The following is a 72089-nucleotide window of genomic DNA, read 5'->3' on the forward strand; positions in this document are numbered from 1 at the left end:
TAAAGGATTTAAATTTTGAATTTTGTAACTTGAGTTATAATTAATTTAGTGACTATTACATAGATGGATAGTTTTATTATGAATAGTGAAATAAATTCTTTTGATTTGTGTAAGTAATCGGAAAATTTTTAATGTTCCCGGTTTGGTCCCGAGCCGTTCAATTGCATGTTTTAGGGCCTCGAGAGCCCTTTTTAGGGATTTATTGGATGAATGTGAGCGAATTAATATATATTTTTAAAAAGTAAATTTTTTATGCCCCAAACAAGTAAGATAAGTCTGGTAACGCCTCATGCTCGACTCCGGCAACGGTCTTGGGTAAGGGGTGTTACAAGCTGACAACATTTTATGGTTGATCACACAAGCTAACATTATAACCAAATTTCTCACACAAGCTGCCATTATATCAATGTTACCCATCCGAGCAAAACCTACAATACATATAATTCGAGAATCTGCAACACTAAATCTCGTAATAAATTGTAAAATCCCTGATTAATAACACGTATAACCCTAATGGCATGTCATATGTATCCTAACATTTTACTAAGTTCACTCGGGCATCATTTTCTTATAAATGACATTTTCAATTCCTATCCACAATTTCATTTCTCATTATGAGACATACATTCAGTCAACAATCTCATTTACATCCTGTTTTATTTCTATATAACCAATATTCACATCAATTTACAATTCAGCCCATTTCGAGCTATAAGTGTCAAATTCATTAATTCTACTTAGTTTATATATATACAAGTGTAAATTCAAATACCATTGATACATAAAGTAAAATTGAGTGGTAAGTCCCATATGAACTTACTTAATCAAAACAACAAACAAATTGAATTTTCAGGGACTAATCGAAAATTTTAGCTTTTCCTTGATTATCTCCAGTTTGATCCAATTCTTGATCAATTGAGAAAAATGAATTCCTTTAGGTTTTCAAAGCATGAACGGTGGAGAAGAAGAAAGAAAAAGATGACATTCTCCCCTTCACTGATTTATACATAGATTAAATTTTATTTAAGTTTAAGTTAATTAAACTTAATTAGCTTAATCTAATTACATATATACATCACATCCCACTAATGCATATTAAGAAATGGTTTAATTACTATTTTTGAAATTTTGCTAATTGCAATTTATGTTCTATATTCTTCGGTTAATTAAAAACCTATAACGCTAAGACTTTTATAATTTAGTCATTGTACCAAAATTAAACAATTAAAAAACATAATTGAAGGACCAAACTTTAACATATTTTTATACCAACTCTGTAAATATTCATATTTAATACTTACGGACTCAGTTTACAAATATGGGGTTTTGGAATTGCATTTTTCGGCACCATTGAAAATCGGGCTGTTACAACTATCCCCCCTTAAAAAATTTCGTCCTCAAAATTTACCTAAGAAAAGATGAGGGTATTGAGATTCATAGTTTCTTCTGGCTCCCACGTAGCCTCTACTAATTTATTAATGCCACACATTTATTTCTCAATTCTTTTACTTCCCGAGCCAAGATCTTGACCGGTTCTTCACCATATGTCAAATCAAGCTACAACTCAATTTCATGAAGAGTTATCCCATGAGAGGGATCGGATCTATATATTCATAGTATCGATTCATGAAAGATGTTATGAATCTTATCTAATTCCGAAGGTGGAGCTAGTCGTTACGTTACAAGTTCAATTCTCTCAAGAATTTCACATGGCCCAATAAACCTCAGACTAAGTTTCCCATTTCTGTCAAAACACGGTGTATAAGCCCAAATTGCCCGGGCCCGATGTTAAACCTTTACAAATTAACCCAAAATCCCTGACCCAGTTACTTTACAAAATACCCACAGCCCAATACATTACCCAAAACAACAAAAACCCATCAGACCAAATACAACTAACCCTACCCAAACCTTAGCCCAACTACCCAAGACCCAACACAACAAACCCAAACCCAAACCCTAACCACCTATCCCCTTCCCACTTGCGCCGAACCTACCCACTTACCCTTTGCGCCCCCATACCCCTGACTGCCAGCCACCTACTCCATCGGCCATCTCCTGCACATAGTAGAGAGAAAGGACAGAAATAATAGGAAATAAAATTGTGAAGGCTATAAAAGCCATGAAATGAAATGTAAAGGGGTTCCCTTTTCTTTTCTGATTTTCGGAAGTCAAAAAACAAAGAAATAGAGAATACACACATTAGTTTTTAGGAACAACAACAGATTAGTATTGGATATTGTTCAAATCAAAACTCAGATCAAGGAAAAAGGTGAAAAACCTATTTTCTTTCATATTACCGAATCGTTTTTTTTCTTTTTTTCATTGGCTTTTCTTTTTTTCTTTTTTCTATACTCTAATACACTCAAATATATATATACAATATTATAAAAAAATATAAAAACAAAAAAAACAAAAAATCTAAAATTTTACCTCCTCCGGCCGGACCGGTGACCCTTCCCCTGGCCGGAACGCCGAACCGGTGACCCCTCCCCTGGCCGGATCCCTTTTCTCTCCCCCTCTCTCTTCTTTTTTTTCTTTCTCCCCTCTCAGATGTTTTTTTTTTCTGAATTTTAGGCTATTTATAGCCTTTCAAAACGGTGCCGTTTTGACATTAGAGTTCAATGCTGAAACGGCGCTGTTTCACCGTGGATCGGGTCGACCCAACCCTACCCGCTAGGATCCGCGTGTTTTTTAATTGGAGGGGCTAATTGCGCTTTCAACCCCTCCGCTTTCTTATGATTTTACAATTAAATTATTTTATTTTCAATTTAACCCCACAATTTGCTGCGCTTTGTGATCTGGTCCTTTGCCATGCGTTGCGTTTTAAGGGGAAGGTAATATTGCTGTTTTGGTCCCTTCACGTCTCTAGCATGTTCGAATAAGCCCTCTCCATTCCTTTTATTTTCAAATTTTCCCCACAGCTTTGTTTTTTAGTTTAATTTTAATCCTTTTTTTCGTTAATTTTCATTTCTTTATTAAATATTCTTTTTATTTTTATATTATTAATATTATACTATTATTATTATTATTATATATTAGTATATACTCTTACTATATGCATATATATATGTATTTGTATTTAGCTTTTTTTGTTTATTTTATTTTATTTTAATATTTTTAATGCTATGCTTGCTTTTATATTTCAATGTTATTATTATTATCATTATTATTGTCAATATATGTTTTAGTATATATGTATATATATGTATTTTTACATATAGGTATTTTATTACTTTATTTCGATATCTTTATTGTATTTTTTTGTATTTCAATATTATTATTATATTTATTATTGTTATAATAGTGTATATTTTTATAGATTTATATATATAATATTTTTGCTATGTTACATTGTTCTTTTTTTGTGTGTTTTAATACCATTGCTATTATAATCATTAACCATAGTATATGTTTTGCTATGTATGTATATGTTATGTGTATTTTATATATTATGTATATCATTATCTTTATTTTACATATTACGTATATATATTAAATATCGTATTATTCATGTATTTTATTATATATGCATATATCTTTAATGTGTATATATAAGTATATCTTTACGTAATATTAGGATTATTATTAATATTAATATGTTTTTAACATTGTAATTATGTGTGTATATATTATGTAAATGTTTTAATATTATATTATATGTACATTTTATATGTTATGAACATGTATTTTCAATATTATTAGTTATATTTTTGTATATATTACTCTATGTACATATTTCCATATTATCCCATGCATATATATTTTTAAATTCTATTATATGTATATGTCTATTTTTTTACCATATTGTATATATTGTTATTACATTTGTTTTATTCCTACTACATTTATCATTAATATTTGCACATATTCTATTCTGTATACATATTTTATATATATAGTTTTATCTTATATGTTATTATATTTATTATTTTCCATATTGTCACTTGCGATTTTAATATTATAATATGTTTTTGGTGTACATGTATCTTTTTATTGTTACTATTTTTACTATTATTATTTGTATGTGTCTGTTATATATGTTCATTTTTAAATATATTATGTACCCATATTAGTATTGTTTTGTAAACCTTTTTCATTCCTATATTACGTACATACTCTTAGTATTGTTATTACATATGCATATTCATTGTGTCTTTTTGTGTTTGATACTATTGTTACGTTTAATACATCGCGTGCATTGTCATTGTCTCTAATATTATTATCGTATGTATTAAGCGCCCTGATGTATTCCCAATTATTATCCTTCGTTCTCCGTATATTTTTATGTATCACCTCGTTGTTCATTGTTTTAAAATGTTTATTCGTGTTATTTATTTCAACAAGTGAGGCAACGTACCGATTTAAACACTATGTCATCGATTCCATCGCTATGTTGGATGGATATCAAGTGACCCATGTTAAAATGGTATGTCCTTCTCAAAAGCATAAATATTAAAAGTTCTCGTGTTTTAGTCGGATCAGGATTAAATGTTACATTGAATTCGTATTTTTGGAAATCAAGACAACACATGTTTATATGATACCAATTTTGGGCGTTGCGAGGGTGCTAGTACCTTCCTCGTGTGTAACCGACTCCCGAACCCTACTTTTTCTCTGGATTTTGACGTAGACCTAAACTCAGCCTCCTTTTTGTTTTAAAAATAAATTTATTAGGTGTCCGATCACACCTAGGAAAAAGGATCGGTGGCGACTCCTCTTTTTTTATAAAAACCAAGATTCCATGTTTAATGAATCGCCACAATTAGCAACCAAGCTAAAAATTTTTACGTCGCTACAGCTGGCGACTCCACTGGGGAGATTTTTGAGAGTCGAGTCGAATTAAACGCGTGTTGTCAAAATTTTTAAAATTCCTTGTTCAAATTAATATTTAGTCGTGATCCTAAAATCGTGTTTTTGAAAAATCATGCATTTGCATCGTGTTGTATATATTCTTTTAACTTGTTTAGTCTGGTTGTTTTAAAGCTTCAAATTCTTATGGTTTTAGTTTTGGTTTAGTTTTTAAATAAAACGAAAGGTTTGTGAGTTTCTCCCCACACACCGTGCACGTGCATTTTTACATAACATGAGCTCTATACCCGAGCTCCGTCCGTTTAAGTGAAAGTAAACGCTATGCCTTCGTGAGTTAACTCGTCCCTCCGCACAGGCTAGTGAATACTTTCGGGTTACATATGACTTATGCTTTCGTGAGTTAACTTGTCCCTCCGCATAGGCATAAGTAAATGTAATCCCTCAAATTGAACTCGTGAGCTTGTGATGAGCTACAACCAAGGCTTCGTACTAGTCTTAGTAAACGATAGTACGAACAATTCGAGTACCTATCTAGAACCTAAACCGGATATAGTGAACCGTACGAGCCACCTAATTAGAGCCATGCCGAACCTCCGTCCGTTGATAGTCACCAAAATAAATACATGGGAGAAACGCCTCTTCTCTTTTATTTCTTTGACATTTACACTTTCTACTTTGATTCTCCGTAATTCATATTTGTTGTACTAACCAAGATATTTGTCTGTGTTCTTATTTTGCATCATGCATTATAGGCATCATATTAGGAAGGTGTTGATTAGAGATTGGTTTCCAAAAAAAGGGGTTTCTAATGGAAGAGTCAATTATACAAACAACCGAAAAGAATGCCGTGGTTCGGGACTGGTCTCTAAAAGCTCAGAAAGAAAAAGGGGATAGTCTAGTGGAGGGATGTATAGCGAATCTGCCCGAGCACGTAACTGTGAATGTTTACCAGAATAACCTTGAAGATTTGGTTCGGGTTTGGAATCAGTGGGACTCAGACACTAGGGGTATCTTCACCGAGAGATATGGAGACATAGCCAATTTGATTGCTGTCAACGTAGATGAACGATTGATCCAAGCCATGGTCAGATTTTGGGATCCGGTTTACCAATGTTTTACCTTCAATCAAGAAGATATGACTCCGACTATTGAGGAGTACGTTGCTTTGCTTCGTGTTGAAAATGCGCAATTCCATAAAGTATACATGAAAGAGCCTAAGCCGATGACCTTCAAGAAAAAGTTAGTGAGATTGACAGACATGACTGACGCATGGGCCGAAAAACAGATAAAGAAGAAGAATGAAACCATTTGCATTCCATGGTCTCCCCTACGAGAATTGGTTCTGAACCATCCCAACATATTGAAAAGAGTGAATCTATTTGCTTTGGCCATTTACGGTTTGATCATCTTCCTGAAAGTCCTTGGACACATAGAAGTTGCGGTGGTGGATTTCTTCGAAAGATTAAAGCAAGGAATCAACCCTGTCCCGACTATCCTAGCCGAGACCTTCAGATCCTTAAACAATTGTAGGAAGGTGGGGAAGGGACGTTTTATCGGATGCGCGCAGTTACACAATGTCTAGATTTTGAGCCATTTCTGGAAAGTAGAGCGCACACCATACCACATGTTTTCAAAAACTTTCATCCCCGTTGGAAGCCTATATTGAGAGAGAATGGCCAAAGGATGTCACTGAAGAACATTGGGTTTCAGTTTTTCAGAACCTTCGAGCTGAGGATATAACGTGGAGAGCACCGTGGATACGCCCTTCGGCTCTGCTATACAAAGTCGGAGATCAAGATTGGGTACCACTACTTGGGTTATGAAGAGGAGTTGGATATGCTCCGCTATTAGTCCAATGGCAATTTTCTTCGCGACAATTCAACCCGCCATTGGAGGATTGGCACAATCCGAGTTCGCTTTCACGGGTAAAGGGTATATGAAGAGGGTCCGAGACACTGCAAAGTCTTGGAAGAAAATTCATCTTATGGAATTAGCCCTATATGCTGATACCCTCACCCAAGATTACGACATATGGAGAAAGCAACGAGTGAACAGTCAGCAAATCTCGTCAACGAACTACACCGTCCAGAATCCTTTCTCGGGGGAAATGTCGTCTGAGCTAGAAATGGCAATACAAGAATTTGAACGAGAAAAGGCCAAGATGTCTCGGGACCTTAGCGCTCTTCAAGAGGAAAACTACCAATTGAAGATCGACGTTCATATTGAAAGATCCAGAACCGAGAAAGTGCAAAAAGAAGTTGAAGTCGTGAGAAATGACTTAAGGGACCTCCATTTGGAAAATAAAAAGTTAAGAGGCACAATAAAAAATAGTGGGCTGGGCAAGTCGTCGGCAGAATGGAAAGAAGAAATAAGCAACATTAAAGGCAGAATGGAATTTTGGAAAGGAAAAGCGAAGAAAGAGAAGGAAAAGGCTGCGCGGGCTATGATAGAACTGAGGAAGAAGAACGCCAAATTTGAAGCTGTGTCTGCTGAGGTAATGACTAGTCGATCTAAACGTCAAGAACTAAAAGAAAGGATACGAGAGTTAGAAGATATGCTGCAAGATCGTCAACAACAACTAGATACTCTCTTGAAGGCTTTGGAAGAAAAAGATAGTCAGTATGATAGAGACGTTCGTGCTTACTAAGAGGGCCTCCAAGAAAAAGAAATGCAACTTAGCTATTTGATCAATGAAGTTCGTGGGGTAGCCATGCACGTGGTACAATTGTCGGAAGAAGCTGAAATTCTCATTTGCCAATTCCCTCCAAGTCGAAGATTAAACATATCAGAGTTCTTAGCGCGAGTAAAGAAATACGGCGATATAGCTAGGAGGTTTGTGTAATGGTTGAATCGAAAATGGAAAAATATTTTGTAATGAACTCTTTCGATGAATGAAATGCCTAAATAGGGGCTATCTTGAAATAAACACCCATTTCTTGCATTTCTTTCATGATTGACATTCATTTATGCACTCATTCATTCATTCATTGTATATCCCATACTCGTTCGCTGAGGTTAAAACATAAATTCGCAGTTGTAATACCACGAGACTGGAACCACGTCATTCGTATAGAACGCGTCGACAAGCTAGGGTAATGGAGGCTAAATTCAATGAAAGAATCGAAAGAATGAAAAGAGTTCAGAGGGAATTACAAGAGCAATTGGCCAAGTCGCAGCAAGAGACAAGAGATTTAATGGTGAGGTCTTGAGAAGAATCGCTTGAGCAAAGAGACCAAATGGCCAAGATGATGGAGATGATATCGGCTTTAGTTAAAGGAAAGGGACCCATGCAGAGCCCTGACGTTGACGAACCTCAATCAAGAGTTAATTACAATCAAGATCCGCTCTATCCCCTAGGATTCACTCCGCCGCATGCCCACACAACACAAAGAGTGTACACTCATGGGGAACCCACAGACCTGGAGCAGCGGGCGGTGCCACCTGCTCACATAGGGCAAGGAATGTTTGTATCAAACCCGGGGGCTAGTCCTGCTGATCCACTCGTTCCAGATTTGGACGATCCAGCAGAAATAGCCAAGTTGAAAACCATTGACCACGAAGCTCAAGAGAAGTATAGGAGCTTAGAGGAAAGACTCAAAGCAATAGAGGGTACTGAAGCCTTCTCTGCGCTAAGTGCCAAAGAGCTCAGTTTGGTGCCCGATCTGGTTCTGCCTCCGAAGTTCAAAGTGCCTGATTTCGAAAAATACAATGGCACGAGATGTCCAAAGGCGCATCTTGTCATGTTTTACCGAAAAATGACTGGTTACGTGAATGAAGACAAGCTACTCATACATTGTTTTCAGGATAGTCTAGTAGGATCAGCTCTTCGGTGGTACAACCAGCTTAGTAGGGAAAAGATCCGATCCTGGAAGGACTTGGCATTAGCATTCTGTGAGCAATACAAGCATGTATCGGATATGGTGCCTAATCGAATGACCCTACAAATGATGGAAAAGAAACCAGCAGAAACTTTTAGACAATATGTGCAAAGGTGGAGAGATACCTCAGCCCAAGTAGAGCCTCCACTGACTAAGACTGAGATAACAGTCCTTTTCATCAATACTCTAAGAGCACCATTCTATGACAAGCTGGTGGGAAGTGCTACGAAGGATTTTTCAGATATCGTAATATCCGGAGAACTTATTGAGAATGCCATCAAAAGTGGGAGGATGAAAGGTTCAGAAAGTTCAAAAAGGGCAGCGCCCACAAAGAAGAAAGAACCAGAAGCCCATATGGTGGGAATGGGAAGCCGTTATACCCCTAATCCATATCCAAACTAACCCCGACCTCGAAATTATCCTCCTCCGAATTTCTATTATCCTCTTCAGACCCCTTACTACCAAGCACCACCTCCTTCCTACCCCGTATACGCCATGAACAACCAAAGGCCCGTCACCACATTCCCACAAAACACTCTACCCGCTCAAAGCCAACCCAGAAATGAACCAAGACCAACAAGGCCCAATCCCGAGAGACCGCAATTCACCCCTATTCTTGTGTCATATGGGGAACTGTACCCAAAACTCCTGGAGAAGCAATTAATATCTCCCCATTACATGGCACCCCTAAAACCTCCATACCCGAAATGGTATGATCTAAATACTAGTTGTGCATACCATGCCGGGAACAAGGGGCACTCTATGAAAAACTACTTGGCCTTCAAAAGGAGAGTTAAAGGACTCATCGATGCGGGTATTCTGCGATTTGATGGCGCTGGTAGTACATCCAGGAACCCGTTCCCAAATCACACTGAAGGGAATGTGAGCGCAGTGGGAGAGGAGGACAAACGACAAAGTAGAAGATGGGTTTCTGAAATAAGAACACCTCTACAGAAAATCTAGGTGTTAGTTGAAAAGGGTTTACTTTGTCATCTTAACAGAGTATTCGAGGGAAGAAATACAAAAGATCAAAGTTTTTGCAATTTCTATGGAATTGTAGGGCACGACGTTCAGTTATGTGAGGAATTTAAAAGGTTACTTCAAAACATGATGGATAATAAGGAGATTGAGATCTTTTATAAAGGTGAAGAAGCCGATGGAGGAGAAATATGCGCCTCTGACCATCAATCGTCAGGTTTCCCGTATAGTGCCGACCGACCGTTAATAATTTATTACAACGCAAAGAAGGAGCCGGTAAGACCAAAATTGATAATCGAGGTGCCATCTCCTTTCCCCTACAAGGACAATAAAGCAATACCATGGAAATACGACGTTAATATCATCACACCGGAAGATGAAAAACCCAAGGCCATGACTGGAAGTGTTGGGGAAGTAGGTCATTTCACTCGTAGTGGAAGATGTTATTCGAAAGAGGTCGAACCAGTGAAGAAGAACAGTGACTTGAAACAGAAAGGAAAAGCACCAATGCGTGTGACCGAAGATGAGCATGAAACTGTGCCTGAGCAAGAAGCTAAAAAGCCTGTGGACGAGGAGGAAGCACAAGAATTCTTAAAATTTATTAAGCACAGTGAGTACAACGTGGTGGAACAATTGAGTAAGCAGCCAACACGAATTTCGGTATTATCTCTGCTGTTAAATTCAGAACCTCACCGGAACGCCTTGTTAAAGGTGTTGAATCAAGCTTACGTGACAAACAATATATCCGTTGAGAAGATTGACAGGTGGGTGAACAACTTGAATGCGGATAATTTCATTTCTTTTAGTGATGATGAAATACAGCCCAATGGTAGAGGCTCAGTGAAAGCATTGCATATCACAACCCGTTGTAAGGGCTATATAATACCGAACATGCTCATTGACAACGGATTGGCACTCAATGTCATGCATTTGGCCACACTTTCCAGGATTCCGATGGATTTGTCCTATCTAAGGCCCTGTCATTCTACAGTAAGGGTATTCGATGGAACAAGACGAGAAGACATGGGAAAAATCGAGATCCCCCTAGAAGTGGGTCCCTACATATACGATGTTGAGTTTCAAGTCATGGACATTACACCATACAATTGTCTCTTGGGAAGACCTTGAATCCATTCTGCTGGAGCAGTCCCATCATCCCTCTATCAAAAGGTGAAATTCATCATGGATGGCTGTTTGGTCACCGTCGAGGGAGAAGAAGATATTGTAGCATCTATTTCTACCGACGCACTATACATTGAAGTGAGTAAAGATGCTTCAGAATGTTCCTTCCGATCCCTTGAATTTTTCAATGCCATATTCGTCACTGAGGGAAACAGAATTCCCTCGCCAAAACTGTCAAGAAATACCAGGATGGGTGTCAAACTGACTGTAGGAAAGGGAGCTCGAGCGAGAAAAGGTTTAGGGAGATATCTGCAAGGAATAGTCAAGGCTATAAAGCCAGTACACCACAAGGCCCGATACGGTTTGGAGTTCCAGCCAGACATACGTCAAAGAAGAAAACAGTGGAAGAAGGATCAAGAGAAAAGGATTGCGAGAACTTTGGGCCGAGAAGTAGAATGAGAGCCCATAACGTACCCTCCTTTGTCAAAAACATGAGCGTGTGGTCGGCTGTGTGACCCAAGTTAGTAACCTATACAGTTTTCCCACAGCCATGGCACACGGGCATGTCCTCAGCCGTATGGTACAAGTCAGTATGTATGCCCTGTTTTCATACGGCCTGAGACACGGGCGTGCCTCACACGGCCTATTCACACGGGCGTGTGACCCTTAAATGTTTGAAAATTTTCTATGTTTCCAAAAGTTTGCAATTATTGTCGGTTTAGTCCCGAAGCTCTTCTAAGCATGTTTTAAGGTGTCGTAGAGCCTTATGAGGGACAATATGAATGATTTGAATGGGTTTTATACATGAATGCATAAATGTATTTGTTATGTATGTGAATGGCGTGTATTGATTGGTAATACCTCGTAACCCTATTCTGACGATGGATACGGGTTAAGGGTGTTACAAGTACAACATATCCTCGAGTATCTAAATTACTCGCTCTAACTATCCATTGGTCTAAAGGTGAAATGTCGTACTAAAATTTAACTTGGTGCCCAACATTTCGTGTAACTTACCCTAAAATCTGGAAGTAAATCTCATATTCATGTCTGAAATGATAAACAAAGGCACACCATGCAATCTCACGATCTCAGAGATATAAATCTTATCCAATTTCTCGAGTGAATAATCGATTTTCATAGGAATGAAATGAGCCAATTTAGTTAACTTGTCAACTATCACCCAAATTACATCTTTATTTTTAGACGTTAACGACAAACCTAATATGAAATCCATAGTAATTTGCTCATATCTCCACTCCAGAATCATTATAGGTTGTAATAAACCTGATGAGACCTGATGTTTTGCTTTAACTTGCTGACATACCAAACATTTTGCCACATACTCAGTAATCTCTCTTTTCATTCTCAGCCACTAGTACAACGGTTTCAAATCATCATACATCTTGTTGCTACCTGGATGCATCGTATAGGTACTACTGTAAGGTTCGTACAGGATGCCTCGTTTCAACTCTGAATTTTTCAGTAGTCACAAATAGTTCCGAAAGTATATACTCCCATTATCACCTATACTGAATTCAATGGTCTGATTGATTTCAACAAGTTTCCATTTTGCTTGCAACTTGGAGTTGTCTTTTTGCAACTCCTGGATTTTCTAAAGAAATACAAGTTTAGCTTTCCACTTGGCTAAAATAGAGTCATCTTGCTCCAAAGTTAAACAAGTATTCATCACTTTTAAAGTATTTATCGCTAGGTCTAAGCTTTAGGATGCCACATTCGTTGTCGGAGCAACTACTGTAAAAAATATAAATAATTCATTTAAATATTCAAACATTCCATAGTCATAGTTATCAAATGCTATACAAACTTTTTTGAGATTCAATTGAGCTTACAAAAGCTCATTTGCTATTCTGAACATGAAATAGGACCAAATTGCAAAGTTTTCAAAATTTTAGATAAGGTTTCAATACCTATGCTAGGTATTGATACCATTTTGAGCTTCGATATTTAGAAAATTTAAAATAAAACTAATGTATCGATATAGGTCATATAGTATCAACACTTTCTTCATTGTATTTAAATATATTATCCTATGTGAAGCATGGATTTAGTTGTATTTATCAATTAAAATATATTATATTTATTGAATAGTTATTACAAAACTTGTAATGTTTAAATATAATAATACAATTTATGAATTATTTTTAGGATTTAGTCCCTATATTTTAAATTTTTATTAAAGCTTTTGCTATGACATTTTTAAAATAAAAAAAAATAATCACCTGGTGGCCATGTAATTAAAAAATGACTTTTTAATTAATTTGAATTTAACAAAAACATTAAATAATGTTAACAGTTGGATCTGAATTTTGAAATCTGAAAAGTAAAGAGACTAAATTCTATGAAATAAAAGTACCAAGAACTAAATTCTTATTTTTTGAAAACATGGACTTGTAACATATTTTAACCAAAGAAAATTAATACATTTTTTTACAAGTAATTGAAAGTATATAGGGAATAATGTAGATAATATTATAAAATTATTTTTGAAATAAGAATAAATATAAATTTATAGGGACTAAATTAGAAAATAAGCCTTGTTTTCTTTTTTTCTTTTCTTTTTCTTTTTTATTTTTGGTAAGAAAACCTCATTATAGTGTGTATATATAGAGACATACACATAAGAAAACGTCATTGATATTGCAATCCGAATTGTAATATTTAATGAGGTTTTATATATATATATATATTGGAAAATATCATATCTAATGAGGTTTTCTTAAGATTTTTATTTTTTTAAGATTCTTTTCTATCCGGATTGTAATTTTTTTTCCTATTTTATGTGATTATATAAATATTATATTAAGATAAATATATATATATAAACTATAGAGATGCCAAAATTAAAGGTAAAGCTGAAATAAATAAATAAAAACAATGACTTATGGTTAGTAAAAATACAATAAATTCAGTATTAAAGTTTTTCATCATCCCATATATATTAGCGAAACTGGTAGAATTAATTTCGAATTGCCATAAAAAAAACCCAAATCTTCATAAATAATTTTATTTTAAAAATTAACGTGTTGCATAATATAGCATCCAAATATCAAAACTATGTCATGTGAACATGTTTATAATTTCCATATTTAGATTTTTTAAAGGATCCATATTTAGATTTAACCTTCTAATATTAGATTTATAGGTTTAATATAATATTGGTACTTGAATTTGACACTTTTTCTTAATTTGGTACCTAAATTTTTTTTGGCTCCATTTGATATCTGAACTTGACATTTTTTTCTAATTTGATACCTAAACTTTTTTTAGGTTCAATTTGGTACCTAGATTTATTAAATATTATACAAATTACGCAAAATACTAATGGTGTTAGTTTTTTTTTGTCATGCTTAACAAATTAATATTAAATTAGAAAAAAATTTAACCCCAAATTAAAATAAATCTATTATTTTCAATAAATAAAATAATTAGTTAAATAAATAAAACCAAAAGTAATTGAGCATATAAAATACAAAAAATATTACATCATCTGTCACATGTCGATAATATATTGATTATTTTTGCTACCTCATAAAAAAACATTTTTAGTATATTAGAGTAATTTGTAAAACATTTGACAAGTACCAAATTGAACAAAAAAAGTTAGGTACCAAATTAGAAAAAAAGAGTCAAGTTTAGGTATCAAATTAGGAAAAATTGTCAAATTCAGATACCAAAAATTATATTAAGCCATATATATATGATTTTTTTTATTCCATGTGATGTGATATATAGGTTCAATTGGTCATTTTACCCAAAATGGCCCTTTTCAAAATTTAATTACAGAAATAGGCTGTTTATTGGGTTATTTATCGGATTAGGCCGTTTTCCACGAAAACGCGTCCATATCAGCGCGCTTTAGTGTCCACGTCAAAACGCTCCCCTAGGGAAACATTTTAACCCGAGTTTAAATTTTCAAAAAAGGTTATTTTTTTAAATATTATAAAAACAGACCATTTTTTTTAAACTTACAAGCATAAACCTTAAAAAAGGCTCAAAGTGATAACACCAATTTTTTTAAGGTGTCACCAATTAATATGAAAACAAAACTTAAAAAGTAAATCTTTATATAGACTCAGAGTCTCATTTCCTTGTTTTCTTAAGCAATGTGGGATATGAAATATGTGTATATATAAACTCATGAATAGGTTTGCAGCTTGTTCCTAAACAATGTGAGATTCCTTCCTCTTTTAACTAACAAAATGAGATTAAAAGTTACACTATATTTTATATTTTTTTACTTAGAGTTTAATTTTTTTTACAAAAAGTTAACATTTGTTACATTATAAATAAAAATTTTAAACTCTATAAGTAAAAAAATTATCAAATATAAAATGAGTATGGTAAAATATTAAAAAAATAAATATTTAAAAAATTACTAATAGTTGAGTGATCATTTTGTAAGTTTTTATAATTCAATAGCTAAAAAATCATAGTTAAGTGACTACTAATATAATTTAATCTAGATATAAAAATATGAAAAATAATTATTATATTTTATGTATATTATATATTTCTATAAAAAACTTATTTAACATAATTATATACTATGTTTAAATAAATTATCTATCTAGTCAAAATACATCTAAAATAAATTTACCAACATTCATTATGTGATGAAAATTAAATTAAAATTAGAATTAAAAAAATTAATTAGTATAGTAAAATATTAAAAATAAGTAAATATTTAAAAAAGATATATCAATTTTTAAAAATTACAAAAAAATACTATTTGAGTGCCAAATACTCACAATTTATTTATTAGTCAAACATTCATAATATAAAATAAAAAATAAAGTTAAAAAATTAAAAGTATAACTTCTAAATTTAAATAATGGAAAATTGTTTTAAAAAATAGAATTGCATTGATATTAACTTCAAACATTTAAAGTTGAATAGAAGATTATTGCATGTACAAGTTCCATATGTGCAATTTGTTCTCTTTTTTTAATAGTTCTTTTGTATATGTTAACAATTCTAAAATGAAATAAGATTAAATATCTCAAAAGATAATTTTATAATATGAGAAAATATTAACAAAATATATAAAAAAAAAGAAATTGTTTTGTAAAAAAATTTATAAAATATAGTGTGGCATTTAGTCTCATGTTAGTTAAAAGAGGAAAGAATCTCACATTGTTTAGGAACAACCTGCAAACTTATTTATGAGTCTATATATACACATATTTAATATCCCACATTGCTTAAGAAAATAAGGAAATGAGACTTTAAGTCTATAGAAAGACTTGCTTTGTAAGTTTTATTTCCATATTAATTGGTGTTGTCACTTTGAGCCTTTTTTAAGGTTTATTCTTGTAAATTTTCAAAAATATTGGTCTATTTTTATAATATTTAAAAAATGATCTTTTTTGAAAATTTAAACCCGGGCTAAAACACGTCTCTGGGGGAGCGTTTTTGCCACATCAGCAAAGCGCCTCCATGAGGGCGCGATTTTTGTTGACATGGCAAAAATGCTCCCCCAGGGAAGTGTTTTGCTGGCATATCCCCTGAAATCGTGCTGACATGGATGCATTTTTGTGAAATTTGGCCCTTTTCGGTAAATAATCAAAAAGTTGACCCATTTTCATAATTAAATTTTGAAAATGTCCTTTTTGGATAAAATGGCCGGTTTAATTGTATGTTTTAATATTTTAAAACATATGAAAATGCCCCGATCAATATTTTTCAAATCTTTACTATAATTACATATTTCAATTAAAATATGTCATATATATATATTTTAAATAATTTTATATTAAATTTTTCTATTTTCTATTTGTAATATTTTATCTTAAATAGTTGGAGAGCTCAACTGTTATGTTAATAAATTACTGTAATTAAGATGGAGAAAACATACTACAATTAAGGTAATCACTGTTTTCATATTGCATTTTAGGTAATCACGGTTCTTTTTGGGGGCAAAGGTGCATTATACAGTAGTAAATTAATCATATTTTAATAATATATAATCAAACTTAATAAATTGATTCTAAAGCTTTAAATTATTTTTTTAATATAACCAATAATTATACATGATAAGTTTTTATAGTGATAAATGATAGATTTTTAAATTGCAACATAACAATCGTTTTCTTATATTATATATGATTAATTGACATCATCTAAATGGACGTTAAAAATTCTGCTGTTAGTTTATTTGTGAAAATTGTTCCATTTAGTTTTTATATTTTAATTTGATCAATTTTAGTCCTCATATTTTTTGAATTTTTAAATTTTAATCTTAGCCCAAACAGTAGCAGTTCAATCTATTTGGTTTAATTCAATTACTAATCTAATACTATGCGTATAGATTTAGTCTATATTCGTTATTTGAATCATTCTAAGTCTTTACACTTTTCAAATTTTGAAATTTCCATTTTGACGCCAATGATAGTCATTAATCCATTGGTTGAATTTTTTGTTATAGCTTTCAAATTTTGAAAATTAAAAATAGCATGTTTTATTTTGACAATAGAGGAACTTAATGAATTTAATAGTTATAGTTTGGTGAAGATTGATATTTTAAAAATAAAAAAAAATTATAGAAATTAAAAATGATCAAATTAAAGTATAAAGACTAAATCCATAACCTTGGTAAAATATAGGGATTAATAGTTGTTAGAGTTGTGTGACCTGAATTATTGTTAAATAAATAAAATATAGTGGCAAAACAAGGGACCATGTTACACAAGTAGAATTTGTATAGAACTGCATTTATTATATTTGACATTGATTAAAATAAGGTTTTTCAACCTTTAAATAGATATAGTCAAAACTCCTCTTGGATCATTCGATTTTCAAGATTAGTAAATTTTCTTCTCCTCTACTCGTAATTTTTTCTGAAAGGATTTTCCACGTAAAATCCATGTGTTCTTATTTTTTCTTATTTTTGTGATCATTCTATTGCCATTATCGACGTTTATTTTAATAATAGTGTAAATAGGAGTCATATATGTTGGCATGCATAATAGTTTTCAAAAGTTTATATATACACTATAGTAATTTGAGATTATAAAAAAAAAGAAATATTTCCTATATTGTCTATCTAAAAAAGAGATGGGGAAGAGAGGATGAGGGTTTGTAATTGTAGAGTGAGAATATGCAAAGCAAATTTTATTTTGGTTTCAACTTTTGCCTTTTCTTTTTTCATAAACATAAAAATGTTTTAACAAATAGAAAATATAGAAAAAACTACGTTAAAAGATATGGGAAATGGAGGAAAATAGAGGGAGAAGCAGAAGAGAATGGAAAATAAAGAAAAAAAAAAGAAAGTTAAAAGAACATAAAAGAAAAAAATTGAATTGCTCAAAATGAAAAAACATGTGGACCAATTGTATAATTTAACCTAAAAATTTTGTTTGAAATGATGATTTAACATGCCATGTCAGCTTACCATTACACTTCTACTAGCAATTAACGGCTCAGTGACTAAAATATTACAACATGTTAACGTAAAATACTAAAACGTAGTATTTCAAGTATAAGTCACTAAAATGTAACTTGAAGTAAAAAAAATGACTATTTTAATAATTTACCCTATATATATTGTTAAAGTAAAATTATCGACAATATTTATGCATATATATACATAAAATTATGCGCATATATACAATAATTTTTTTCCTGACAATATTTATGCATATAAGAAGCTATTAATCAAAATATTTAATTTATACATATATTGTATACAATAAAAAATTATTTTCATATATCGAGAGTAAAACTGGTACATAATTATAGAAAATAAAAAAAACTTGATTAAATTAATTATTTAAAAAAAGTTTTAAAAAACCCATATATATATTTTTTGTGAATGAAAAACTTTACAAGAAAATTACTTAGAAATACATATGTCCCCCTTGGAGGCGCATCAAAAAATTAAATACCACCGTTATTTTGAACAGACATTTTCATTAAACTATCAGCCTCTTTGTTATGGTCTCTGGATATGTGCTAAAATGACCAATGTACCATTGTGGCCAACAATGTATTTATTCTTCTAACTAGAACAGAATTCAACACTTTTGTAACATTCCCTTAAACAGTTTGTATCTCCTCTTGACTGTCTGATAAGATTAACACTCTATATCGTAATCATTAAGCCTTCCAAAATACCTTACAATTCAACATATAAAATTGAACAAATGCCCACAAACTGATTATACTCAATAACCCATCAATCGTATCTGTTATATAGAGTTCCTCCAATTGTAGCTAAATCGGGGTCCTCTTTTACTACACCATCAATGTTTATTTGAATCCAATTCCCGATCATGGTTGAAATTGATAATGGAACTTGCTAGTTGGAAAAAGGGAGGAGGTATATTGTTTAGCCCAACTATAAGAAACTTTAATCAAATCCTCAATACTCCACATTATTCCTTGGAAAACAAATAAGTTCCAACTATTCCAAATAAGCCAAGCTACTATTCCAATAAAACATTGCCAATTTATGCCATCCAATTTTAAGCCAATATTATTTTGAATACTAGATCACTACAACAAAATAGTCCTAAGACGACACTTTTGTGGCGACACTTTCCTAAGTGTTGGGATAGACTGGCCAATATACGCTTTAGCCAACTATTTGTATAAGGGTTGGGATATGCATGCCTAAGGCAACGCTTAAATAAGAGTTGGCTTTGTCTAGTCCTAAGGCGACACTTTTGGGGTGACACTTTCGTAAGTGTTGGGATAGACTTGCCAACATACGCTTTCGCCAACTCTTTAAATAAGGGTTGGGATATGTATGCCTAAGGCAACGCTTGAATAAGAGTTGGCTTTTGTGTAGTCCTAAGACGACACTTTTGGGGCGACACTTTCCTAAGTGTTGGGATAGACTTGCCAACATATGCTTTGGCCAACTCTTTGCATAAGGGTTGCGATATGTATGCCTAAGACAACGCTTAAATAAGAGTTGGCTTTTGTCTAGTCCTAAGACGACATTTTTGGGGCGATACTTTCCTAAGTGTTGGGATAGACTTGCCAACATATGCTTTGGCCAACTCTTTGCATAAAGGTTGCGATATGTATGCCTAAGACAACGCTTAAATAACAGTTGGCTTTGTCCAGTCCTAAGATGACATGTTTGGGGTGACACTTTCCTAAGTGTTGGGATAGACTTGCCAACATATGCTTTGGCCAACTCTTTGCATAAGGGTTGCGATATGTATGCCTAAGACAACACTTGAATAAGAGTTGGCTTTGTCCAGTCCTAAGACGAAATTTTTGGGGCGACACTTTCCTAAGTGTTGGGATAGACTTGCCAACATATGCTTTGGCCAACTCTTTGCATAAGGGTTGCGATATGTATGCCTAAGACAACGCTTAAATAAGAGTTGGCTTTGTCCAGTCCTAAGATGACATTTTCCTAAGTGTTGGGATAGACTTGTCGACATACTTTTTGGTCAACTTTTTGTATAAGGGTTGGGATATGCATGCTTAAGGCAACGCTTAAATAAGAGTCGGCTTTGTCGAACACTATGCCTACACATTTGGGTCAACACTTTCCTAAGTGTTGGGATAGACTTGCCAACATACACTTTGGCCAACTCTTTGTATAAGGGTTGGGATATGCATGCCTAAGGCAACTTTTAAATAAGAGTCGATTTTGTCCAAGACTATGCCAACACTTTCCTAAGTGTTGGGATAGACTTGTCAACATATGCTTTGGCCAACTCTTTGTATAAGAGATGGTATATGCATGCCTAAGGCAACACTTAAATAAGAGTTAGCTTTGTCCAATAGTATGTCTAAGGCAACATTTAAATTGGCAAATTAATTTATGTAACAAATATATTCATAAATGATTGACACTAAAAAAATGTTTTGATTGAAATATTTAAATTAAAATATTAAAGATTATAGATATTAAGTTCGTGAATCTTATTATAATTTGTTAATAGGCTACAAAGAATTTGTTATTTTGTAAAATAATTGTGTTGATAGATGTTAGCCATCTAATGTATAGTATTTATTTTGAGAAAATATATATTATTGTCATTATTCTATTTCTTTGGTTTTAGGGTTTAAGATTTGGGGTTTGGGGTTTAGGGTTTGGGGTTTAGAGTCATGGTTTTTAAGGTTTAGGGTTTAGGTTTTTGTAAAAAGGATTGAATTTGTCGATTGAGTATTTGCTTAATCGGTATAAGTATTGTTGCCAATGTAGGAGGACGTGGGTTCAAATGCGCTGAAGCTCATTATCCTCGTATTTATAGGCTGGGGAGGGATTATAGATAGTTCTAACAAAAAAGTCATAATATTTATGGAATCCTTGTATTTCTGTGTATTTACTTCAAGATTAAGAGTTAAATATTAAAGTCATAATAAAAATTTTAGTTCTTAATGTTTAATTTTTTTATCAAATTGGCTTTTATTTATTTATTTTAATTAAATCTAATTCTTAATCTTTTAAAAAGAGTGAAATTTAATTATTATCCTCTTAAAAAAAGTTAAATCAATATTATTTTAATGAAAAACTAATTAAAATGTGAAAAATTTAAACATGCAATATGCATGGTAATCCATGTTATTAATATTTTATTTTTTAAGAACTATTTGTATAATTTTTTGAATTTTAATTTTTTATTGTATGAATAAAATTTTTAAATTATTTACTAATATGATATATATATAATAAATGGTACCATGTCAGCATAAAGTACGTGTAGATTAGTGGGTTATTACCCTAATATTATTAACAATTTATTGTTTTAGTTAACATTTTCGGTTAAAAAAATAAATTTACTCTTTTTAAAAAATTGAGAATTAAATTTAACTAAAAAAATATAAAAGCTAAATTATTAAAAATTTCCAACGTTAGAATACTAAATTATTATTATGATAATATTAAATAATAAAGAGTTTAATTAAAGAAAGTAAAATATTTTTGAATAATAAATAATTAGTAAAAAAACTAAAATAATGGTGACATGGCATGGGATTAGTGGCCAACTGGTAAACTTACATTGATTCTTACCCACAAAAAACCACTTATTCTCTCTCACTCCAAACTCTGTTGGCCAAAGAAAACCAATTGCATCTGCCCTATTCCAGCCACTGGTGCATCTGCCGTCGACCACCTGCTCCAGCCACTGGTGCATCTGCCGTCCACCACCTGCTCCAGCCACTGGTATGTCACGGTACCTTCACGATACCTTCTTTGTCTTCTATTCACTAGCTGGGTTTTTTTTTTGTATTGCTGTCTTTTTGTTTATCATGAGTAAAAATTCATCTAAAGATAGTTACTTTTCATGAATTTGGGTTCATCTAAAGCTCTGTTACAAATGAGAACAACCATAGCATTGAAAGGCATTGGGGGCTTTTCTTTTTTCTTTTTTTTTTTGCATTTTTCTTGGGAAAAATGAAAGGAAAAACTGGAATTGATTTTCTTCTATCTTCGTGTCTGCCATTGTTCATAATTTTTACTAGTTATATAACAATAGCATGCTTGATACTAATGCATGATCATGATCATGCAATTTAGTTCTATTGTGGCATGTTTGTGTTGATGATTGATTGAAAATTATAAACAGTAATAATCTGATTGAAATTACCTTTGTTCTGTCTGATTTCAGCATGATATATAGTTTCCATACATGTGACACCCCTAATCTGACCCTAGTCAGAAAGTGGTTTCGGGACCACAAAATCGAGTCACAAAAATAATTAATTGTTATATTCTATGCTTATTATTTTTGAATAAGTATGTGTAAAAATTTCATGTTTTAATTTTGTCATTTGGATGTGAAATTAGCTAAAAAGGACATATTTGAGAAGCTTTAAAAATATGATAGGCAAATGTCCAAGTGATTAAAATGTTGAATTACTAAAGTTGTGGACTTGCATGTCAAATGGCCCACTTTTAACATTAGTGGATGGTAATGATGCTATGATTTTGGCATTATGTGTATATTATATTTAGTAAATAATATTTAATAGTTTATAATTTGAAAACATGAATTAAATAAGAAAAGAATAGTGACAAAAACAAAGAAACTTTTCTCTTTGTTTTCTCCTTTTGCCGAAACCATAAGGGAAAAAGAAAAGAAAAATGGAGACAGTTTGCATGTTGAAGGAAACTAAGGATTTAGCTTGTTTAAGAGTTGTATCCTAAGTTGGTAAGTTTTCTAAGCTCTCCTCTATCTTTAACTTTGTTGTAAAGAAAAATGATGATGGATTGTGGTTGGAAGGCATGAATATGGGTTGTAGAAAAGAAAAGCTCTTTGATTAGTTGTAAAAAAAAAATACTACTGTCCAATTTTGTGCCTTCGTTATGCTGTCCAAAATTTGAACAAATTAATGGTTCTATTTTCATGCCGATTGGGGGGTTGTATGGACAGTCCCATTTGTTGCATTATGCTGTCCAGTTTAGGGACCAATTAATTGAGTTATTACAGGATTAAAAAGAATGGATTTTTGTTGTGATGAGCTAATAAATTTTAATACTATTAAGTGTGTTCTTGCGGGATATAATTTTTGCTGCCTTGTGCTGTCCAAAATAGGACATATTGAATGTGCTTGTGAGTGAGTTTTTCAAAGGAAACTTTGTAAATTCTTATGTTTAAATTCCAATGTTTGCATGCAGGTAAGTTATGGTTATAGGGGTTGATAAATTGAGTTTAATAGCTAAAATATTATGTTATTCTTACTAAGTTTCAGTTGTTAGTAGTGTAACACCCCGAACCCGAAACCGACACCGGAGTCGAACACGAGGTGTTAACTGACTTTAACCCCTTATAAAATTTATTTTCCAGACACTGCCCAATCTGTGTACTAGTCGTTTTAAAAATCATATCTTGAGTTTCGTAACTCGAAAATCAATTTCGTGATTTTTCCCAGAAACTAGACTCATGTGCCCATCTATTTATTTTTTTCTAAAATTTTTGGTTGGGCCAATTAGTACAGTTTATTAGTCAAAGTCTCCCATATTGCAGGGGTCGACTACACTGACCTTTGCCCATTACGACTTGGATATCTCCCTGCACGGGGATTCAATACTGATGCCGTTTGTTTCTTTGAAAACTAGACTCAGAGAGGAATCTGTACATATATGGTACGACCCCTAATTATCTCTGGTTAATTTATAATGAATTTCCAAAGTCGGAGCAGGGAATCCAGAAACCGTTCTGGCCCTGTCCCACAAAAATCTGATTATCTCTTAATATACTGCCCATATGATCTTTTAGTTACTTCCTCATGAAAACAGACTCATCGAGCTTCGATTACATAATTTATTCATCAATTAATTCCACTCCTACTATTTTTAGTGATTTTTCAATCTCATGACACTGCTGCTGCCAGCATCTGTTACGAAAGTAACTAGGTCCATTTCATGCCTACCCTTGATCCAACTCAATCGAACATTCGTGCCATTTTCGCATGGCTTAAAGTTTACATGCCAAAGTTCAAACACAACGTAATAGCTTATACATGCCAAAATGTTCTTCTAAGCCAACTAAGAAGAAAGTACCAAAACTTGCTATCCGGTGTGATGACTTCGATGACGGCCTTACCCCGCAAAAATAGATGAGTCCAAGCAACCTATAATGGGTGACAAGGAAACACCGAGTGAGTTTATAACTCAGTAAGTCATAAGCAATGCACTACCATCCATCAATAACATTATCACAAGAGGAAACAAAATGGAACGAGACAATTTACTCCATCCATACCGAACCATACCATAGTTCCTCCAACCTATCGATTCAGTTTCATATCAATTCATGCATTCACATTCCATATACTCATCAATAGGACATTGAGGCATTTTCATAAATCAATTTATTTTCGTTACAATCAAACGACTAAACGGCCTTTCACCCATCCTACGATAAATTTTATGTACGTGACTTCAAGTATATTTGTCACATAGGTTCAAACTTACCGAGCTCAACACCAAGTATAAGCATAGCACCTATTAGCCATGTACTCAAGACACTTACCCGATCCGCTGTCCGCGATCGACTCAATAGTGTCGCACACATAGTGTCCATAATGATTCACGAATGCATATTGAGTCCGCACACTCAGCGCTATATAATCAACTCGCACACTTAGTGCTACGTAATCAAATCGCACACTTAGTGCTACATAGTCAAACTCGCACACTTAGTGCCGCATGGTCAATTCGCACACTTAGTGCATCATATTCATTTCGCACACTTAGTGCAACATAGTCAAATCGCACACTTAGTGCTGTACAATTCAATCCCGCGCACTTAGCGCCAATCTCATGGTCATAAATGGTTATACCCGCACGTTTAGTGCCGAGATCAACAACTCAGTACATCTTACCTCTTTTCTTTTCATTCAACAATTTCATCATCACATACGTACATGCATATATATATGTATATTTATTCATTCCATTCAGCATCAATACATAAACATTATGACCATTTGAAATCATACCAACTACATGCTTAATGACTTACCTCGTGTTGGGTAAGACGGTTCCAACTCGGCTACTCGATGACCTTTTCTTTGCCTTTGCTCGATTCACCTCCTTTAACTCCTTGAGCTTAATCAATAATTTAACTAGTTTAACCACCTTGCCAAATATTTACAATCCAATTTCACATGTATATGTATGTTAGTATATTCGGCTAATAACCTCATGCAACTACCATATCATCAAAATCTAATCACCCATGCACATGCATTAGGTAAGTTACATTTGCTAATTTTAAACCCAACATCACACAAGCTCTCAAGGGATGGCCGAATGCTTCTTTTGTTACCCAACTAATCATTCGACAATTTCATCCCCTTTGCCACCCTTTTATGCCTAATTATCTAAATCAAGATAAGATCATCAACATGCCTAACCATAGCCGAATGTGCAACATTAATCTATCACCTCTATCTCTTAAATACTATCAAGTTCATTTACTTCTAATTTCTTAAGTTCCACATCTTAATGCCCATTATACATAATCAAATTTAACATCATCTATATATTTACTCATATGGCCGAATATACATACCCCCATATAATATCATTTTCATTCCATTTAACACTTAATTTCCACCACATAATCACTTGGCCGATTTTGCTAGCATACAAGCCTATGACCGAATGTCCTTGACCTCTAGTCACCTAGATTTTTATTCTTTAAGCCTCATCCAACTCATATTTTTCATTGACAACCTCCTTAACTTCAATTTATTCACATCTTTAATCATGCTACATTCGACCATTATTTAACAATAATTCATGCATCCTTTTTATTAAACACTCAAAATCAACCATCTTCATACCTCATCACCAAAGACATCAAAATACCAACCAAGAATGTAACATTCATGGCCGAATATCATCTCCATCAATTAACAAAATTTGAACCATGGCTAGGTAGATTTTCACTTACAACTTAAAATATACATGAATCTCAAAGAATAATATCAAACATACCTTAGTCTAGCAAACCACCATGGCCGATTTTCTCAAGCTTTTTCCCCTTCCTTTCTTTCCTCTATTCGGCCAAGGATGTTCAAGAATGAACACTTTTTTTTTCTTTCTTCAATTCACGGCAACAAGGGGGTGAGACCATGTTATTTTTTTTTCCATCACCCTTCCTTTCATTATTTAATTATCATGCTTATTATTTTATTTTCCTTACCATACATCACTAACACAACATGTTGGTGACATGTTTCCACCCATAGCATGGCCGGCCACTACATATTAGGGAGGGGAATTTGACATGCAAGTCCCCTTTTTCTTCCACATGCACTAATAGGTCCTCATGCATTGACCTATCACATTTTAAAATTTTCTCATATAAGTCCTATTGACTAAATTCACATGCAATCGACTAAATCGAAGCTTGAAATTTTCACACATTCATGATTACATATTCTAGACAATAAACATCACATTCAAACCTTTCGGTGACTCGGTTTAGCGATCCCGAAACCACTTCCCGACTAGGGTTAATTTTGGGCTGTCACAAGTAGTGACGTAACAATTTGACAATTAAATGCATAAATGACTACTGGAAACTGCAGCTTGAAAACAAATTGTTCCAGCATGTAAATGCTGATTTGAATGTGCTGTAATATGTGGAGGAATTGGTCTGCTGCATGTTGGAAATAAAAGAAAACAATAGTTGTTAAATATTAGTTTTTGTTGCTAATCGAATGGGTTTAATTCATTGTTCAAGGGGCTATAAATTGGTGTTAATTAAGCTATTCGGATGGTCTAATAAAATAGTCTGAATGTTAAATAATGCTTGATGTCTAGATTGAAATTATGCTAGAAGGTTGAACAATTGTTGTTCAAATGGAATTTTGGAGTGTTTAATGGACTCCATGTTGCTAAAATTTACATGAATAGAAATTTCTAAGTTTAAATTGTAAGAATTTGAGTTGTGTGGTTTAAATTGTCAAAGATGCATTCGGCAATTGATTATAATTTGTTAAAGGGTGTAAAGTATTGATAGTTCTAAATGGTACATAGTTAAATGAAGATGGAAGCTTGATAAAATTTTATTTAGAATGGAAGTAGGAGAAATGTGTATTCGGCCATGAGTTTGTATAATTGGTTTGTAATAGATTAAATTTGTTTATTCAAGCTCAAGAGCTTAGGGAGTCTAATTCGGATAAGAGAAAAAGCTACCTAACCGAATAGTCGATCTGTAATCGTTCGACAACTTCCGAGGTAAGTTATTAAGTAATTGAGTTTGATTCCTTTGTAAGTTTTAAGTTTTAAAACGGGATGAATATGAATTATGTATATACGTTAAGGTCAATGAATTTTCTAAATGACGGCATATACGATATTATATTTTAAATATGTGAATGAGAACTTTACAGAGTAAATTGTATAAATCTGCTAGGGACAGCAGCAGTAGCGTGTTTTGGAAAAATTACCATAAATTGTGGGAGTTGAGTTAAAGGCTGAATAAATTATGTAATTAAAGCTTGATACGTCTAGTTTCATATAAAAGAAATCGTGTAAGCAAAGGGGTTGACGATAATGAGATTTTCAAGGTTGTGTGAGACAGAGTCAGAATGGCTCCGAAATCCCCTGTTCAGTATTTGGAAAATCATCATAAATCGTACAAAAATGATTATAAGATAAAATTATATGCTTAGACTTCTTAATGAGTTTAGTTTCAAAAAAAACGAAAACATATTTTGAATTCGGTACAATGAGAAATTAAATTCTTAGTGAAGAGTAGTCGGAGTAGTCAAGCAGTAAAATAGGGGAACTTTAAGAAAAATCTGGTATTGATTGGCCAAACCAAAAATTCTGAAAATTTTGTGGATAGAGGATATACGAGTCTATTTTCATGGAAAATTAACGGCACATAATTTGGAATTTCGTAGCCCCAGTTACAAATAATTTAACGACTGTTTCTCAGGAAAAACAGCTTGTAGAGAATTTGTGGTTATGTTGTAAACATGGATAAAACTTGTTTTAGTTGCTCATAAGCTATTGATTAAACCCATACGTGAATTCTAATTTGTGATATTGTAAAATGATATATGAGTGTTAGATGGATCTTTGATATTAAAATTTGTGAAATTGTAAGTTTATAAGTATTCGAATATGAAATGATAGTATGGCATGAAATTGAATTATTCATTGGAAAATGATAGATGTAGATTCAGCCAAGACAAAGTGTATACATGAAAATTTATATTTTGATTTAGGATTTTATGAGATGAATGTGAATGTGTATATTTGAGATAAGGCCGAATGGCCAATGTGATGAATGTGAACATGCATATATGTGATAAGGCCGAATGGCCAATGTGATGAATGTGAACATGCATATATGTGATAAGGTAGAATGGCTAATGCGAAATGTGTATGAGATGGAGACGTGGTAAAGCCAAATGGCTAATGTGAGATATGTATGAGATGTGTATATATATATTGTGGCCAAATGATAGACGGCGGAAGGTGTGTTTTATTAGATATTTGATGAGGTAAATGAATTACAAATATGATAGTCAATGTGAATGTTGTAACATGTGAATAAATATGCATGAAACTCTATGATGTAAACCCGGGATTAAAAACCAGATGACCAGATGTGGTGACTATGTCTGGGTTAAGACCCGCTGACTTCGTGTGGAGATTTCATCTGAGCTAAAGGTCTCGCTGATAATCCGAGTAGAGTTTAAAGCTATAAGACTTCGCAATAAGAATTGCTTATAAATATATTCAATGCGAAAGGTTAAACAGGTATGTACTCCAAGTTTATATGTGAGCTTGATTTGAACTAAATCATAAGGTAGTTATGTGATGCATACGTGAGCAATCTATAAGACTATTCCTATGATTATGTGACATCGGATCAGTGTGAGGGGTTATGTGAAATTATACAATATATCTATGCCACATGAGCTCACTTTTATGTGAAAGTTTATCTGCCAATTATATATGATGAGATGTGCATATTCGGTAAAGGGATGGTATGCCGAAGGAAGAGTGAAATAAAAATACGAACAACTATGTTATAATTTGATTGTTCTCTTTGACACTGCTTAAAACTTACTAAGCATTGTAAGGCTTACTCCGTTTACTTTGTTTCCTCTATTTTTTAGATCTCATTTGGAAGCTACAGGCTCGGGGATCGTCAGCAACTAGTCACACTATCACTATCCACTGCTTGTTACTGTTATGTTTTGAATTATTTTATGGCATGTATAGAATAGACCAGTGGCCGAAGAATATTTTGGTTAATGTATATAAGCCATGCGAAAATGGCATCTTTTGAATGTGTACTTATAGAAGTTTAAATTGTATCCCTGACTGTCTTTAGTACTTATCTAAAGGAATGTTCAAAAAAAAAAATTTACTGTTCTGATATGAGTTTCAAGTCCGGTAATGCCCCTTTACCTATTCCGGCGACGGATACCGGATTGGGGTGTTACAATACATTTTCACCCCCTTATATGCAAGCACAACATATTTAAGTTAGCTGAATCATTCACACCATTGATTCTCCACCATTCATTTCTTTAACTAATCTCTTTTATCTGGCCTGACCGCATTATTGAGCCCTATCTATGTTTTGCTGAAAAATGGCTGATTTAATAGTTTTATTTGTGAAATTCTCATTTAGGGGCTGTAGTAGAACCAAAAACTTTAGCAGAACCCCTGTTGCTCAATGCTATTCGAAGGCAAGATGTTGAAAGACCACCAGTTTGGCTTATGAGTCAAGCAGTAGTTTAAGAAAAGATCTTCATTGCTTTTCTGAATAAAAAAAGAAAAAAACAATAATATTATACATATGCATGCGTAGTTTAAGAAATCAGGTAACCCTTGGTTAATTGAGTTAAATTTGTTTTACAAGCACTAGTTTCAAAAGAAGATTTTGAACAGTGGCAAATAAAAAATGTCCTTTCCTTTGGTAGGGTTAGCTTACCATTGGTCACTAGGGTGTCATGTCTTGAAATGCCCACATGATCATTTCTCAATGGATATATGTATTATTCATTATTTATTTATTTTAAATCCTTTAATAACCCAGAAATTTGATAGCTCAAGTTCGAGTGTAGCATTGGATGCATAGCTGTATATGATGTAAAGTTGATTTTATGATAAAAATGACTTGAACTCCTTTGTTTTTGCTTTTAGGTTTTTTGTATTATATTAGTAGTTAAATAGAAGATTTGAGGGTATGTTTTAGATTTCATCATGTTAGATTTAGATTCATGCAAAGCCTTTAACTTTAAGTTTCTCATGATTGAATATTATCCAAGATGAAATACTAGAAAACTATGTATATCTGAGTACGAATATTAATTGCTTTATGTACACAATTCAGCATCATGAGTGATGAATTTCTTCTCACTTTTTGCTTTTCCTTTCAGCATGCTCAAAACACTTGATAGATACCAGAAATGCAGTCATGGTGCAGTGGAAGTTAGCAAGCTAGCCAAGGAGCTTGAGGTGTTGTTTTGGCTATAAATTTTGTTGTATTAGCTAGCTGGATTTCATTGTTTGCTATGTTCATAAACTATTTGATAGATTGTGTCTTAAAAATTTTTCTTAAAAATTTAAAACATATGGTACACGAAGGCATGTTTTTAAATCAATGTGGTTCCAAAAGCAATTTTTTTAATGTTCTGCATTTACTTTGGAGATTGGATACCTTAAACTGTAATACGTCTGCTTCATGTTTTTGCTATCCTACCCTTTTTTGAAGAAAAAGAAAAAAGAAAGATTCATTTTCTCAAGGGAAAAAAATCTCAATTTTTTTTAAAATAATTGGTCTTTTAAAAAATGTCTATTTTCCCTTCTTAATTGGTATTGAGCTTGCCTCATATAAAGCTTTTTTGAGCTCTGTTGTTGATGGTATCATTTTTTGTGAACTTTTCAGGCTAAATTAAAGATCCCGAAGCATGAAAAATGGCATATACCTTTTTACTATAATTGAGATATATGTTATATTGGCTTTATCAGTTTGATATAACCAGAAGGTTAGTTAACCTTTTCTTTTCCTTTTATTTTTCGTTTTTTAAATTTAGGTTTAAATTTTTCTATCTTTGTAGTTTGGACTATTTTATTTAGGAATTTAGATATTATTTATCATAAATTTTAATATTATTTAATTATCATAATGATAAATTTGATTTATTTTAATATTTAAATTTGTTATTTTATTTCTGGATTAGGTAGTTTTGGTTGCTGTTAGTTCACCAGAAAGCTCATCTCTTTTCACACATGAACCTTAGGATTAGGCATTAATATATACTCTATTTTAATATTAATTACTTTAACAGATGGTTGATAAAAGTTGGATGGATGCTCCAAGATTTAGCACCAATCACCTAGCTGGAATAGAAAGATTTCTATTATTTGCAACTGGAATGTAGTGACGTAAAAAAAATTTTAGTTTCGCTTGGTCGCTAATTGTGGCGATTTATTAAACATTTGAAAACTAACTTTCGATTTTATTAACAAAGGGAGTCGCCACCGATCCTTTTTTATAGGTGTGATCGGTCATCTAATTATTTTAAAATAAAAAGAAGGCCAAATTTAGGTCTACGTGAAAGTCCAGAGAAAAATTGGGGTTCGGGAGTCAGTTACATGCGAGGAAGGTATTAGCACCCTCGCGACGCCCAAAATTGGTATCTCATAAACATGTGTTGACTTGATTTTCAAAAATACGAGTTCAATATAATATTTAATCGTGATCCGATTGAAAAATGAGAATTTTTAGTTTTCGATTTTTTTTTTAGAAAGGGTGTCCCGTTTTTAACACAAGCCGACGAATTTCACCCAACATAGCGATGAAATCGATGGCTTAATATTAAATCGGTACATTGCCTTATTTTTGAAATTAATTAAAACATGAGAAAAAAATATTCCTAAAGTGAGAAATTAAAAATAGATGAAGGACGCAAAAAAATGATATCATTAATGAAAATATTAACATGGAATACTAGAATATTATAATAACAATAATAATGATATTTACAAAAAATAAAAATAAAAACAAATCATGTACTAATAATAAAATAGGAAAAATGATATATTTGGTAATAATAATATAAAATAATAATATGTACAAAAAATACATATATATATGCATATAATAAAAGTATGTAATAATAATAATAATATCTACAATAAAATAAAATATTAAGAAACGTACATAAAAAATATATACATAAAAAATTTACAACAATAATATAAAATAATGATATGTGCAAAAATATATATATACATATGTACATAAAATATACACTAATATAATAATAGTTATAATAATACTAGCAATAGTAATAATTTGTAATAATAATATATACACAATATGGTATTTAAAAAATATATATATGTATATAATGGTATTTAAGAATATATACATAAGAAATATATAACTAATGGCATTAAAAAATATATACATAATATATATAAAATACCTAAAAAAAAGAAGGGGGAAAGAAGAGAGAAGGGAGGGGGGAAAGGAAATCCGGCCAAGGGGGGCCGGTCACCGGTCGATCGTTGGCCGCCGCCCGTTGTTGGCCACCGCCCACGGTGGCCGGAAAAGGTAAAATTTTTTTAACAATATATGTATATATAAAGAAAGAAAAAAAACAACACAAAAAAAAGAAAAAAAGATTCGAAAGAAGAGGAAAAAAGAAAAAGATGCAACATTTTTATTGATGTTTCTTTTGTGTTCAAAATTTGAAGGGATTTTTGTGTTTTTTTTTCAATCTTTGTAAAATCCCCCCCTTTACATGATTTTTGAATGGCTTTTTATAGCCATCTTTTACATGATTTTCTATTATTTCTTTTTCTATTTTGTAGGTGATGGTGGTAGACAATGGATATCAAAAATGGGAGGAAAAATGGGGCAAGTGGGAAAGTGGATAGGTGGCTAGGGTTTCTTGGTTTTTTTTTTGGGGTTAGGTTTTTCTTTTTCTTTTTTTTGGGTTAGGTTTTTTTTGGGAGGGGGCTTAATGGGCTTTTGAATTGGGTTTAATATTTGGGTTTTGTAATGGGTTTGGGTAGATGTAAATGGGTAATGAGTTAAGGGTTTTAGTGGGTTTAGAGGTTTGGTTGGGTTTTGATATAATCAGGCCCGGGCAATTTGGGCCTTCTACAGCTGCCCCTCTTTACTCATTGTCGTGCAACGATAATAGAGCAAAGACTTTCAAGGAAGACCAAAGTTGCCCGATCTTGCTAGGTCTTGACTTACTTTGGAACTCTTCTTATTTAGTTAGTCCCTTTTCAGTCCACCGCATCTAGTAGCTTTGGTTCAATCCACTGCAAATTCGGAGAAAGGCCTTGTAGCTTCAATCTGTTCCAATGTAACTTTAAGGATATGAGATTTGTGGCTTCGATCCGCTTCACTGTAACTTCAGAAAGATAAGATCTACAACTTCAATATGCTCTTCTATCGCTTCAGTGAGATAAGGTTTGTGGTCTTTTCTTCTGCGACTTCAGAAAGGCAATATCTGATGCCCTCGATCAACTCCACTGCAACTTTAAGGAGACAGAATCTGACGTCTTTAGTCAGCTTCAATCTTTATTCTCTACTCGGCATGTGATCTTGAGCTCAACTCATTTTTCGCAATATGAATTGACTCTCTAAAAACAGACATTAAAAACAGAAATTGAAAATAGCTCAGCGCGTGAGCCAAGGCTCAACTCACCTCTCACAATATGAGTTGATTTTTTGAAACTTAACTTGAAAAGAAGATTTTAAAAATACCTCGATATGTGACTGGAGGTTCAACTCACCTCTCGCAATATGAGTTGATTTTTGAAAAATAGAAATTAAAAGACTCAACTCAACTCTCGCAGAAATTAAAAAGCTCAACTCACCTCTTGCAATATGAGTTGAATTTTTTTGAAAAACAGAAATTAAAAGGCTTAACTCACCTCTCGCAACATGAGTTGATTTTTGAAACAACAAAAATTAAGAATACCTCAACGTGACCTAAGGCTTGACTCACTTCTCGCAGTTTGAGTCAAAATTTGAAACATAAACTAAAAATACTTCAGCGCGTGGCTTGAGGCTCGACTCACCTCTCGCAATATGAGCTGATTCTTTCAAAAACATAATAATGAAAACAGAAATTGAAAATACCTCGGCGTGACCTGAGGCTCAACTCACCTCTCGCAATATGAGCTGATTTTGAAAAAGTAGAAATTAAAAGGTTCAACCCACCTCTCGCAATATGAGTTGATTCTTGACAAACATAAATTGAAATTACCTCATCGTGTCCTGAGGCTCAACTCACCTCTCGCAATATGAGTTGAAATTAAAACACAAAAATTGAAAATACCTCAGCGTGCCCCAAGGCTCAACTCACCTCTAGCAATATGAGTTGATTTTGAAAAACCAAAATAAAAAGGCTTAACTCACCTCTCGCAATATGAGTCAATTTAAAACTAAAAATACCTCAGCGTGCCCTGAGGCTCAACTCACTTCTTGCAATATGAGTTGATTTTGAAAACAACAATTAAAAATACCTCAACGTGTCTTGAGGCTCAACTCATCTCTCGCAATATGAGTTGAGTTTCCTTGAAAAGCATGAATTAAAAACATCAAAATACGAAAACCTGTCCTTTGGTAGAATTCGGGTGTCTTTTCCTTTGATTCAGTGCGACACTCATTCAAGATTTCTTGCTCTGTTGGAGTACCTGTATATGCCTTGTATGATGTTATCATGATATGCACATGTTTGTCTTAAATGCTTTTATGCCTACATGATTATGCAGTGCTCCTTAAGCATGTTTGTCGTATGTCTATTTAGCCACGATTGTTGAGGATCTGTGTTCATTGCTTTGATTCTCGACTTTCTCTTCAGTCCTTATACCTGTCTTCAAGCTTCACGAGTAATCGACGTTTCTCAGATATCACTCTTCTGCCCCCGATTGAACTTTGTTCTTACTTTGAGACTCTTGTGCTTATCAAATTTTCATCCAGGTAATGCTTAACATTTCTTTTGTTTAGAGTATGTCATTTCACCATTTATCATGTAAATAAACACATAATGAGATGCATGAAAAATGTCAGATAGGGACAAAAATGATATTTCATATTCTTCTATTTCAAATGTGGCAAACAAAGCAAGTTAAACAATGAGAGTAAAAAATGTCAAAAAGAAAGAAAGGATCGTATTCAACGGATACAAATGCTCTAGCTATTCAACACATGAACTCTTCCTCGTTCCTCAATCAAAAATCTTTTCGAGCGCGACTTCTTGCGTAGAAATTTCGAGCTTTCAGAAATGCTTCAAATACTGTAGCCTCACTGCTTGACTGATCGTTCGACCGCGAGGTTTGTTTCATTAGGACGCCCTCTTGGGTTTTCATCCTAATCTTTTTGTACTAATCAAGACGCCCTTTTCGGGTTTTCGCCTTGATCCCTTTTTTTTTAAGATGCCCTTTTCGGGTTTTCATCTTAAGCATAATATTTCTTCACAGCATCTGAGTTCACTGGATTCGACAACTCTTTCCCATCCATCTCGGTAAGGATCAAAGCTCCTCCTCAGAATGTCTTCTTTACGACGTACGGTCCTTCCCAGTTTGGTGCCCATTTCCCTCGCAGATCTTTTTGTATTGGGAGAATTTTTCTTAGCACGAGTTCTCCTTCATGGAATTCTCTTGGCCGTACCTTCTTGTCATGGGCTGTGATCATTCTTTTCTGGTACATTTGTCCATGACAAATTGCCCTGAGACGCTTTTCTTCAATGAGGTTCAGTTGATCATATCGAGCTTGTACCCATTCTGCTTCTTCTAACTTTGATTCCATTAAGACTCGCAGAGAGGGGATCTCAACCTCAATAGGTAGCACAGCTTCCATTCCATAAACCAGAGAGAATTGAGTTGCTCCTGTAGATGTTCTCACAGATGTACGATATGCATACAAAGCAAATGGTAGTTTCTAGTGCCAATCTTTATATGTCTCAGTCATTTTCCCAATGATCTTCTTAATATTTTTGTTGGCTGCTTCCACAGCCTCGTTCATCTTTGGGCGATAGGGCGAGGAGTTATGATGCTTTATTTGGAATTGCTCGCACACTTCTTCCATCATCTTATTGTTCAGATTCATGGCATTATTTGAAATGATTCTTTCAGGCAAACCATATCGGCAAATGATTTCCTTTTCAAAAACTTGCACACTGCAGTCTTCGTCACATTGGCAAACGAAGCAGCTTCAATCCATTTTGTGACGTAATCGATAACCACAAAAATGAATCGATGTCCATTTGAAGCTTTTGGAGAAATTGACCCTATGACATCCATGCCCCACATAGAAAAATGCCACGGAGAAGTCATGACATGAAGGGGTGAAGGGGCTACATGAATTTTATCGCCGTAGATTTGACATTTGTGGCATTTTCTGGCAAAATTGATGCAGTCACTTTCCATTGTCAGCCAATAATAACCGAGTCTCATGATCTTTCTGGCCATACTGAAACCATTGGCATGCGTTCCGCAAATTCCCTCATGGACCTCTTCAAGTATTTTTCTTGCTTCAACATCATCCACACATCTCAAAAGCATCTGATCCTTTCCTCTTTTATACAGGATATCCCCATCAAGAACAAATCCCGCTGCCATTCTTCTGATTGTTCTTTTGTCGTTCTCGTTTGCTTGTTCAGGATACTTTTGATTCTTGATATATTCTAAGATATCATGGAACCATGGCCGTCCGTCTGGCTCCTTTTCAATGCTGAAACAATGGGCAGGGACTTCGTATATGCTCATTTGAAGAGGCATTATTTCAGTTTCTCTGCTCGCTTTGAACATTGAAGCCAACGTGGCCAGGGCATCAGCTAACTGGTTTTCTTCTCATGGGAAGTAATTAAAAGTTTTTTCTTCGAATTCTTTAATCAATTCTACCACTAGGTCACTGTATTTAACCAGTTTCGAGTCTCTCACTTCACAATCTCCACGGATTTGGTAAATCACCAAGGCTAAGTCTCCGTATACCTCTAAGATCTCGATGTTTCGTTTGATAGCTGCACGAAGCCCCATGATACAGGCTTCATATTCTGCGATATTATTGGTACAGAAGAAGTTCAGTCTTGCAGTGAACGGATAATGATTCCCGTCTGGTGATACCAGGATTGCTCCAATTCCATGCCCTAAAGCATTTGACGCACCATCAAAGCACATCTTCCATGACTTCTCTTTTGATGACTCGGATTCTATTTTTGTGATGCACATTAAGTCTTCGTCTGGAAAATCGAATCTTAAAGGCTCATATTCCTCTGTCGTTCGAGTTGCTAAGAAATCAGCTATTGCGCTCCCTTTTATCGACTTCTGACTTATATAGGTAATGTCATATTCCGAAAGGAGGATCTGCCATCGTACCATTCTTCCTGATAGTGCCGGCGATTCCATCATGTATTTTATTGGGTCTAGCTTTGAAATTAGCCATGTCGTGTGATACAACATATATTGTCTGAGTCTCCGAGCTACCCAAACCAGAGCGCAACAATATTTCTCAATGGACGAATATTTTGCCTCATATTCAGTGAACTTTTTGCTGAGGTAGTAGATCGCTTTTTCTTTCTTTCCTGACTCGTCGTGTTGCCCCAGTACGCAACCCATTGAACTTTCGAACACAGTCAAATACAATATCAATGGTCTTCTAGGAGTTGGCGGTACTAGCACTGGAGGATTGGACAAATATTGTTTTATCTTATCAAAGGCCACCTGGCATTCCTCGTTCCATTCTCCTGGGTTATGTTTTCGAAGAAGCCGAAAGATTGGGTCGCATTGGTTGGTAAGTTGAGCGATAAATCGGGCGATGTAGTTTAATCTCCCTAAAAATCCTCTAACTTCCTTTTGCATGCGCGGAGATGGTAATTCTTGGATGGCTTTTATTTTATCTGGATCAACTTCGATACCTCTTTCACTGACAATGAAGCCTAGCAACTTTCTCGAGGTAGCCCCAAACGTACATTTGGCCGGATTGAGCTTTAGCTAGAACTTTCTCAGTCTGTCGAACAATTTCTTCAGGTTCACTACATGCTCTTCCTCCCCTCGGGATTTAGCAATCATATCATAGACGTAGACCTCTATTTTCTTATGCATCATGTCATGGAATAACGTCACCATAGCCCCCTGATATGTTGCTCCAGCATTCTTTAACCCAAATGGCATCACCTTGTAGCAGAATGTTCCCCACATTGTTATGAAAGTTGTTTTCTCCATATCCTCAGGGGCCATCTTGATCTGATTATACCCCGAGAATCCGTCCATGAAAGAAAACAATGAATGTTTTGCTGTGTTATCCACCAACGTATCAATGTGTGGTAAGGGAAAATTATCTTTAGGACTTGCTCGATTCAGGTCACGATAATCCACGCACATTCGTACTTTGCCATCTTTCTTTGGTACCGGGACATGTTAGCCACCCATTCTGGATATTTGGAGGCTTGTAGGAAGCCAGCATCAAATTGCTTCTTGACTTCCTTTTTTATCTTCAACAACATCTCAAGCCTCATCCGTCTTAGCTTTTGTTGAATGGGCTTGCATTCTGGCTTTAATGGGAGCTTATGGACCGCTACATCTTCATCAAATCCTGGCATGTCCTAATATGACCATGTGAATACATCTTTGTACTCGTGGAGCAAAACAATCAAATTATGCCTGGTGCCCCCTAAAATAGAAGTCCCAATCTTCACTTCTTGCTTCCTTTCTTCAGTTCCCAGATTTATTGTTTCAACAGATTCTTGATGAGGCAAAATCTGTTTATCCTCTTGTTCCACCATTCTTAGCAAGTCAGGAGACGAGACATAGTCTTCAGCATTTTCTTCGGCTTCGAATTCTCCTAAACAAATAACCTTCTCAAAATCGATTTCAGGACTCGTAACGGGTTTGTTCATGCTGTTGACATCTGAGCACCTGAAAGTTGAATGGAAAAGGAAACTATAGAGGGGCATCCAAACAAAATGTTATGGCATGGCATGTGGCAAATGTAAGGACAGGCTATGAAATGAGAAAATGATTATGAAATTAGTGGTAATGCGAAAGATCATGACAAAATGCATCTTCATTAATATTCATGATAAAGAGCGAATGCAAGCTCTTACAAAAGAATTCTATTATATCTAAGGAGACAATAGAATGTTAATGTTTGAGCATTACTCTGAAGACTTATAAACTACAAGAAGGTCCTCAATAGTCCAATTGTTCAACATAAAACCCGGGGGACGAAGGCGTATCTTTGAGACATCTTTACTTGTGTCAGCTCCTTTGTCAATGACATCTATACTGATATTCTGAAAACCCTCTTCGATCATTAACATTGTGCTTTGTGCACTATACTGCCTTGGGTATATCATTCCCACAGACGTAAATATTCTTGATAAAAGAGGGAATTCCATGGGCTCTCATTCTGGTTCTCGGCCTAGTGTTCTCGCAATCCTTCTCTCCTGATCTTTTTCCCACTATTTTCTTCTTTGACGCATGTCCGTCTGGAACCCCAAACCGTATCGGGCCTTGTGGTGCACTGGCTTTAGAGCCCTGACTATTCCTTGCAAATATTTCCCTAAACCTTTTCTCGCTCGAGCTCCCCTTCCTACAGTCGGTTTGACACCTATCCTGGTATTTCTTTGACAATTTTGGCGCGGGAATTCTGTTTCCTTCAGCGACGAATGTGGCATTGACAAATTCAAGAGATCGAAAGGAACATTCTAGAGCGTCTTTACTCACTTCAATATATGGTGCGTCGGGAGAAATAGATGCTACAATGTCTTCTTCTCCCTCGACAGTGACCAAACAGCCATCCATGATAAATTTCACCTTTTGGTGGAGTGATGATGGGACTGCTCCAGCAGAATGGATCCAAGGTCTTCCCAAGAGAAAATTGTATGATGGTGTAATGTCCATGACTTGAAACTCAACATCGTATATGTAGGGACCCACTTCTAGAGGGATCTCGATTTTTCCCATAACTTCTCGTCTTGTTCCATCGAATGCCCTTCTGTAGAATGGCAGGGCTTTAGATAGGACAAATCCATCGGCATCCTGGAAAGTGTGGCCAAAGGCATGACATTGAGTGCCGATCCATTGTCGATGAGCACGTTCGGTATTATATAGCCCTTACAACGGGTTGTGATATGCAATGCTTTCACTGAGCCTCTACCATTGGTCGGTATTTCATCATCACTAAAAGAAATGAAATTATCCGCATTCAAGTTGTTCATCCATCTATCCAGTTTTTCAACAGATATATTGTTTGCCACATAAGCTTGATTTAACACTTTCAGCAGAGCGTTTCGGTGTGGTTCTGAATTCAACAACAAAGATAATACCGAGATTCGCGTTGGCTGCTTACTCAATTGTTCTACCACGTTGTACTCACTGTGCTTGATAAATTTTAATAATTCCTGTGCTTCCTCCTCGTCCACAGGATTTTTAGCTTCTTGTTCAGGCGCAGTTTCATGCTCATCATCGGTCATGTGCATCAGTGCTTTTTCTTTCAGTTTCAAGTCACTGTTCTTCTTTATCTCCTTCAAATAACATCTTCCACTACGAGTGAAATGACCTACTTCCCTGACGTTTCCAGTCATGGCTTTGGGCTTTTCATCTTCAGGTGTGACAATATTAACGTCATATTTCCATGGTACTGCTTTATTGTCCTTGTAAGGGAAAGGAGACGGTACTTCAATTATCATTTTTGGTTTCACCGCTTCCTTCCTTACATCATAATAAATTACGAATGGTCGATTGGCGCTATACGGACAACCTGACGATTGATTGTCAGAGGCACATACTTCTTTCTCATTGGCCTCTCATTCATTAATGATCTCAATCTCCTTATTATCTATCCAGTCTTGCAGTAACCTTTTAAATTCCTCACATGATTGAATATCGTGCCCTACAATTCCATGAAAATCACAAAAAACCTGACATTCTTTTCTGAGATTATCGTCGGGGTGACAGAGCAATCCATTCTTAACCAGTACCTCCCAGATTTTCTACAGAGGCATCCTTATTTCTGAAACACATCTTCTAACTTGCCATTCATCTTCTTTCCCCACTGTGCTCACATTCCCTTCAGTATGGTTAGGGAACGGGTTCCCAGTTGCATTACTGGCACTATTGAATCGTAGGATACCCACATCAATTAATCCTTGAACTCTCTTTTTAAAGGCTAGGCAATTTTCCGTGGAATGTCCCTGGTTTCCGGTATGTTATGCACAACTAGCATTTGGGTCGTACCATTTCGGGTATGGGGGCCTCAATGGTGCCATATAATGTGGGGATATCAATTGCTTCTCCAAAAGTTTTGGGTACAGTTCCCCATATGACACAGGAATAGGGGTAAATTGTGGTCTCTCGGAATTGGGTTTTGCTAGCCTCTGCTCGTTTTTGGGTTGACCTTGGACGGTATTTTATTTTGTGGGAATGTGGTGGTTGGTCTCGGGTTACTTGTGGCGTAAACGGGGTAAGAAGAGTAAAGAGGCGGTGTTTGGTAGTAAGGGGTTTGAGGAGGGTAATAGAAATTCAGAGGTGGATAATTTCGAGGTCAGGGTTGGTTTGGATATAGGTTAGGGGCATAACGGCTTCCCATTCCCACCATGTGGGCTTCTGGTTCTTTCTTCTTCATGGGCGCTGCCCTTCTTGAACTTTCTTGACTTTCCATTCTACCGCTCTTGACGGCATTCTCTATAAGCTCACCGGATATTACAATATCTGCAAAGTCTTTCGTGGCACTTCCCACTAGTTTGTCATAAAACAGTACTTTTAAAGTGTTGATGAAAAGAACGGTTATCTCCGTTTTTGTTAGTGGGGGTTCTACTTGGGCTGAGACATCCCTCCATCTCTGCGCATACTGTCTAAAAGTTTCTGACGGCTTCTTCTCCATCATTTGCAAAGTCATCCGGTCTGGTACCATATTCGATACATGCTTGTATTGCTCACAAAATGCTGATGCCAAGTCCTTCCAAGATCGGATCCTTTCCCTACTAAGCTAGTTGTACCACCAAAGAGTCGATCCTACTAGACTATCCTGAAAACAATGTATGAGTAGCTGGTCTTCATTCACGTAACCAGTCATTTTTCGACAAAACATGACAAGATGCGCCTTTGGACATCCCGCGCCATCGTATTTTTCGAAATCAGGCACCTTGAACTTCGGAGGCAGAACTAGATCGGGCACCAAACTGAGCTCTTTGGCACTTAGTGCAGAGAAGGCTTTAGTACCCTCTATTGCTTTGAGTCTTTCCTCTAAGCTCCTATACTTCTCTTGAGCCTCATGATCGTCCATTCTCAACCTGGCTATTTTCGCTGGATCGTCCAAATCTGGAACAATTGGATTGGCAAGATTAGCCCCAGAATTTGATATGAATATTCCTTGCCCTAAATGAGTATGTGGCACCGGCCGTTGCTCTGGGTCTGTGGGTTCTCCTTGGGTGTACCCTCTTTGTGCTGCGCGGGCGTGTGGTGGAGTGAATCCGGGGGGATAGAGTGGGTCTTGATTGTGATTAAATCTTGATCGAGATTCCTCAATGTCAGGGCTCTGCATGGGTCCTTTTCCTTTAACTAAAGCTGACATCATCTCTATCATCTTGGCCATTTGATCCTTCTGTTCGAGCGATTCTTCTCGTGATCTCACCATTAAGTCTCTTGTCTCTTGCTGTGACCTAGCCAACTACTCTTGTAATTCCTTTTGAATTCTCTCCATCTTTTCATTGAATTCGACCTCCATTACTCTAGTTTGTCGGCGCATTCTATACGAATGACGTGGTTCCAGTCTTGTGGTATTGCAACTGCGAATTGTACGTTTTAACCTCAGCGAACGAGTATGGGATATGCAATGAATGAATAGATGCATGAATGAATGCATGAATGTCAGTCATGAATGAATATGCAAAAATTTGGTGTTAATTTCAAGATAGCCCCTATTTAGGCATTTCCTTAATCAAAGGAGTCTATTACACAACGTTTCGGTCACTCGTATAATTGACTCCTCCATTAGAAACCCGTTTTTGGCGACCAATCTCTAATCAACACCTTCCTAACAAGATGCCTTCGATGTATGATGAAAAATAAAAATACAGACAGACGACCTTGGTTAGCGCAACACATATAAACAGAGAAAAAACTGTGGAAAATCTAACAAATTAAGCTACTTGGTCCAGTAGACTCGATTCCCTTGCTTAGAAAGCACAAATGTAAAAGAAATAGAAGGTAAGATGTGCTTTTCCCGTGTACTTATTTTGGTGACTACTAAACGAACGGAGGTTTGGCACGGCTCTAATTGGATGGCTCGTATGGTTCACTAAATGCGGTTTTGGTTCTAGACAGGTACTCGAATTGCTCGTACTATCATCTGCTAAGATTAGCACGAAGCCTCGGTCATAACCCATCACAGGCTCACGAGTTCAATTCGAGGGATCACATTTACTTATGCCTATGCAGAGGGACAAGTTAACTCACGAAAGCATAAGTCATACGTAACCCGAAAGTATTCACTAGCCTGTGCGGAGGAACGAGTTAACTCACGAAGGCATAGCGTTTACTTTCACTTAATAGGGACGGAGCCCGGGTATAGAGCTCATGTTATGCAACAAAAATGCACGTGCACGGTGTGTGGGGAGAAACTTGCAAACCTTTACGTTTTATTTAGAAAAACTAAACCAAACTAAAATCACAAAAATTTAAAGCTGAAAAACAACCGGATAAAACAAGTTAGAATATATACAACACGATGCAAATGCATGATTTTTTTAAAAACAAAAAATTTGAGGATCACGACTAAATGTTAATTTGAACAAGGAACTTTGAAAATTTTGACAACGCGAGTTTAATTCCAGACACGACTCTCAAAAAGGGTCTCCAGTGGAGTCGCCAGCTGTAGCGACGTAAAAAAATTTTTAGTTTCGCTTGGTCACTAATTGTGGCGATTTATTAAACATTTGAAAATCAACTTTCAATTTTATTAACAAAGGGAGTCGCCACCGATCCTTTTTTATAGGTGTGATCGGTCACCTAATTATTTTAAAACAAAAAGAAGGTCAAATTTAGGTCTACGTGAAAGTCTAAAGAAAAATTGGGGTTCGGGAGTCAGTTACGCGCGAGAAAGGTATTAGCACCCTCGCGACGCCCAAAATTGGTATCTCATAAACATGTGTTGACTTGATTTTCAAAAATACGAGTTCAATATAATATTTAATCGTGATCCGATTGAAAAATGAGAATTTTTAGTTTTCGATTTTTTTTAGAAAGGGTGTCCCGTTTTTTAACACAAGCCGACGAATTTCACACAACATAGCGATGAAATCGATGGCTTAATATTAAATCGGTACATTGCCTTATTTTTGAAATTAATTAAAACATGAGAAAAAAAATATTCCTAAAGTGAGAAATTAAAAATAGATGAAGGATGCAAAAAAAATGATATCATTAATGAAAATATTAACATGGAATACTAGAATATTATAATAACAATAATAATGATATTTACAAAAATAAAATAAAAACAAATCATGTACTAATAATAAAATAAGAAAAATGATATATTTGGTAATAATAATATAAATAATAATATGTACAAAAAATACATATATATATGCATATAATAAAAGTATGTAATAATAATAATATCTACAATAAAAGAAATATTAGGAAACGTACATAAAAATATATACATAAAAAATTTACAACAATAATATAAAATAATGATATGTGCAAAAATATATATATATACATATGTACATAAAATATACACTAATATAATAATAGTTATAATAATACTAGCAATAGTAATAATTTGTAATAATAATATATACACAATATGGTATTTAAAAATATATATATGTATATAATGGTATTTAAGAATATATACATAAGAAATATATAACTAATGGCATTAAAAATATATACATAATATATATAAAATACCTAAAAAAAGAACGGGGAAAGAAGAGAGAAGGGAGGGGGGAAAGGAAATCCGGCCAAGGGGGGCCAGTCATCGGTCGATCGTCGGTCGCCGCCCGTCGTCGGCCACCGCCGGCCCCCGCCCGTCGTCGGCCACCGCCGGCCACCGTGAAAAAGGTAAAATTTTTTTAACAATATATGTATATATAAAGAAAGAAAAAAACAACACAAAAAAAAGAAAAAAAGATTCGAAAGAAGAGGAAAAAAGAAAAAGATGCAACCTTTTTATTGATGTTTCTTTTGTGTTCAAAATTTGAAGGGATTTTTGTGTTTTTTTTTTCAATCTTTGTAAAATCCCCCCCTTTACATGATTTTTGAATGGCTTTTTATAGCCATCTTTTACATGATTTTCTATTATTTCTTTTTCTATTTTGTAGGTGATGGTGGTAGACAATGGATATCAAAAATGGGAGGAAAAATGGGGCAAGTGGGAAAGTGGCTAGGTGGCTAGGGTTTCTTGGTTTTTTTTTGGGAGGTTAGGTTTTTCTTTTTTTTTTGGGGTTAGGTTTTTTTTGGGAGGGGGCTTAATGGGCTTTTGAATTGGGTTTAATATTTGGGTTTTGTAATGGGTTTGGGTAGATGTAAATGGGTCATGAGTTAAGGGTTTTAGTGGGTTTAGAGGTTTGGTTGGGTTTTGATATAATCGGGCCCAGGCAATTTGGGCTTCTACATGGAAAATCACTTTTTAACGGAAAAATATATTGTCCGTGCCATCGTTGCAATAATAGGATATTGCACGAACCATATATTGTGGGTGAGCATCTTCGTCTTCATGGTATAATAAAAGAATACAAGCATTGGATTTTTCATGGAGAATCTATTGAAAGAACATCGGTGCAAACCTACCAAATGGTGAGAACTTCTCCGTCAATTTGTACGTTGTCACAAGACAATGAAGCTGATTTAAGAGATCTCATAACGGATGCTCTATGTATCAACATCCTAACTCTTAATGAGATTTTTGATGGAGTTTCAAGCGAGTTTAAGAAAAATGGTCAGGAGTATGATGTTAATGAGGCCCAAAGGACTACGGAGAGAGCAGCTACTCTTCAAGATGATTGCGATATTTCGCTCTATCCCGATTGTGTCAAGTTCTCATGTGTCTCATTCCTACTCCGGCTTTACCACTTCAAAGCACTTTTTGGATGGTCAGCAAAATCTTTGACATGCTTATTAGAGTTTTTAAATGAGGCATTTCCAGATGGAAACACAATCCCGACTACATACTATGAAGCGAAGAAAAAGATTTCTGCACTAAATCTTGGGTATGTGAAGATTGATGCATGCCCGAATGATTGTATGTTATTTTGGGGCGATGCTAGTAAAAAGATCAGTTGTGATGTCTGTAAAAGCTCAAGGTGGCAATCTTCTAGTAAGTTGGATGCAGATGAACAAGTTGATGGTAGTTGTCGCCGTCCTAAGCCTGTCAAGGTATTACGGTACTTTCCTTTGATTCCTAGACTTAAAAGATTATTTCAATCCTCCAAGACATCACAATCCATGAGATGGCATAAAGAAGGACGGACCAAAGATGGTATCTTGAGACATCCAGCCGATGGTTCTGCCTGGGATGCGTTTGATAAGAGGTTTCCTGATTTTGCATCTGATCCTCGCAATGTTAGGCTAGGTTTGGCTAGCGATGGATTCAATCCATTCCGAACAATGAGTACAAGTCACAGTACATGGCCCGTACTTCTTATTCCTTATAATTTGGAACCTTGGGCATGCATGAAACAATCATCAATGGTACTCTCAATGGTTATCCCTGGTGAAAAAGGACCTGGCAACGACATTGATGTCTACATGCAGCCTTTAATTAAAGAGTTGAAGCAATTGTGGACAGGAGTTGATGCTTTTGATTCATCAGCTTTTAAATCTTTCACTTTACGGGCTTGTCTTCTTTGGACAATCAATGATTTCCTAGCTTACGCTAATCTTTTAGGGTAGAGTACAAAAGGTCAGGTTGCTTGCCCAGTATGTGCTGAAAAAACTAAATCTCTATGGCTACGATAAGGTAGGAAGTTCTGTTATATGGGTCATCGTCGATGGTTATCAGCTGAACACCCATTTCGAAAACAGAGTCGTGAATTTGATGGCACTATAGAGTATGGTGTAACTCCTATACAACGGTCCGGGGAAGATATCTTAAGAGAAGTTGAAGGTGTCAATTTCATTTATGGAAAAGCTCGAAAGAGGGACAGAGAAGAACTAGATGAAGGGTCGGTAGAACTTGATGTAGACGAGGGGTGTGATTTGTTTAACAACTTTGAAGAATTGGTGGCAGAGGGAGATGAAGCAAATCTCATAAATCAAGACGAGACTTTATGGAAGAAGAGGAGTATATTTTTCGACTTGCCTTATTGGCGTTACAATCTACTTCGACATAACTTGGATGTCATGCACATCGAGAAGAATGTATGTGACAATGTCATTGGCACCCTTCTTAATCTCTCACGCGGTGGTAAAGATAATATCAAGGCACGCAAGGACCTACAAGATATGGGCATCCGAAGTTATCTTCATCCAAAAATGAGAAACGGGAAAGAGTACCTACAGCAAGCGTGTTACACTCTTGCATCAAGGGAAAGAGATATTTTTCTTTCCATTGTGAAGAACTTGAAGGTACCCGATGGTTATGCATCAAACGTATCTCGATGCGTAAATTTGAAAGAGCACAAGTTGAGCAACCTTAAAAGTCATGATTGTCACATTCTCATGCAAGATTTGCTTCCTATATGCTTAAGAGGAGTTGTAGAAAAGAAGGTGCTAAGTGTTATTACAAATCTATCAGATTTCTTCAAGAGATTATGTGCAAAAAGTCTTGATCCACAAGAAGTTGATCAACTTCAAATACAAGTCATGTTAACACTTTGTGAAATGGAGAAAATATTTCCTCCAAGTTTCTTCACAATCATGATTCATTTGATTATTCATTTGCCGATGGAGGCTAAGCTTGGTGGACCTGTTCAATATAGGTGGATGTACCCGATCGAAAGGTATATGAAATATATCAATAATATTTCACAATATTTTATTTTTATTATTTTAATTTAGAATATAATAAGTATGTAAAAATAAATGTATGTGATGTAGGTATCTTATGGGATTGAAAGCTTCGGTGCGAAATAGAGCTTATCCCGAAGGTTCCATTGCTGAAGGGTACATAGTTTCAGAATGTCTTACATTTTGCTCCCGTTATTTTTTTGATGTGGAGACTATATTTTCCCGTCCTTCGAGGAATGATGGGAATATTCAAAAACGGTACATTTTCTTTTCTGGAGGACGTCCAATTGGCACCATTAACACGAAGATATTGGACATGCGATCTCTTGCACAAACAAACCGCTATGTTTTATTGCATAGCGATAAGTTATCACCATACCGTCAGTGAGTTTCTTGATGAAAATCTTTTCATTCGATTCTTTTTCTTAACCAATAGACAAATAAAGTAATATTTCTTAATTTGTATACATTTTGACAACATTTTACGCAAAATACTGAATATATTATAGGGAATTTTTGGAGTCTGAGCGAGCTGTTTATGGTGGCATTCAAATTAGTAAACGCACTGAGGACAAATGGTTGGTTGAAAAATTCCCAAGATGGCTTGCAAAACAGGTAAATGGTCACTATTAAAATAATTTATCATATTATTTATGTAATGAGGGAACATTGTAGTAATTTGTTCATAGAATAAGAGCTAATTGATTTCCTACTATATGGTTAGATTCCAAAGATGGAAGTTGAACAAGTTGATGCTGATGTAATTGCTCTTGCTCGAGGACCGCATAAGGTGGTTTCCACATATGATGGGCTTATAATTAATGGTTTTAGGGTCCATACTAAAAAACTTGAGCAACATCGTAAAACTCAAAATAGTGGTGTGATGGTTTTTGCTGACGGGAGAAACTATTATGGCAATTGCTTAGATGTGACTGGGTGAATATTAAATCTCCTAGGAGTATGAAGAAGGATGCAAATGGTTTTATTATGGTGAAATTTTATGAGCTTATCCATACAGGGAATCGTGATTCGGACGATCCATACATACTGGCTTCTCAAGCGAAACAAGTATTTTATGTCGAGGATGGAAAGAGTGAAGGATGGCTCCATGTTATCGGAATAAAGCCAAGAGATTTGTTCAATCTAAGCGTTGAAACCCCTGTAGAAGATGATGAATATCCGTAGTGTGATCATCATATTGTAGCTTAATAATTTTAGTTTTAATTTCAACAAGAATAATGTTTTGAAGTGCAAATATTTAGTGTAATTGACATTTTTAATGCAGTATAGCAGAATGAATTGCCCAAAAGAAATAGAGCACTTAGATGAATATGGCATTCATATTATATTAATATCTAAGTTAATTCATTTTTATATTTGAAGACATTTTGGGTTTTAGAAATTATGAAATTATATACTGTTGGAAGCTAAGAATATAGTCTTATTCAAGTTATTGGCTTCATTCCAATTATTCCAATTATTGGTACCATTTATCCCAGTGCGTTTGAGTGAATGATGTTTTAATTTTTTTCATAGGCTTGTACCTTTATTTCAATTATTGATACCACTTATCCCAGTGCGTATCACTGTACTGTGATTTACTTATGGTAATGATTTAATTTTCTAGGCAAGGTAAATGATGCAAGTAAGGTTCAAACACTTATTTTTAGTGCCACCTTGCCAAACTGGGTAAAGGGTGTATGTTTCTTAACTGTTCATGTGTTGTAGTATTTTATTATCCGAAATAAAAATGTTATCATGGATTTCTTCCTCTTCACTTTTTATCATGAATTTTATTCTTTTTCATTGCCAGATTGCAGCAAGATTTCTTAGAACAAGTAAGAAGACTGTTGATCTTGTTGATAAAGAGAAGATGAAGTGTTATGTAGAACATATCATTTTTCATGCTTTCCTTAAAGCAAAATGAATTCTGTTGTTTTACCAATCTCAATTATATATGCTTGCAGGTCACCTTAAATGGGTTTCGGTCAGGCAAGTTCATGACAATAGTGGCTACCAATGTGGCGGCAACGGGATTAGATATCAATGATGTGTAGTTAATTATCCAGGTATATTTGGAATCACATGTTTTACAAAAGCTCGTAATATATTATTTTTTAGGTTTGATGTGTTATTTGTTAATTTTAATTTATTATAAAAATCAATTTTTTAGGTTATTATTTGAAAATTGAATAGAATATAAATTTATGCAAATATTCAAATATTTGCTTCCCTTTGTCGTTTTGCTGGATATTTGCTTATACTGTTTGTTTTTTTTTGGGGCTTGATTTGGTCTTTTTGTTTATTTTGCTTGTTTTTTGGTTTATTGGGTTTGTTTTGGCCCTGCTTTTCATAAAATCCAGTGATTATTTTGAAAAATACATAAAAGCCAATGGAATGGACATATTTACAGTCGATCAAACCCTAAAAGCTAAAATAAAAGGTAAGTAAATAAAGAAGCAAACTTTGATCCAATTTTACAGTCGGTTTCAAGTTTCCCGCAACAAGGTTGAAAATTCATATTTTTCCCGGTTTTTTCCTCCTCCTCAAAACCCATGGCTTTTTCAGTGCTCTACTGGGCGCTTCATCGTTAACCATTACTACTTTGTTTTCTAGGAAAATGATTGGGAGAATGCGAACATTAAAAGGTGTACGATTCTCTTCGAGGGGTTCTTCAACAGGTTCGAACACCTTGGGAAGTGCTGCTACAGATAGTCAAAGCACAAGAGATGAAACTCCAACTCAATCAACAGAAGAAGTACCTGCAACTCCGGCTGGTACCTCCATTTCCTTCCCACTTATTAGTTTTTAGCGAAAATTGCAATAGAAAATTGTATACTCTCCAATCAAAGAAGCTGAAAAATCTATGAAAATACAAGAAAGATTCAATAAAACTTACGCTTTCTCCTCTTGTCCATGCCATTTAGGAAAAAAAAACTTCAACTTCTAAATGAAATAGGACTCCCAAACTTTTCTACTAGCTGGAAAGATAATTACTACCTTGATGAAGCTCTAGACCAATAAACCCGGAAACCTATTTTTGATTTGTAACCTTATTGCCCACTTTATCACCAAAGTCATGTCTCCATCTTTCCATCACTTTCATCTCAGTTGTGAATTTCAGATCGTAAGCTCTTTTGATCTTCTTCTCGAATTTAATATTTTTTTTTCTCTCGTGATTGTAAACTTGTCGTGAGAGCTGATACTGGAAGGAGGAATTTTAGATTATATAGCTTCCTGCCGGCTTAGTTGTGTTTTTTTCTAGACAATGCTCATAAGATGTTTGATAAAATGCTTCTAAGGAATATTGCAGCCTATTTTGGGGATTTTTTCACTGTAGAATAATGTTGGTTAAAGGGTATCGATGGGGGCTATATCTCAACATATTGGACCCTGGATTTTAGGTAACTGGTTTTAAATAGGCTACTCCTAAGTCAAAATCAAATGCAAATATTTGGTTGGAATCTAAAATTCATCATGTAATTGGAAATATGCAGTTTATGCCAAATTATTATAGAGTATTGTTATGCATAATTGTTATACGTGAATTTAGTCTAATAGATGGAGTTTGTTCTAGTTATTTTGGTTTTTCGTTCATTTCTGCATTGTAATGGTTTAATTCTACTTTGCAGGTGTTTAAGCATGTTTTGCATTTCTTTGCAATGAAAAAATATAATGCAAATATTGTAATGGAAAGATTTATTAGTTTTTAACTCCGGCTGGACTATTTCTTTGCTTTGTTAAATATGATGGGTTTTTATTTCATCTCAGTTGGAATAGGGCTGGTTTTGATTGTCTGGTGTTTGACTGTTTAACAATTGATTGACTTGAGAGAAATAAAAGAGATTTTATCTCAAATAGTTGATAACTTGAGAAGTTTGTTTTAAAAAAATAAAAGATTTTATCTCAAATAGTTGATAAACTGAGAGAAAACAAAACAGAGTATGCTTTAAACATTTCTCAAATATAAAAAAAATTGCATTAAACATAGAGTTTGGGTGAGTTTTCTCTGTCCTCTTTAAAGTGGTAACCGATTGAGCTTGTAGAAGTTTAATTACAGATTTTCCAATTTTTTTATAAGGCATCCTCAAAGGTTACCTTTTATTGCCTTTTTAGTTTTTTATCTAACGGCCAGCATAGAGTTCGCATTATAAAAGTTAACTATTTTATTAAATCAAACAATAAATCTTAAAATTAAAATTTAACTCGAATTTTTTATTAATTAGAGTTCACTTTTATTTAGCTATGAAAATTTTTGTTATTTGAACAAACAGAAAGAATTTTTGTTATTGTTTAAAAAAAATTCAGTTTTCTGATTAAAAATTTTAGCAAGATTTCAAAATTAAGTTGCCTTAAAAAGAATCTTGTTATTTCAACTATTGAAATATAATTGTTACTTTTGACAGAGGCTACTAAAGGTACTAAGAGAAAGCGAGGGCCTACAAACATGAAAGATATATAGAATCTTCAACCTGGAACTCGTATAGTAGTAGATGCCAACCAATACGGCCAGCCTATTGGGAAGGAAGCGTCCAAATTGGCTGAATTTCTCGGTACAATTGCAAGGACTGGTTCTATCTGTCCTTTGAATACAAAACATTGGAAACATCTTTCTAAATATGTGTTGGAAAACATATTGAGAATCGTTCATGTATGTAGTACATAATCGTTTTCTAATTTAATGTATTGCAATAATTATTCATTGTTTTAAATTGTATGCAATGGGTACTTGTTACATTATTTTGTTATATGTGTAGGAAAAGTTTCATCTCCAAGGTAAGGCGGAGGACTCTGACATCCTCTCACATGTTGGAAAACTCCGGAAGGAGTTTAAATCGACTTTGAAAACTAGATACTACAAAGAGATGGTCCAAGAAGGTCGACCGATTGAAGAAATATACGAAAACAATCCTCCTGGTGTGCATGATGATCAATGGAAGTGGCTAGTGGAGCGATGGGGAACACCGCAAGCTGGGGTATGCACTTTTATTAGACTAAATGTCTAATTTTTCCTGCTTCCACTTACGGTATGATCAAAGTAGGGGGTGCATAAATGCTTGATTTTTGAATGAGGCATAATAAACTTAGCTTTCCTATTACTCTCATATTTTTTTCTCATTAATTAAAACAATAGGCACAATCAGAAAAGGTGAAAGAATCCCAAACAAAGGTGCGTTACGCACACACTGCTCGTAATATAGGATATGCGACCCTCAATGCACAATTTGTAAGTATTACGTACATATTAATCAATACGTAACTTATATTAATTATTCTGCACTCATTGGTGAATATTGTTAACAACTATTGTTTTGTTCTATAATAGGCTGAGAAGGAAGGCCGTGAACCCTCGCGTTTGGAGCAGTTTAGATTTCAACATTTGCGGAAAGATGGAAGTGACAAATTAAACAGTGAGGCATCAGAACAAGTTTATGTAAGAAACAAATGGGTATTATTTATTTATTTATATGTATTTTGACATCTATTTTACTTTTTTTTCAAAATAGATTTTTCTAATTGAAGAGAACTGTAGGATGAAGCATGCAAGATGGTTAAAGACTCTATGCCAACACTTGAGAGTTCTTTCGCACCTCAAGATAATATTGTATTAGAAAACGAGATCTATACACAAGTGTTCGACCCTGACAAGAATGGAAAAATGTTGGGATATGGACGTGGGATGACCAAATCCAGGTTGTTTGGCTATGGGTCAGTCACCCAAGGAAGCCAATCTACATCGGCTATCAGTACATTGATTGAAAAGATGAGTGCTAAACATGTCGAGCAAATACAAACAATTCAAGCCGAACAAGCAGTTCGAGAGAAAACTCTACTCGAGGAAACAGAATCTCGATTTCGTACGGAGGCCGCGGAGCGAGAAACTCATTTGATAGCTGAAGCAGAAGAAAGATTTATGAAATTAACTGAAATTCAAGAGGCAAAGTTCATGGAAATGATGGATGCTCGTGAGAAAAAGTATAAGGCTCTCATAAATGAGTGTATGGCAAAGGGAATGTCAAGTAAGTACAAGATTTTTCATAGTAAGCATATTAAGGTGACTATTTTATAACTAGATTGTCAATAGGTTTGTTAATGGTTTAATAGACATTGATTGTTGTAACTGAATGCTACATTTTTATTTGATGTCTTCATTGCTTGCTCAACTAATAATTAGTGGATATACTGATGAAAATTCTTTATTTAACTTCAATTTCTGGTTCTTTGGTTAATATTAAAATATTTTTCCCATGTGTTCATGTTGTTTGTCATCTAACTTGTATAAATAGAAAATGTACATTGCTATTTTTGCAGTTGAATTTCAGAGTAGCAGACTTGATGATAAAGCCTTCAGTTCAGATGATGATGAATAAGGCTTACTGCATATTATGTATTATATATTTATGTTATAGTGGTTGATGAATGCAGTTGTCCCATAATTTTTTGGTGTCATGGGAAACTACTTCTATTATGATTTTGTATAATTTTTTGATATCATGGGAATCAAGTTGACGACAACATGTTGACTGCTTCTATTAGGATTTTGTATAATTTTTTGATGTCATGTGAAATAGGTTGACAACATGTTCGCAACTTGTTGACTACTTCTATTAGGATTTTGTATATAAATTACTAACTGTATTATTCAATGATAATTTTGTATTTATATGATCCTTTTATGTTAATTAATTGTACAATTAATATTGTCTCAAACTTTTCCAAACCCAATACATACAAATTTGCTCATATTAGGCTCTTAAAAATAGGGGAAAATGTCGTAAAAAAAACATTGGACATGAGACAAATATCTATCCCGACCTTTTTAAGTTTGCCTTAGATGGGTTTATCCTAACTTTTTTAAGGTTGCCTTAGACAGGTTTATCCCAACTTTTTTTAAGTTGTCTTGGAAAAGGTCTATCTCAACTTTTTTAAGGTTGTTGTAATGGGTCTATCCCAACATTTTTAACGTTGTCTTAGATAGGTCAATCCCAACCTTTTCTAAAAGTTGCTTTAGACAAGATCTATTCCAACCTTTTGGAGGTTACCTTAGACGAATCTATCCCAACCTTTTTAAGGTTGCTTTAGACAAGTCTATCGTAACCTTTTTTTAAGGTTACCTTAAACAAGTCTATCCCAACCCTTTTTTAAGGTTGCCTTAAACAAGATCTATCCCAACCTTTTTTAAATGTTTCCTTAGACAAGGTCTATCCCAACATTTTTAAAAGGTTGCCTTAGATAAGGTCTATCCCAACCTTTTTTAAAGGTTGCCCTAGACAAGGTCTACACCAACCTATTTAAGGTTGTTTTAGACGATTCTATCCCAATCTTTTTTAAAGGTTGCCTTAGACAAGGTTTATCGCAACTTTTTTTAAATGTTGCCTTAGATATGGTCTATCCCAACTTTTTTTAAAGGTTATCTTAGACTGGTATATCCCAACCTTTTTAAGGTTGCCTTAGACAGGTCTATCACAACCTTTTTCAAAGGTTGGCCTTGACTAGGTCTATCGCAACCTTTTTTAAAGGTTGGCATTGACTAAGCCTTTTGCAACCCTTCAATAAAGGTCGACTTATGTTGACTTATGGCAACGCTTTTTCAAAAGCGTCACCGAGCCTATGCCAACTGTACTATAGACAACCTTTTTTGGAAGCGTTGGGAGAAGCGTCGCGAAGCCTATGCCAACCTTTTTTGCGTCGTCTTAGGTTAAAAAAAGTGTCGCGGTAAGGTTGTTTTGTTGTAGTGGATGTAACCCACTTGTGCAAATCTCCTGAGAAGAATGAATTAAGCTTGACTGCTGGTACAATCCTTGACCAAGTATCTTTAGTTGCAAGATAATCACGAATGGTGTGTAAAATATCTTCATATTCATTACCGCATAGGTCACAAGAACTATTCAACCCAATCCCTCTTTTCGCACGCTCTGAATTAGTAAGAAGATGTTGTTTGAGAATGAGCAAAAAAAATATCTCACCCTCTGAGGATCTTGAAATTTCCAAGAAAGTTTCCAAATGACATTCTTCACGTTCCATGATCCTTCTCGAATTTTCCAGTATGCGTTCTTGATTGAAAAGGATCCATTTAAGGATCTGGCCCAAATGATCCTATCTGGTGGTCTAGCTTCCGGCGAAGGTGGAGGAATACCCATAATTCGCCTAATCACATCCTCCGACACCCATAAAAAAATAAATCAAGATTCCAAACCCTATCCTTTGTTACCATATCAAAAAGTAAATTTTCCTTCTCCAAAATCGAATATGAGGGGATATAGTTTACCAGAGGGCCATAATTCAGAATCCAAGGATCACACCAACAATTGATCAAATAGCCATCCTTAACAGACCATAAAAGATTCTCTCTAACAAGTTGCCAAACCTTAGAGAGACTTTTCCAAAGGAAAAGAGCAGCGACTGCTTGTTAAGGATTTAGACAAATCATTAGGAACTCTATACTTCATTTTGAGCACCCGAACCTATAAAGCATTTGAGTTGGATACTAAATTGAAACCAAGCTTCATCAAGAAAGATATATTCCGATATTCTAGATGCCTAAATCCAAGGCCTTTACGGGATCGTGGCTAACAAATAGACTCCCAACTAACAAGCGTCATCTTCCTTTCCTCTCTCGATGATCCCCAAATGAACTGTCTAACTGATTGCTCAATCTCCTCACAAAGTCCTTTAGAGATCATCATTGATTGTATGAAGTAGCTTGGTATCTTTAGTAACACTAACTTGTCCAAGGTGGCTCTGCTAACTAAGGATAATTTTCTAGCTTCCCAACTTTGCAATTTGTTACAAACACGATCGACAATAAACCTCAGAGTACTACTAGTCACTTTCTCATGAAGTAGGGGAATACCTAGATACAAAAAAAGATTTTGCACCCTGTTGAAACCTAAAATATCATTAAGGTGTCTCTTGACCTCTTCATTAACTCCTTTAGAGAAGAAAATATTGGATTTCCTCGCATTTACCCAATGGTCAGAGAAATTACAAAAATCTTTTAGAATTTCACTTAGCATCCTAGCTTGATTCTCGTTTGCTTTCCCAAAAATGATAAGGTCATCTGCAAAAAACAAATGAGAGATAGCTAGACTTGAACAACTACAGTGAATAGATTGTTGGAAAAACGAGTACGGAGGGAAAAACCAGAGTTTTAAATTTTTTTCCAAAACAAGATCTTAGTTGTGATATCTAAAGTAATAAACACTTAATCAAAATTTTACCATTTTGATTCATCTAGGATGAGCGCTTTGATCGAATAAACTTTTCCGCTATTCTCAAGCTCACGTCTGCCGAGTGTGGGCTCGCTTAGAATCAGAAAATTTTTCACAAAAATTACCAGTGAGATAATTTTGCAATTTCTCTAAACTTTTAGGTCAAGTTATAAATCAGAAAAATATCTCTTTACAACTTTCTCTTGAATTCAAGTGTGGGTAAATAATGACCCAATGCTCTCTTTATATAAGAAGAGTTTAGATAGTTCAACTATGATTAAACTTAGTCACTTTAATATTAAATTAATCTAATATTTATGATAAATATTAGATTAATTTAGTATTAAATCTTATTAAAAATAATATAATGCTTAAATTTAATTTAATATTAAGATAATCTCTTTAATGTTAAATTAATAAAATACTATTAAAATAAGTATTAAATGAAATTTAATATCAAACAATTAAAATAATATTATTTTTTAGAATAGTTAATCTGAAATCAAACCACTATTCAACCACCGAAGACTAACCGTCACCGGCCATCGGGAGGCCGCCGTCCCAGTCGCTGGCACTGCCATGTTTAGTGATGCAAGTGCAACACCTTTAAGACATTCCGAATCGGTTCGGTTTTGGGTCTTACTCTCAATTTTGGGTTCCTGGGCCCAATTTACAATCTCAAGTCCAATTTTCAAGTTCAATTACTCATTGAGCTAATTGTCTAACTTGAAAATTAACTTCCAAAAATATCATAATAATTTTAATTGATTTGATTAATTTAATTTTACTTAATTAAAATTAATTTTTTCAAATATCACTTAGATTTTCCAAATTAAATTTTCAAGAAAATTCTTTAATCAAATTTTCTAGTTGAACAATTCTTACGACCATCTAATTTAATTCCACATAGAATAAATTGACTCACTTAAATTATTCCAAAAGTCGTAGAATTTTCTACTTGATTCAAATGCAGTCCAATCAAGCTTTTGTTGAGCTAGCGGAATGACCAATCATACATATACAATTAGGCTTTACTGATTGCAATTATGTCTAGAAGCATTGTTCCAATATTTCACAATTACTTCATCATGGAGTTAATCCAAAAAAAGTACCATGATTGAAAACTCCTTATTGTATACTCTTTATAAAAGCAATTCATCAAACTGCTTTGTCCAATGACCTCGTCATGTGTGTGTTACCCTCATATGATATCCTTGATTCCTTTAAGTTATATCCATTCACTCAATGCAATCTTATTTTTATCTCATTGTCAACATTGTGTCTTTTAAATGATTAATATGATCATTGTCAACAATGGTTGTGATAAATTGCTCATTCGAGAATAAGCAACTCTAGCTACGTTCCATAGTTATCAATCCACACAATGCCAATGAGAGGATATCATTACCTCTTTAATTGAGCTATTAATTCTACTATTGCTAGTAAAGCCATGCCATAAACAAGTCATGTACTTAACATACCGACTATGGGCTCGATCATCTTTAGATCATAAGCCTCCACTTATATCAAAGCACATGAGTTGCATATGCATGGTCACTGACTAACTCAGGATTTATTTAAATCACACTATGAACATCACAAGTGAATTAATTCACAAAAGGATTAAAAATTAATTCATCTTGGGTCCAATCTAATGTATCATTCTATCAATGAATACATCTATGTCTCTACTCGTGGAGTTAACTGCTCCGATAGCCAAGACAAGCCATCTCTCTAATTGGAATTGTAGATGACATAATAATCCTCCTCAATATTTGAATCAAATGCTCACTTTGATCTTTTTACGGGATTACAAACTCATTTAGATTATCTGCTGAAGTAAGTTGTCTTTCTCGTAATGTAAAAGTTCTTTACAATGCTACTTATCTTCAGTTTAAACTTTAGACAATCAATGAGCTAATATTTATTTGTCACAATTTCTCTATTCATGCAAAATATAAAAGACATAAATACAAAATACATAATAGTTAAATGTGAAATTAACTTTATGTGACAGCCCTAATTTGACCTTAGTCGGAAAGTGGTTTCGGGACCACAAAACCGAGTCGTAAAAATAATTAACCATTAAATTTTGTGTTTATTGTATGTGAAAAGGCATGTGTGAAAGTTTCATACTTTAATTTTATCATTTGTATGCGAAATTATTAAATAGGACTTATGTGAGAAAATTTAGAAATGTGTTAGGCAAATGTTGAAGTGACTTATTAATGCATGTTATAAAAATGCTTGGACTTGCATGTCAAATATCCCTTTTTGCTAGTAGTGGCCGGCCATGATGATGAATTTATATTAAAAAATGTATTAATTTTAGTTAAATGATTTTATACTTTAAATAAAATAAAGAAATTTGGTGATGAAAACAAAGTTCTCTCTTTGTTCAACTTGGCCGAATAGAAGAAAGAAAGGAGGGGAAGAATTTCGGTCACTTGAATCCTTAGGGAGGTTAGTATATTGTGTTAAATTTGTGAAATGTTTACTTGTTTTAGGTAAATTATCATGGTTCTTGCTTAGCCCATGCTAAAATTTTCAATAATGATGGGTGAATGGAGCATTCGGCTATGGTTATAAAGGAAGGAATTTTGATTGTTTTATTTGAATTTTGATGATGAATGTGTTGAGGAAAGAAATTGGTCTTTCTAAAAAATATGAATGGTTAATGCTTATACTAGTAATAGCCGAAATAAAGATGCTTGATGTCATGAATAAATGTTGTTTATATGTTTGGAATTGAGAAAAATTTGATGTTTAATCACTTAAGGATTCGGCATTGTTTAAGATAATTTATCTAAAATGTGATTTTGAATATTATGAGTATTGGGATGTAAGTATATGTGTGTGCTTGGTCATAGGAGTTTGCTATGAAATTTTGTTTGGTTGAGTGATGAATGGCCGAATGAACTATAGGCTAGGGTGGATAAATTTTTGTACATAAGTAGTGAGTGTGACTATTGGTTAATGACATTCGGCATTATATTTTTTATATGTGTGCATTCAGTCTTTGGGGGGGGGATAACAAGATGAAGTCAAAATGTTAAAGAAGGATTCTAAGGCTTGCTAAGTTGTTATGATCATTGCCGAATGTATATTGGTCAAAGGGAAATTTTCAAATCGTCTATGTATGAGTATGTGAACAAAATATTAAATGAATATTCGGCATAATGGGGTTATGAGTAAATGGCATACTATATATATATAGTTAAATTCGTGTATATGGAAGCATGGTAAGTTATGTGAATTTTTGCTTGTTCATGTGAAATAGATATCGGTATAATAAGCATAAAAATTTAGTCTTGGCATATTATATAAAACATATTATACTTTGAAGTTATGTGACTGCCGAATGTGAATAATAAGTAAATAATATTAGTTAAGATATTAAACAAATTTATTTACATTTATTAAGCTAAAGAGCAAGGAGGATCGAAGTTGGATAGGGGAAAAGAGAAAGCAATAGAGTAACCAATCTACAACCGTTCGAATATACCGAGGTAAGTCTTTGAGTAACGGAACTTAGCTTATGATTTTATAGGTATCATATAAAAGCATAGTAGATAAATTGTGATCTTATGGTTCTATATAAATTACATAGTGAAACAAATGATTTTTATTTTATATGACTTGGAGCCGAATGGTTAAAGAATTCATGTGGAATAGCGAAATGAAATCGTATTACGTGTATGTAGCTATTGAGCCGTAAGAGTAAGGGTTGATAAGCATGTTGAACTTGTTTGCTAGTAATGCTAATGGGTTATGATATATATATGCGAAGGCATTCGTGCGGGTTATTATAACCGGGTTAAGTCCCGAAGGTTCGTGCGGGTTATTATAACCGGGTTAAGTCCTGAAGGTATTCGTGCTGGTTGATATATCCGAGCTAAATTCTGAAAGTATTTATGTTTGGAAAGGTGCGATTCTGTCGTAATAATTCCGATTAATGTGCTCATAATCCCTAATACGAGCTCATAATCCCTAATATGACCAGGTATGGATCGTATATACATTGGAAAATTTTGGTACAGTATAAGTTGTGATTATGCAATCGAATAATGCTCTCCCGGCCATTCCTTAAGGTTATATGAAGTCTATAGCTCACTCAAGTTACATGAAATTGATTCAAATGAAATTTAGTTAAGTTTGACTTCGAATGTGTAAACATATTGATAGAAGTGTAAATTAAAATGAATATGTGATCTTGTGCATAGACATTTATTTATCCTTATGAATGCTATTTCTTTTGTGTTTTTGTTTCAAATGATTTCCTTACTTATAAGCTTACTAAGCATCGAAACGCTTACTCTGTTGCTTAAATTCTCTGTATTATAGATTTTGTTCGTCAGCTATCGGACTCAGAAGTGTCAAAGTCGAAGTCATCCACACTATCTAAGCCCCTTTTTGGTACTCTTTTAGTTGAACTTTGATAATGGCATGTATAGGACTGACCTTTGTTGTTACTTAAGTATCTTTTGGTAATGTATATATTCGTATAGCCATACGAAAATGGCTTATATATTTTGAGTATAGCATTATAATCATTTTGTATATATGGTCTTATGATATGGTTATTGAGTGGTATGGAAATGCTTGGTAATGATTAGCCATTGGAATGGCTAATCATGATCATATTTGGTGCTATGTATGTCAAATTGCTAGCTAATCCATGGAAACCATGAAATAGGTAAAATTTATCACAAAATAGATTCAGACAGCAGTAGTGACGTGAATTTGAAAAATCACTAAAAATAGTAGAAATGGAATTAAATAATGAATAAGTTATGGAATCAAGCTTGATGAGTCTATTTTCATATGGAAGAAGAAAAACAGGTATATGAGCTATATTTTTTGAGATGTTTAAATTTTTGTGAAACAGGGCCAGAGCGATTTCTGGATCCCCTGTTATGACTTTGGAAATTCACCATAAATTTTACAAAGATAATTAAAAGTCATGATTTATATGTACAGATTCATTATTGAGTCTAGCTTTATTAGAGACAAACGGCATAGTCATTGAAGCTCTATATAGGGAGATATCTTATTCGTAATACACAGAGGTCAGAGTAGTCGAACCCTGAAATAGGGGAGACTTTAACTAATAAACTGTACTAATTGACCCGACCAAAAATTCTAGAAAAAATTAGTAGATAGATGTATGAGTCTAGTTTCAGGAAAAATTTACGGAATTGGATTTTGAGTTTTGGAACTCGAGATATGATTTTTAAAGCGACTGTGATGCAGTTAGCCAGCTTGTCTGGAAAATTTTAAAATGAATTGTATAAGCTGTTTAAGTAATGAATTAAGTCCGTTAACACCTCGTGTTCGATTCCGGAAACGGTCTCGGGTACGGGGCGTTACACTTTATTTATTTATTCATTGTTCAAATAAATAGAAAACAGTTACATGTTTACTACAATATGGGCACATTTCCCAACATAGACTGCCACTGACCACCTTAAATTTCCAAGTGAATGTTGTGTCCCAACCATTCCATACATAGAATAAATAAATATGGGGATAACGGATACCCTTGATGGATACCCATGGTCGGTCTGAACTTCGGGGATGGTACACCATTCCAAAGTAATTGCATAGTGGAATTAGAGATAGCAGACATAATAACATTTATCAAGAGACTAGGATTACTTGCAATTTTAAGAGAACCGTCAATAAATTCTCAGTGAACACGATCATAGGCCTTCTCCAAATCAATCTTCACTGCCATCCATTTTCTATTGTTTTGCTTGCTCATCATAGAGTGAATTACCTCTTTTGCCACAATGATAATATCAATAATGTTATGCCCTGCTATGAACTTTGCTTGCTCCTCATATGTATTGTGACGAGGATTCAATCCTTTGTTGTATTTGGTCTAACTGTTCATGTTTCTTGGACTTTTAAACCAACACTCTATAATTTAATCCAACTCAGTACATGTTTTTATATTTCTCAAAATAGACTATTTATTAAATTAAATTAAATAAATTAAATTTCCAATTAAATAATTTTCTCAACCCAATTCTAATTCTATTAAAATTATATAACTTTACCGTAAAAGAATATATGAAAAAATATATTTAATTTTTCTACATTCAATGGATTCACAATGACCAACTAATTTAATTTCATTTTCAAAATTTAATTATTTAATTATTTATATAATAATTCAAAAAACCATAAATTAATTATTAGGTCATTCCATTCTTAGTGAGAAAACCACATCCATTTTTGAATGTTTACCATTTCTCTAACTTTATCATTTTTATCTACTTTTGTTCATTTGATTGAACACGTGGTTCATTTCTGGTTTCAACGAGATAGCGAAGGAGTCGATTGGACATATGTAATTAGGGCTCAAATGATTTATAATTAAGTTCTAGCTTTTCGCCTATTAATTTAAACTCAATTAGTCACGAGCTTAGTCAAACTCATTCCACTATAGTATCATGATTGAGCTCTATTTAACGACATACCATTACAAAAGCAACTCAATCAGTGCTCGTTGAATGATCTTGTCATAAGTGTGTTACCCTTCTTAATATCTTTGGGATAAATTTTACATCTTCCTTCATGAAAAGTCAATTACTATAAAATAGTAATCAAGTCATTCATCACATAGACGAATGACCCGTGGCCACGTTTACTTTTCATCAACCATGTAATGCCAATGAGATGATATCATTTACCCATGTCCCGGGCTATGGATTTTACTATTGTGAATGACGTTACATATTGTAGAAGTCGTACACCCAATGCGCCAACTTTTAGTTCATTATCTATTCAAACTCGGGCTTTCACTTATATCAAAAGTGTACGAGTCACGCATAGATAGTCCATTATCCACTCAAGATTAAGGTATGCCACACTATGAATGTCACAAGTGAATAAATCCATAAACAGATTCAAGATCTATTCTACTTTGGTCTAGTCCAATGTACAGTTACATCTATGTCTCTATCTTCTGGGAGTCATCAGCTCAAATGCCCAAGACAAGACATCTCCCCAATTGGACTTGATATACAACATATTAGTCTTTCAATTGATTTGTTCATTTCTGATTAGACGAAGGACATGTTTAGGTTCATCTACTAATATAAGTTATTTTTATGTATTATGATCTGACCACGTAATACTACTTAGCATTGTTTAAATATTAGACAATAGGTGAGCCTATATTTGCTTCAATATTGCTTTGCATGCAAAAACCATATAAGAACATTATACAAAGTATATTAATGTAATCCATGAATTATTTTATTAACCAATCTATTCGAAACAATTATAAGTTTACAAACGAATATACTACACTTAGTGCACCAAATCCAACACTCTCATCAATAGCATGATATCGGCATTCATCCTAGCTTTCCAATAGGGATAATTACCACTTTCTAACATAGGAGGACGGGTAATTGAAGATCCTTTCATTTTTAGCAACCAACAACACTAGCAATCACCACTAAATACATTAAGTGTTAAGCTCTGATATCAATTGTTATTACTTAAAGTTGTTGATTGTTGAATGAATGGAACTGCTTGACTGCAGTGGCTGCTACGGCTTAGCACTACAATAAACTGAGCAAACAAAAACACAAAGAACATAAAGGTTTGTTTGCATAGCTCGATTTCCCTATATCTGTAGAGCCTAGCTCAGTGATTAATTCACGATCTTTAATCATCAATACAACAAGCGAATCATACTCTATCACTCCCTAAGTATAAATATCTCACCTTTGTACCTAAAGACTATAACACTCATATCTGAATTCTCCCCTGAGAATTTAGATAGTAAACTTTAATAGTTTACAATTTCAAGTTGTACTCTCTCAAATGTTCCTCAATGAATAGAACAAAGTGCTCTCAATATGTTCTTGTATAAAACCTAGACAAGGGTCCAAAGCATATCGACTTTAACTTGCTAACATCGAAAAACTAAATAAATACAAAACAACTCATTGAAAATAGAAATCACATAATAACTAATAGAATCATAGTCTAATGAAGTTATGGTCTTACAAAAACATCTTAATCCCAACAAATTCTCCACACAAAAAAGGTTGTTTTGATTCAATCGAATTGAATCCAATCCAATCTTCAATAGTCATAGATTGATTTTCATAGATGGACTATAATATCTCCAAAATATCAACACAATAACTAGCCCAAAGATTTTGCTTCATTAAATTATCAACTCAAATATGACAAGCAACTTCACTGTCTCAACCGTGGATTGAAGTGGGAACTGTTGAGTGCCACTGAGCTCATTGTGACACACCTTGCCTCAATAATATTAATAAAACTAATTCTAAACTAGTTAAATATTTTTAAAAATATTCTATAATTACCTTAATTTTTCAATTTATTAACAATTTTTGAATAAATTAATTAAAAATGTTAAACAAAAATTAATATTATAAATTGAATATATACTATTGATCCATACATAGCATGAGAATACAAATTAGTTAATATTATATATGATTAGATTATATATATATATAAAGAGAGAGAAGGGATCTACTTACTTGTAAAAGTTATCACTTTACACCATTTTTTGACCGGCTAAGATTAAAAGTTAGAAGACGCTTTCCTTTTTTATCTTTCTTATTTTTATTTAAGATAAAACACTAAAATTTTCCTTTTTTTTCCTTCTTGGAACATACGAACTGTCCTTTATTGTTATTGCAATTTACTTTTTTTTTTTGGTTCCATTAAAATAAATGAATGACTTGTACAAAAGAATCAAATACCGTTGCAAAAGATTATATAAGCCTTCAAGGGTAGAAACTGATTTCATGGGCAAATACACATTGTTAATCATCTTAGCAATACAATCAACAGTTTGGTTGTCCTCCCTATATGCGAGTTTGAATTGTATCTCCCTACAATCAGTAAGCATCTTAAAATGCCTTTCTCTATTGCTTTCATCTGTCAACAACACATGCTCTTCTTTGACAAACGATAAGCAAAAGCTTCATTATCATTGCAACTCAATTTTTTATTGCCTTTTCATTTAATATTTATGTTGAAAAAACATATATGAATCATTCATTGACAAAGCAAAACAAGGCACACACTTTTCAAGTGTGCTGCCTGCGAGGTAATTGCTTATCACTCATGAGCAACTTATTGGTTGCGACTTGCCAGAAATTGAATGTTTCAACAAAATCATTTTCAGGTGATGAGAAACCAGAAAACGAAAGCCAAAATTCCAAGTATTAATTGGATTGTTACCTTTCCGCTCAAATTAAGGCCACTCTGAGGTCATTTCTAAATGAGTGGAATTTGAAGCTAACGCCAAAATGGCATTACTTGCATTGGTGTATATCGGCCTAGCTAATGGTCTAAGAAAGAGCTTATGAAAAAAAATTACTTTGCGGTTTGTAACTTGTTTAATTAAGCTTAACAAGATTTTGCTTTTTAATAGTTTTATCTCTCAAACCAAGTTATTAGAAATTGGATTATAACCCAGATGAAACCAAAGAATGAATTTATTTGCAAAAAAATTGAACTTGTAAATTCCTTCTCAAACCACTTCTTAATGATGTCCGATCTTTTTGTATAAATCTTTCATCTATTTTAATGGAAACAATAAAGGGAAAAATCAAATTGTATTGATGATAAGGGAAGTTCGTATTTGTCAGAAAGGAAACAAAAGTTTTAATATTTTACCTTGAATGAAATATAGGAAAGATACGGTATTTTCTTCTTTAACTAAAAAAATAAAAATAAAAAAGAAGGAAAGATAGAAAAATTTTAATCTCAACCATAAATTAATTTTAAGTTTTACATTATCCTTCCCATATACATATATATTAGAATTAAGTCTGCTGTTGGGCCTAACTCTGTAGGGGTTGTTTCCACTGTTGCGTGGCCGTGAATGTTTCTCACATTGCAAAATTGAGTAGGATGTGGTTGGCCTCCGGGCATTTTCCAGGAATCATCGTATTGGTGCAGCTGTTACGTGTTCCATTGGCTGACAGCCTCTTAGTATGTCCAGCTTCCTCCTTCCTTTGCCATCAGCACTTTTGTTTGGTTAGCCTTGATGCTTTTTGATGACCAGATTCCCCATTTTTCACGTCTTGTGGTGTGCTCGTTTGTTCGCTGCCAACCCTTCATGTTTCCTTTTATATAGGGTGGGCTTTCTCCTTTGTTGGTTGCCTTTTCTAGGAATAAATCATTTTAACTTTTAACTTGTTTATTTTTACATATGCTCAAAAAGTAATAATAATAATTTGATGGATAAAATAAAATCCGGATATTCTACGAGCCAATACAAGTCTTGATCAATCCGAAAGGTATGTTTAGCCGATGCATGAGATGCCTCACTCATTACTCCCTGCCAACCCTTCTTCCATCCAGCAGTGACATCAGCTAATGCTTCTGCCAACCACTGCACTGGTTCATATTTATTGCTGCTGCTCCCAATTTATACCAATTATGAATTCCAAGTTATTCATGTTTCAACATCTTAACAGCCATAATGAAAATGCAAATGGATTCAGCTGCAATTAAGACTAGAGAATTTTGTCAGAAGTACTCACCATGGTGATTGAATTCAAGATGAAGTAAGGAATTGCTTTTAACTCCAGTGAGGTGTAGTTAAAAACCTAATTGGTGCCAATAAGTAGTCTTTGAAATTTCTTTTAGGAGTAAAAATTAAATTATAATTTTTATAATAATAAAAATATAATTTTATCATTTTAATAATTTATATCTTTATAATTTTTAAAAGATAAAATTAAAATTAAGATAATTTTATTCATTTATTTTTATTAAGATAATTTTTGAATAATTACTTTTTCACTCTGTTATGTTTTATAAAAGTATTAAAATTATTTATTGATAGAAAATATTTAATAATATAATTTCTTAAAAAAATAATAATATAATTATTTAATAAAGATACATATTATATATTATTTTTTTAATTATCTTTAATATATAAATAATTTATAAAAGTTTTTTAATCTAATGTACTTAATAATTATTTTTTATTCCCACCTCACTATTATAACTGTATTTGAATCTAAACACATACTTCATGATTGTTTCTATTCTTATTGTTATAATATCCAATCTCATAGCTATAATAATTAATCTCACCATCACCATTTATTTTTTATCTCATCAAAATACCGTCGATCCAAACTAAAGTTAATATTCATGCAAAATCTTGGTAACTAAAACAAAAAGTGTCAGCATTTCATGTTAGTACCAATTCCACTTTTACAAACTTATGATATGTCACGACTCATCATATTGCAATCCCAAATTGGACACCAGAAAAAAGGAAGAAAGTAGTGGAAAAAGAAATATACCTGTTGTTAATGATTATTTTCTCCACTCAATCGTCAAAAGAATGGACCAAAATTTAAAGTTAAAAAAGGAATATATTCAGAAACTTGGAGATTAAACTTGGCAAAGAGATTCTTTTGAGAGAACAACATGCATGGGTTCCCACTCATACGTCCGCTGCACATGATGAACATATGATGGACTTGAAAGATGCCAAGGATCAAGAAAATATAAAATTATCATATATATGTGGAATTTGTTCTGTGTTTGATTGCCGAAAGGCACCATCTCACTTTTTTCATACTTTCTGGTTATTGTGCATACCAGAAGGAATCCAATCCACTATGCGCTTATATATATATATATTTTTTTTTCTCCAATGAAGTTAATCATCAAGCAATAACAGATTATAAGAGAGTGTGAGAATGGGGTTGACCGGTGACAGCTCAATGGGACACTACGCTGATTGGGGAAGCAACAAATACAAAGGAAGCCAGAATGGGTATGCAGTGGCTTACACCGAAAGTGAATGTTATAACCAAATCCACAAGCCCACCCATGGGATGATCAAACCCCAGAAAGCTTATGGGATGGCTGAAACCTGGGATGAGGAGCATGCTCAATCTTACGCCACCTACAAGTCCCAAACTGGACCTCCAATGTTCAAAACTCAAGTTCATGGTCCTTCTTGGAATGGCTTCGGCTTCCACTCCAATACTGCAACTGCCCACATGCAATCCTATGGCTTTAGTAGCCCCGGAAGAAACGAAGGTCGTGTTTATGGCTATGAGGGCCCCACCCCAGCCGCTAGACACCGGAAAAGTAATGGCGGAATGGGCCATGGTTTCGATAATCATGGAAACTACGAAAAAACTAAGGCTTACGGTTATGAAGAGAGCAATGGGTATGGGGAGTACACGATGAATGGGATGGCGCGTACCCAGCCGCACCTTCGCGGCAAACACACCGGACATGGAAACGGGTTCGTCAAGAACCAAGCATACGGCCCTACCAAAAACATGGGCTTTGGATATACTGAAGCCGAGTATAACAGCCATTCCAAAGAAGAGCAGTACCAATACTACGGCGGAACAGGTGTATACCATGCTGGCAACGACCACTCGGCTAAAGGTCTGATAAGGAATAATTCGGGTGATAACAGCTGCAGTGACTCTGAGAGTGACAACGACGACGATGATTATGGGTTTAAGAAGAAGGTAATGCTTTTTATTCTTTTCTCCAATACATGGAACCCAATCCAAATATTAACCTCATCTCTCTTTCTTCTTCTTTTTTTTTTTTCGTTATAAGGCTAATGATTTCTATTTACAGGTCTGGGTAAGCAGAGCAATATGAGGAATTCTAGATATGCATGCATGTACATGGTGGAGATGTTGGCATGATGAAAGCCAGACAATATAAACTACAATAAAATAAAATTGCCATGTAAGAAACTAGAGAATAAAGATTAGCCCTTATACACATATCTTGTTGATGTTTGCGTATAATGTAATATGTGGTTATGAATTAACGATTAAACCTCACTCTAGATGGGAGTTTGAGTTTTTTTTTTTAAATATGCTATTGTAAAATGAAATAATTAATACTAACAGAATAAATTAATTGAGCATAAATAAATAAAATAATCAATATATCGTGTAAGAATTACTACCCTAGAGGCATGTCTGTTTTGATCGGTGTAATCGTGTAATAGACATTACCCTCCAATGTTAACACAATATTTCAATATTTATATATGAAACACAATTAGCATTGCTCTTCTCAAAGTATTTAGAAAAGTAGACTGAAACTAAAGTTGAAAACTTGGTTGGGAATCTGACTGGAAAAGTTTTTTGAACAGAAAACAGGCAAGCTAAGAAGGGTAGAGAAGAGATTATTGTTTGCTTGTGTTGTGGAAAATGAGAAGAATGATCTGCAATTTATATTGTTTTCTAAAGGGGCAAAATGGTTGGAACGATGAAAATGTGCAAGTGTACACAATCATATTAAGTAATAAAGTGACAAGAATATAGATTTGTCGTACCTATAGGACTGTGCAAGAAAATATTTGAAATGCATGTTTAAACAATTTGGTGGAGGAAAAATATAATGATTTGTAAGAGGTGTTCTAAAAACTAAAAATTAACAAAGTATTTATTAAAAGAGAATTTTAAATTAAAAGAAAAAGTAAAATTCTAATGCACGATTTCTAAATAATTTCATGGCAACTTTGTCTTTTGTTAACTAATGCACATACATACTAAATCAATTAATCTCTTAAACATATTTCTATGTCAATTCAAGCAGTTAATCAATTTTCATAAGCAAGTATAAGATAAAGTGAGGTAACAACATATTCCTATATTGAAACAACTTAATCACGATAATCTTACAAGTTACGCAAGACTAAAGTATTGTTTAATACCATCACTAATTTAACCATCAACCACCTTAGAAGATTAAACATGCACAAAATAAATAATGTATCAATTAATTATAATTTCAATCCAATTAGTAATTAATTCTTTTGTTGCCTTACAATTAAAATGCAAGCATACTAAAGTCTAACATAATTAAAAAAATAATAATTTTTTGAGCAAAATATAACTTAATCATAATTGGAAAAGAAAAATGTATTATGAAAAAAACAATTTCAATTTTTGGTCTCCCTACTTAAGATGAACAATGTTCCCATTGTTAAAAACAATATATAGAAGGAACAAAAATATAGAAATGAATAGATACTGTACACTAGGTAGGATCCTAGGAAGGAGGTGAGTCAAGTTTGACTGGCTAAATGCCAAGCTTTTCCTAGATAGATCCAATCCTAGACATGTACATATCTATTGTCACACTTCTTATTTTGCAAATTGTTCAATTTTATTAATGATTTCAACATGTTGTTTTATTATGGGAGAAATAGAAATATCCTAAGAAAGCTTTAAACTAGAAACTTAAAATATCCTAAAAAAGAAAGTAAAGACAAAATCCCCCCATTTTTATTTATTTACAGACCTCTCAAAATCTGACCCATTTTTTGCTTCATCGTTCTTGTTTTTGCTTGAATCGCCTCATTCCTTACTTGACATTGCAGTCCATGGATCAAATATAAAGTTTGGAAATTCAGATGCAAAAAAAAAAAAAAAAAACCAGAGTTGTGAAATATTTTATTAAAAGAATCTCTAATTGAGACATCCCATATTTTTTAGTATCTCCAATAAGCTTGTTGTTGCCATTGCTTATGTTGCATTAAATCCATCAATTTCAATAGCTCATCTCGAAGATTTGGGCTAAGCGAATGAGTTCTAGACGTTGGGGTAGCCATGTCAAGTTCGAAAACTAGTTCAGTTGGCTCTGCCAAGTCAGGAATTT

General features: G+C 34.0%; 2 protein-coding genes across 2 annotated transcripts; both read left to right on the plus strand.

Moving 5' to 3' along the window:
* The first annotated feature begins 9800 nt into the window (after window positions 1-9800).
* LOC121205027 (uncharacterized) lies at window positions 9801-31263 on the plus strand. The gene is made up of 4 exons (XM_041075957.1): window positions 9801-10082; window positions 21758-21942; window positions 30645-30723; window positions 31154-31263. Exons 1-4 carry the CDS (start codon window positions 9801-9803, stop codon window positions 31208-31210), a joined length of 603 nt encoding a protein of 200 aa, XP_040931891.1. The 3' UTR covers window positions 31211-31263.
* A 37722-nt stretch (window positions 31264-68985) lies between these two features.
* On the plus strand, window positions 68986-70289 carry LOC107928767 (filaggrin-2). Its single transcript, XM_016860034.2, has 2 exons — window positions 68986-69934; window positions 70050-70289. The coding sequence occupies exons 1-2, from the start codon at window positions 69143-69145 to the stop codon at window positions 70071-70073; spliced, it is 816 nt and encodes a 271-aa protein (XP_016715523.1). The 5' UTR covers window positions 68986-69142; the 3' UTR covers window positions 70074-70289.
* Window positions 70290-72089: the final 1800 nt, after the last annotated feature.

Source organism: Gossypium hirsutum, chromosome A08, assembly GCF_007990345.1.
Source record: "Gossypium hirsutum isolate 1008001.06 chromosome A08, Gossypium_hirsutum_v2.1, whole genome shotgun sequence".
Taxonomy (NCBI): Eukaryota; Viridiplantae; Streptophyta; class Magnoliopsida; order Malvales; family Malvaceae; genus Gossypium; species Gossypium hirsutum.

Excerpts from the sequence above, each read along its gene's own strand:
- LOC121205027 (XM_041075957.1), top strand. The coding sequence starts at position 9,801 with ATGGATAATAAGGAGATTGAGATCTTTTATAAAGGTGAAGAAGCCGAT. Across the intron at positions 10,083-21,757 it reads TGACTGGAAGTGTTGGGGAA|TGGCCAACTGGTAAACTTAC; the intron begins GTAGGTCATTTC and ends GCATGGGATTAG. Across the intron at positions 21,943-30,644 it reads ACCACCTGCTCCAGCCACTG|CATGCTCAAAACACTTGATA; the intron begins GTATGTCACGGT and ends TTTTCCTTTCAG.
- LOC107928767 (XM_016860034.2), top strand. The coding sequence starts at position 69,143 with ATGGGGTTGACCGGTGACAGCTCAATGGGACACTACGCTGATTGGGGA. Across the intron at positions 69,935-70,049 it reads ATTATGGGTTTAAGAAGAAG|GTCTGGGTAAGCAGAGCAAT; the intron begins GTAATGCTTTTT and ends TTCTATTTACAG.